The 72,089-nt window shown below is 33.0% G+C and overlaps 3 protein-coding genes and 3 pseudogenes across 4 annotated transcripts; 1 reads left to right on the top strand and 5 right to left on the bottom strand.

Annotated features, from left to right (window-relative positions):
* Positions 1–2,175: 2,175 nt before the first annotated feature.
* On the bottom strand, positions 2,176–8,946 carry LOC146922474 (flavonol synthase/flavanone 3-hydroxylase-like). Of its 2 annotated transcripts, none has more exons than XM_085715385.1 (3): positions 8,372–8,936; positions 3,875–4,202; positions 2,176–2,467 (listed from the first exon to the last, which is right to left on the bottom strand). In XM_085715385.1, the coding sequence occupies exons 1-3, from the start codon at positions 8,839–8,841 to the stop codon at positions 2,255–2,257; spliced, it is 1,011 nt and encodes a 336-aa protein (XP_085571511.1). In that variant the 5' UTR covers positions 8,842–8,936; the 3' UTR covers positions 2,176–2,254. The 2 variants fall into 2 exon arrangements, with proteins under 2 accessions (XP_085571511.1, XP_085571510.1); XM_085715384.1 differs by lacking the exons at positions 2,176–2,467; positions 3,875–4,202 and adding exons at positions 4,491–4,858; positions 6,363–6,690 and having other exon boundaries at positions 8,372–8,946.
* Positions 8,947–10,410: 1,464 nt separating this feature from the next.
* LOC146922473 (flavonol synthase/flavanone 3-hydroxylase-like) lies at positions 10,411–15,100 on the bottom strand. Its single transcript, XM_085715383.1, has 3 exons — positions 14,534–15,100; positions 11,907–12,234; positions 10,411–10,900 (listed from the first exon to the last, which is right to left on the bottom strand). The coding sequence occupies exons 1-3, from the start codon at positions 15,001–15,003 to the stop codon at positions 10,685–10,687; spliced, it is 1,014 nt and encodes a 337-aa protein (XP_085571509.1). The 5' UTR covers positions 15,004–15,100; the 3' UTR covers positions 10,411–10,684.
* A 14,449-nt stretch (positions 15,101–29,549) lies between these two features.
* LOC146922472 (glycine-rich protein) lies at positions 29,550–33,780 on the bottom strand. Its single transcript, XM_085715382.1, has 4 exons — positions 33,685–33,780; positions 30,180–30,283; positions 29,904–30,078; positions 29,550–29,792 (listed from the first exon to the last, which is right to left on the bottom strand). Exons 1-4 carry the CDS (start codon positions 33,701–33,703, stop codon positions 29,758–29,760), a joined length of 333 nt encoding a protein of 110 aa, XP_085571508.1. The 5' UTR covers positions 33,704–33,780; the 3' UTR covers positions 29,550–29,757.
* A 441-nt stretch (positions 33,781–34,221) lies between these two features.
* Positions 34,222–35,318, bottom strand: LOC146922471 (uncharacterized; annotated as a pseudogene).
* Positions 35,319–36,066: 748 nt separating this feature from the next.
* On the top strand, positions 36,067–37,712 carry LOC146922470 (uncharacterized; annotated as a pseudogene).
* A 4,959-nt stretch (positions 37,713–42,671) lies between these two features.
* LOC146922469 (putative ubiquitin-conjugating enzyme E2 38) lies at positions 42,672–66,328 on the bottom strand (annotated as a pseudogene).
* Positions 66,329–72,089: the final 5,761 nt, after the last annotated feature.

The following is a 72,089-nucleotide window of genomic DNA, read 5'->3' as shown; positions in this document are numbered from 1 at the left end:
AGAGTCGTGGGTGTATAAAGTAAAATTATAATAAGTGGGGGAGGGGAGAAGCAAAAGAGTAGTGTGTAGAAAAGGAAGACAATTATAGCGAATAATGAGCCCATATATAAATAGGAATATTAGGGATTAGAAATCAATTTTACGATCGAGAGAAAGGGAGAAGAAAAGCGAGATGGAGAGAAGCGAACCCTAGTGCGGCAACAACAAGCCAAACCGAAGGTTTCTACATAATTGAGGTAAGGGGGAGAATCTCTTCATCTCTAGGGTTTATTATTTTATTGTGGGGCTGTAAATATGTCGAGTATGAGTGTTATTGCGACGGTGATGAGATTGTTAAAGGGGTTATTGTGTTTGGGATTAGACTTGTTGTTGAGAGATTAAAATTCGAGAGAAGTAACATAGGGTAAAGTGAACCGTAGAATTTAATGGTGAAAAGAGAGTGGATAATCCGGTAGGTTAATGAAGAATTAGTGTTATAATGATAGGGTAATCATAGGGTGATGATTAGCGACGATTTTAGTGACTTTAGGGTCGAAAAACGGAGCCAAGGAGGCTCTCATGGTGGAGAATCACAAAAAAATCTGTGATTTCTACATGGTTTGATGCTGCCGAAATCACGAGGCAATTTTACAAATCATGCTGTGATTTTGATAGCAAGTGTTAAAATAACATTCGAGCATAAAATCATGCCACGATTTGCGAGAATCATGTGACGATGTTGTGAGATTAAGTGTTGTTTAGAAATGATACCTTTAGAGCAATGGTGAGTCTAAGATAATTCATGGTAACAATGACAAAGGAGGGTCTACGATAATTGTGAGTTAGAAGGATATAAGGTTAAAATAAACGAAGAATAGGGTGTAGTCGTTTAAGGTAATCAATGATGCAAAGGGAAGTAATGATGAGAGATAAACACCTTAAGTTAAAACGAAAGAAGTAATATCTAAATGGACGAGTGTGTTAGGCATAGATAGAAGTGATTACCTCGGGATAATAACAAGCTTAAATATGAACCGAAGATAGTAGCCTATGAGAATCTAATGATGTCAAAGAGAGCTTAGCAATAGGAAGTAAAAGATAATATGGAAGACGCTATGAGGAATATTAATAGATCGTAAACACTTAAATTAGAATGGAGAATGGGGTATACTATTAGGATCAAAGATGTAGTAATGGAGAGAACGAATGACGAGAGTAGATTCTAAAATGCGGTAATTCATAACGAAGGAATGTGATGTGTGCATATGCTCGCATAAGATGATGATTAATGATGAGAAGTTAGTGTGGTATGATGAAGATCCATGCTGAGATAATAATTGTTGAATGGTGATAATGAATGATGTAATAAATGATGTTTGTGAATGATGAGCAATAACAATGACATATTTTGTTTAGGGTGGCGAGTAAATGATTAAGTGGGTTATGTTGTGAGTAGGAGTTAAAGCCAAAGAATATTCTAATAACAAAGGAGAATCTCCAACTTTTTTTTAATTGAGAGGTAAACCAAAATTCTTTCAAATGACAGAAGATAAACATCATTTAACCCTTTATTTTATTTTACTAAGCATTGTAAAGATATCAATCAATTTTAAAGAAAACACAAGAAAGATATCTAGAACACATGGACCCGGAAAAGAAAGAGCCTTTGGCTGATACCAAAACAAAGGGGCAACTAGTACTACTCACATCAGCAACCTCTCATTGATTCAGAATGAAATAACACAAGATGTTTTCTCCTAAAAGAATTACTAGTGAACAATTATATAATAATAAAATCATAGCAGAAGCAGCATCCAACTTTAGCTGCATATTTTATTGGCTTAATTAATGATTTGGTCCCTTAAGTTATTTGTTGGTTACATTTTGGTCCCATAAGTTATTAACGTTACAATTTGGTCCCATAAGTTATTAACGTTACAATTTGGTCCCTTAAGTTATTTGTTGGTTTCGTTTTGGTCCCATAAGTTATTAGAGTTAAGGGAGTAGTTTGGGACCAAAACGAAACCAACAAATAACTTAAGGGACCAAATTGTAACGTTAATAACTTATGAGACCAAATTGTAACGTTAATAACTTATGGGACCAAAATGTAACCAACAAATAACTTAAGGGACCAAATCATTAATTAAGCCTATTTTATTTCTTTCATACATGCCACATAATCATTTGTGGAAATTAACCAACACAAGAAACAATGTATTCATAGTGTGACTAAATTATTCACTAAATTATTTCATTGTAGAGTTTTCTTCCCTTACTGAGGGATCTTATTAAGCTTACAGTAAGCATAATCCTTATATTTCTTTGTTTTGTACTTTGGAGGATTGTCTTGGTTAACAAACTTTGGGTGAGGACCAACTTCTTGTTCTGGCTTGGGCTCTATGAACACTGGCCACGACATTCTTGTCTCATCTTTGTTTACAGTTGTTCTGTGCAATACAGCCTTGAATTTCCCATTGCTTAGTATCTATATCACCATAAAATAAACAGTACTATTTTATCATCCAAACATTATAATTATTTTTGTTATAATTAATAGGTCAGTATCTGTTAAATAAGTTAAAATACGATAGAACTCAATATCTAAGTTAGAAAATTTTAGCCTCTTCAAAAAAAAAAGTTAGAAAATTTTATTTAGTTAAACTACACGTTTTTTTGGTGGTGGAGTTAAACTACACTAAACAAGATGAAATAAAAATGAATAAAGAATACTAATTTTTTTTGAAGGAAAAAAATACTAAATTTTATTCATGCATGAAAAAAATTAGCGGTGAGGTACAACAGAAATATATTGCTTGGAAATATCGGATATGTTGTTGAAAATAAAAAGAATTTAACAAATAATTTTTTTAGAAAATTGCTCTTTTTGCAAGTACCACTAGTTGAGCGGTACTTAAGTGTCAATCGTCTATCCATCAAGTTAAATGTCCTTTGACACTATTTAGATCGGTTCAATTATTTTTTAAATCGGTTTAAAAGATTTAAATAGTCTCTCGAATAGCGGTTAAGCTGTCATTGGAAGAATTTTCGTCATTTCAAGGTGTCTAAGAGCAATTTGTGGAGCATAAAGAACAATGTTCAATTTTTTAGGTATCTTATCTTAAAGTCTCAATATATGTTGTTGCTTGGTACAAGTCAGCCCAAAGTCGACCGGGTTACCTCTTTTGCTATATCTAATCTCTTTTTTTTTTTTTTTGTTTTTTAATAAAATGAAAACACTATCTTTTTTGGTCAAGTTTCGTAAGGGCTTAAAATTCACCTCTTAAGATGTATAAATAGGGTGGTTTGGGTTCGAACCTCATATCTCTACATATATTATATAATAATTGAACTAAACTCTGAGATTGAAAACACTATAAAAGTGGCCTTCATTCTAAGCAAGGCTAAACGGAACAAACTTGTTTTAACAATTAACATTCAACTCAATTATAAAGGAAAATATGAGATGAACAAAATTAAGCATACAGAGAAGGAAAGAATCAAATATGAAATCCGAGATAAAGAAAGAACTTAAAATTTCATGCAAATTTACCCAAAATTTTGAATTTATTGTGAGTCAAGCGAAGTAAATTCAGTTTCATTTCTTAGTTCACTAAAATTCGAGATTGCACCCAAGTCAACTAAAATTTGATCCAGACTCTTAATTCCACATGTTAACTCACAATTTTAACAATCTTAATTTGAATCTTGTTTCACCATAAATAGCACCTTTCGCTAGACTCAACCTTGATAAACCTACGGTTTTGTAGGACCAATTTGTGATCATTTTAATTATTAAGATAGAAACTATTCATTTTCGCAGAGCTACCAAATACTTAGCACATTAATTTTCATTAATTATTATACTAAGATAAGATAAGATATATATACATACCTGCATTTGGTCGCCAACGTGAATGATGAGGGCATTAGGGACATACTTAACATCGTACCATTGACCATCTCTAGAGGCTTGAAGGCCCTCCACTTCATTGGGTACGAGAAGAGTAATATAACACATGTCTGTGTGTGGTGGCACACCTAGGACCAGATCAGGGCATGGACATGGTGGGTAGTAGTTGATTTTCAATAGGTGAATCAAATCATCTTCACTTGCAACTGACTTGAGTTCATTTTCTTCAAACCCAAGTCCTACTAACATGATATTGAACAATTTGTTTGACACTCTACGGAGGTACTTGCCATATTCTTCATTGACCTCCCTGCAAGCAAAAAAGAAAAGAAAAAGAGAAAATGATAGTAAAATTTTATGAGAATAAATCTTAATTTTTTCTAAGCATTGTAAAGATATCAATCAATTTTAAAGAAAACACAAGAAAGATATCTAGAACACATGGACCCGGAAAAGAAAGAGCCTTTGGCTGATACCAAAACAAAGGGGCAACTAGTACTACTCACATCAGCAACCTCTCATTGATTCAGAATGAAATAACACAAGATGTTTTCTCCTAAAAGAATTACTAGTGAACAATTATATAATAATAAAATCATAGCAGAAGCAGCATCCAACTTTAGCTGCATATTTTATTTCTTTCATACATGCTACATAATCATTTGTGGAAATTAACCAACACAAGAAACAATGTATTCATAGTGTGACTAAATTATTCACTAAATTATTTCATTGTAGAGTTTTCTTCCCTTATTACTGAGGGATCTTATTAAGCTTACAGTAAGCATAATCCTTATATTTCTTTGTTTTGTACTTTGGAGGATTGTCTTGGTTAACAAACTTTGGGTGAGGACCAACTTCTTGTTCTGGCTTGGGCTCTATGAACACTGGCCACGACATTCTTGTCTCATCTTTGTTTACAGTTGTTCTGTGCAATACAGCCTTGTATTTCCCATTGCTTAGTATCTATATCACCATAAAATAAACAGTACTATTTTATCATCCAAACATTATAATTATTTTTGTTATAATTAATAGGTCAGTATCTGTTAAATAAGTTAAAATACGATAGAACTCAATATCTAAGTTAGAAAATTTTAGCCTCTTCAAAAAAAAAAAGTTAGAAAATTTTTTTTTTTTTTTTTTTTGAAGAAAAAGTTAGAAAATTTTATTTAGTTAAACTACACGTTTTTTTGGTGGTGGAGTTAAACTACACTAAACAAGATGAAATAAAAATGAATAAAGAATACTAAATTTTTTTTTGAAGGAAAAAAATACTAAATTTTATTCATGCATGAAAAAAATTAGCGGTGAGGTACAATAGAAATATATTGCTTGGAAATATCGGATATGTTGTTGAAAATAAAAAGAATTTAACAAATAATTTTTTTTAGAAAATTGCTCTTTTTTGCAAGTACCACTAGTTGAGCGGTACTTAAGTGTCAATCGTCTTTCCATCAACGGATTAAATGTCCTTTGACACTATTTAGATCGGTTCAATTATTTTTTAAATCGGTTTAAAAGATTTAAATAGTCCCTCGAATAACGAGTTAACCGTCATGGGAAGAATTTTCGTCATTTCAAGGTGTCTAAGAGCAATTTGTGGAGCATAAAGAACAATGTTCAATTTTTTAGGTATCTTATCTTAAAGTCTCAATATATGTTGTTGCTTGGTACAAGTCAGCCCAAAGTCGACCGGGTTACCTCTTTTGCTATATCTAATCTCTTTTTTTTTTTTTTAATAAAATGAAAACACTATCTTTTTTGGTCAAGTTTCGTAAGGGCTTAAAATTCACCTCTTAAGATGTATAAATAGGGTGGTTTGGGTTCGAACCTCATATCTCTACATATATTATATACTAATGTCTCTAATAATTGAACTAAACTCCGAGATTGAAAACACTATAAATGTGGCCTTCATTCTAAGCAAAACTAAACGGTTTCTAATCATTGATCTCATTTATTGTACAATATGAGAGTTTTAAACAAACTTGATTTAACACTTAACACATTTCAACTCAATTATAAAGGAAAAAAAATGAGATGAACAAAATCAAGCTTACAGAGAAGAAAAGAATCAAATATGAAATCCGGGATAAAGAACTTAAAAAATTCTGTTGAAAATTCCATGCAAATTTACCCAAATTTTTAAATTTATTGCGAGTCTAGTTAAGTAAATTCAGCTTCATCTGAGTTCTCTAAAATTCAAGATTGCACCCATGTCAACTCGAATTTGATACATAGACTCTTAAAACCATATAATTCCACGTGTTAACTAGCAATTTTAACAATCTTAATTTAAATCTTGTTTCGAAGACTCAACCCCGATAAATCTAACGGTTTTATAGGATCAATTTGTGATCATTTTAATGATTAAGATATAGAACTATTCATTCTTGCAGAGCTACCAAAATATTTAGCACATTAATTTTCATTAATCATTATACTAAGATAAGATATATATACATACCTGCATTTGGTCGCCAACGTGAATGATGAGGGCATTAGGGACATACTTAACATCGTACCATTGACCGTCTCTAGAGGCTTGAAGGCCCTCAACTTCATTGGGTACGAGAAGAGTAATATAACACATGTCTGTGTGTGGTGGCACACCTAGGACCAGATCAGGGCATGGACATGGTGGGTAGTAGTTGATTTTCAATAGGTGAATCAAATCATCTTCACTTGCAACTGACTTGAGTTCATTTTCTTCAAACCCAAGTCCTACTAACATGATATTGAACAATTTGTTTGACACTCTACGGAGGTACTTGCCATATTCCTCATTCACCTCCCTGCAAAAAAAAAATAAAAAAAAATAGAGATGATATTATTAAAACTTTATGAGAATCAATTTTAATTTTTTTTTACAAGATTAAATTTTAATTATTTATTGACTCATATTAACCGAATTAAAGATATTAACGGTCACAAAAGCTTATACATTGGCATGTGTGAAGTTGTTGACTACGACATATATTTTTGAAACAAAGGAGTATCATCAAGCATCTTTAATCTGATAATATGGACTCCAACCATATATAAGGTATAATCATTTTTTATGGAAAGAAATCCTTTCAATAGATTAAGGAGTCATGTGTCATGTTGCTCTTAATGACTAGTTTTTTTGACTATTTTAGGTGAACTATAAAAGGTTTTCCGTCTTTAGATTTATAAATGTAAAACAAATCTTATAAGTGCAATTCCTTTTTAAGAATTGCAAGGGTAACATCGTCAAAGTGAAAAGTGACATACACTTTCTTGTTTATAGTGTTGATGATAATCTGATCATGCAAATATGGTACACTCTTAATTAAGTAAAAGTTCAACATGCTCATTTTCTATTATTTTAAAATCTAAAGTTGCTATCTAGGCTATTAACGTATTTAGGGTTTTGCAATGATCTACTAATTATCCAAGATTCACTCGTTCAAAGAGTATAGAGAATATTTTTAAGAATATTTTGTTGTAAATGATTTGACCTCATACAAATTTATTAGAGCATATCAAATCTCCTTTAATGTCTTCTTTTCAAAAACACTTGACGGTCTCCCTAAAAAAATGGAATTTTTATAGATTTATAAAATATGATATGACTATTTGATTCCATAGTAAAAAAGATATTTGTGTATAATCCATGATATATTATTCATGCATGTTAGATAAACTCATATCATTGAAGACTACTTTGTACTATGTGTGTTTGGATGTGAGTTTCAACTTTCAAACCACGTCACTTTGTAATATCACGTCTCAAAACACTCCAGCCATGAAAATTGTGAAAGGCTCAAACGCAAACTTCCATGCCTGTCCTTAAACTTTTGGTCCAGTCCATGAGTGTCCTTTAAATTGGTCCCCTCGCCAACGTCGTTTACAAAAATTCTAAAGAAGAGTTCTCGTTTTCACATGGGGTATTGACGAGCTAAGTTTTTTTTTTTTTTTAGCAAAAAAAAAAAAAAAAAACTAAGATCTTTAATGACTATTCCGCCAAAAAAAAACTTTAATGACTAAGATCAATTTCCATATATTTATATTGCAGGAATAAAACAAAACACTTTTGACTATAAATTAAAATATAGTATATTTGTAAGGACAAAAACTAAAAAATGGAATTTTTATAGATTCTAAAACAAACAAAAAAAGAGAATAGAAGCATAACATATTTAAACCAAAAATATAATATATGAGTTGAATTTACTGAATTTCCAAAACAAAAACTCATTCTTCCTTTCCAGAGATTTGACTAACATTAAATGTAAGTACCTCTCAACTAAAATTTGAATCTTTGATTTACAAATTTTCATATACTCAGCCCTAAGTTGGTAAAATAATAACTCAACTCTATAACTATAAGGTGGGGAATATTTCACGTTTAAACATATTTTGATTTCATATCTCATGCATGGGAAATGTGGTAAGACGACTAATCATGAATGACTCAATGATATTAAGAGATATATTAAGTTAAAAACATACCTATAGGAAGGAGGGTTATTTGGCCAACAACTATAATTAACAGATGAAGGTGGCCATGTGATATGAAAAAATGATCCACCCATCCTCTTTTCCCCACTCAACTCTTTCTGATGCTTTGTACCATACCCTTCAGAAGACACATCAGATCCAACAATAGGTTTAGCATAAACCTCTTTTTCATCTTGTGGTAACTCAAAGAACTTTTTACCAACACTTTGCAACTTTTCTATAACTTCATTTGGAATTTCATGGTTCACAATTTGAAACATTCCCCACTTTTTACTTGCTTCTATTATCTCCTTTTGCACTTTTACTTCATTAGGGTTGCTGAAATCTATTATTGGCACCCCTAGTTTCACACCCTGAACCGTTGTTGTTGCTGGTGACTCAGTTTCTGACCTAACGAACATGGATGGGATTGTAGTGTTTTTGGATTTATGAGCTATTGTTTGTACCCTTTCTACCTCCATTGTTGTTAGTATTGTGATTTTGGTTTTCACAAAGTGAAAGGGTTTTCTCTTTTGTTGTTGATGTGAACTCTCTAGTTATAGCATGTTGGTCAAAGAAAAACTCTAGCTACATTAAATCAAATTTAGAAGTATATTTAATTATTATTCATTAATTTAAGCAACTTGCATGTATATCAACTCATTGAATATGTTACACGTCGTGGATTAAGAAATTTTATATGAAATCTGAATTGTACATTGTGGACCAATGCCTTGTATTAAATTAAACTAGGGTGAAAAACGGCATATATACGTTAGTATGCAATCTTTTCCTGGGATGAATTAATATTATATGATTTTTTTTTTCTAATTACAGGCAGCGTCTATGGTGGGCTATCCTGATAGTTGGTCCACAACGACCACTTGTTAATTTAATACTCCTAAGTGTCATTTTGTAAAAAAAATTTGTTTGAAAATGAGTGTCGCTTTCAGCCTAATGCAATAATAACTTTTTCTTTTCAATTTTACCCTCCAATTAATACTCGCACACTACTTCCAAAGTATTGCTTTTGAAACTAACCAATAGTTAATAAGGATAATTTGGTAAAATAACCATTCTCTTTCTTTTAATCATTGCATTTCTTAATATGTGTGTAAACACCTAAAACGACACTCATTTTGAAACGGAGGGAGTATTGTCTTTAGATTTTGCATGGTAGACTTAGCATATTGTATTAATTGTTGGGTCATGCTAACTGGTGTCCCCGGCACCGGTTAAGAATGACAAAAAAGATAAGTATGTTGAAACCTTCATTTTCCGTAATTACTTCACACATTAGTAGTTCTCTGCCGTAGAAAAGTGGTTCATTGGTTCGCATTTATTTGACTAGTTTTCACACAATTTGATCTTAACCATAGGTTTTTGTTGGGACGGTGCGTAGCAATTACTGCGTGGTGCGGTAATTGCATGGAATCTGTATCCTCCAATTCATCTATGTGTGTGTTTGGAATGACATTATATTTTTCAAAACTGCGGCAAGAAATCACGTTGCCGTGAAAGCTAAGAAAGCAAGCTTCTCCATTTCCGCTAAAGCTGCTCTTTGAAACGTGGGTTTGACTTTCCCACCGCCAAACCAAACAGGTACTATGAACGCTTCCTCGGCCTCACTGTCCTCCACTTCACCTCTAAATCATTCACGGTCTCTCTCTCTCTCTCTTTCTCATCACCCACTACGACCACCATCCTCTGCCGCATCCTTTAACTCATTCACCTTCTCCGACCGACATCAAAATATTAGTGCGACCATAAGCATCCCCCTCCACACCCCTTAACTCTTTCATTTAGCCTCGTCTCTATTCATCGTCATCCCACTCTCCTTCCTCCTCCCCTTTCTGAAAGCCTTTATCTACAATAAGAGATGCAACTCAGTACTTTTCCTTCCAAAATCAATTTATTTCCACCCCAAATTCAAGCATCATTGTGGCTTACTTTTAATTTGATTATTTAATATTTATCCTTAATGGATTTATAACATTTTTGGGCGCAACATGTAACCAGAGTATTTGTTGTAAGTTAACCAAAACACTTCGTCAAAGAAAGCTGAGCAAAACAATTTTATTAATGATCATATTTTACTTATATCACTGATTCAGATGGAATAACATAAGACAAAATGATTTCTCCTATAAAAAAAAACTAGTGAAAATTTATAATTAAAACATAGCATAATCAGCATCCAACTTTAGCTACATATTTTATTTAGTTCATACATGCCACATGACACGATCATTTGATAAATTTAACCAACACATAGTGTGACATGAAATATCCACTTAATTACTTCTCTGTGGAGCATTTCTTCCTTCACTGAGGGATCTTATTAAGCTTACAATAAAGATAATCCTTATATTTCTTTGTTTTGTACTTTGGAGGAATATTGTCTTGGTTAACAAACTTTGGGTGAGGACCAACTTCTTGTTCTGGCTTGGGCTCTATGAACACTGGCCACGACATTCTTGTCTCATCTTTGTTCACTGTTGTTCTGTGCAATACAGCCTTATATTTTCCATTGCTCAGTATCTATAAAATAAAATATCATGATTTCATCATTCAAAATTTATAATTAGTTTCTCATAATCAATTGGTTAGTATTTGTTAAATAAGTAATTTTGAATTATTAAGTTATTTTTATTATTACTAGCAAACAATTTAAAAGAGATATTTTGATTCATATCTATCCTACATCCCAACAATTATACTCATACCCCTACAAATAATTGAGGCCTCCATAAATTGGAGGCTCGACTCTGTGAAAGCTCCTTGCACATGCCAAGGAACGGCTCTGATAACCAAATATCCCTTCAATTTCTCTTTGACTCATTTTTATTGTTATTAGGATATTTACGTGCAACTTATGCTTATTTGCTAAAGTGCCCTTAGTTGCTGGTTGTTGAACACGTTTATTTTACACACGTGCCTTAAGGAACCAACAACCACTCACATACCCTTCCTTTGTTTTTCAACAAAGCACTCACTTACCAATATATATATAATAATTGCTAGTAACACAAGACAGTAAACACATATACATACTCTCTCATTTGCATTTTTCTTAGTACATAACAATCCTTTTTTCTCCAACAAATACACTGAGTTCCTAGGTTTATGTTTCATGTGGTCATTCAGATTCAAGCTATTTTGTCGCATGTGGTATGATTCATACCAAAAAGGACATGTTAAACATCGGAGGATTTGTGTTTATTAAGCGGATAAATCTTTAAGAACAATAACTTCGTCACGCATGAGATTACATATCGGTTTATTATTTTGCAGGTTTCATATGAATTGTTGCTTGCTAGATGATGTTGATAGAGCTGTATCCGTGGCCAAGTTAATTATACAACAATATCAAAGACATTTCTCTCATATTTATTCTCATTAACATTCAATTGATGCTTATTTTTTTTTTTTTGAAGGGTATGCTTATATTTATATGTTGATTATTATTTAAAGACTATGCCAACCACATTTTTAGGCACAATTTCATTAATTAGTATACAAAGATAAGATGTATATATATACATACCTCCATTTGGTCACCAATGTGAATGACAAGGGCATTAGGGACATACTTAACATCATACCATTGACCACCTCTAGAGGCTTGAAGACCCTGCACTTCATTGGGGACCAAAATAGTAAGAAAAGACATATCTGTGTGTGGAGGCACACCTAGAACAAGATCAGGAACTGGACATGGTGGGTAGTAGTTGATTTTCAACAAGTGAATCAACTCATCTCCACCTGCAGCTTCCTTAAGTTCATGTTCTTCAAGCCCAAGACCAGTTGACAAACTTTTGAATAGTTTGTCTGCCACTTCACGTAGGTACTTGCCATATTCCTCATTCACTTCCCTGCAAAAAAAGTAAACAAGTGAAGAACAAATTTAAATAATTTAATATTCATCATTTTCAAATTATTTTATATAATAATTATAGATCACTCATGTAAGGTTAATTATTTTCACTACATTTAATGATATTGTCTGTAAAATATCACTTAATTACTATACAATTACTTTTTATAAGATTAGTCCCTGTTGTTAGAGCCTATTGGTTTCTATTGATTTGGTTGTGATGACATTTTATATAAAATTTTGAGTTCGAACTCTGGTCACCACATTTTCTTCTCTCCATGTGTGTTTATTTGAATATGTGTAGGACTCTAAGCCAATAACAAAATTAAAAAACAAAAAAATTAAGAAAATTAATTAGTATTATTATAAGCTTAACATTGTGTTTTCCTTTGAGTTTTTGAAATAGTCCTCTAAGTTTATTTCTTTTTATTTTAATTCTTAATAATATGTTCTTTTGAGATGCTGAATGACTCTTATGAGTTGGGATGCCAACATAGTCTTTTATTGTGATGCACACCTAATTGATTTTATAAAATAAAAATGACTAAATGAACTTAAAATTTCTAAATGAAATACTTAAAATAATCTTATTAGTTTCAATTTGAAATAAGTAAGTTACATATATTTAGAAACGCATGTAATTAATAAATGTTAGTTAATACGACAAGTGTGATATAGGTAGATGGTGGTCCAAAATACTTAACAAGAACAAGCAAGACAAAAGAGATGTGGTATTGAGTGTGTACTTCACAAGTATAACTTATAACATTTTTCTTTTTCTAAACAAAAAGGAGAGGTAGGAGTAAAATATTTATCTTCAATACTAAATATGGTCCTTAAAGATTAAGTTTAGCTAAATATTCAAGTTTCAATAAACATTTAATACTTCGGTTAGAGGATTTACTCAATATAGTAGTAGGTTTAACCCTTCCTAGAGTTATTGACTTATTTCTATGGAGGAGCCAAGTACACGTTGTTTGTTTATGTAAATGGGTGGTCATATAATAAACACATGTAAGGAAAGTGGCTAGTAAGTATCATCTTCATTTTCTAAAAAGAAGATAATTTTATTTGAAAGATAAAAACAAAAAGTTTACAAAAATAAAAAACTTTTTGTATATTATCTCTTTACAAAATTGAATCTTTTATATATTTTTTAGAAATGAAGAAAATTCAAACTCATAAAGAGGAACACTAACATTTAGTTGGAGGTAAGATTTTCTTGGTTACAATTGGAGGTAAGATAGGGACTACCAACCAAACCTTCTTTGCACTTCAGAACAAAGTCTCCCTTTTGGAAGGGTTAATTAAATTGCATAAATGTTATTATTTTAATAATGTTACCACTAATATAAACCTTTCAGAAAGAAAAATAAATAAATCTTTCAATGCAACCTAATTCACATGTTGCATATACGACTCTAGAGATCTAGATTGCGACATTTCCTTTTTCTCTACATACAACTTTTTTTAATAAATTTTATTCTTATCGTATAAATAAGGGTGACACTAACACCAATCTCTCATTAAATTTAAATCGTTTGTACAAAATTGTTAGAACAAATAAATAAATAAATAACTTACACTTTTTATTAAATTCTACGATGTTACAAGTACTTTTAATATAGGCAAAAGATTCTCTTAAAGTTTAGACCTAACTTATGTTTACATGTTTAAATTATCATAGGACTTTACTACCTCTCACACTCGGGTATATGTCCCAGCCTCTGGGGATAAATATAGGTGGGTTGCATTATAACAGTTTCATAATACTTGTAATAGTATTTTACTCGATATCTTTTGTAAAAATTGTCAGATCTGTTCAAATTTCATATTAGTTTTTCGAAACTGAATCAATTAAACTCAATTACAAATATATATTTTAATATTTAACTACTAACTAACTATTTTATTAGCTAACTAGTTTACTAATAAGAGTAATTTAATCAAAATAAAACAAATTTTGTTATAACGATGAATATATTTTTTTATGGACAAATGTTAATTGTTAGTAGTTCTTTAGAGGGAGAAGAAATGTATGAGAGCCAGTTATTGACCTCCTAAAAGGTACTCTTTGTATGTCCAACTCAAAATAATAATAACCTACTCTAACAAAAAGAATGTACGAGAATAAATTATTGAACTCTAAAAAGTATTCATACAGCTCAAAATAATGGACTACTCTAACAATAAAATACAAGGAAATTATAAGTAGAGTAATTAAGGATAACAACATTATTCTTTGTAAAAGAAAAAAGTTAACATTATTATTGAAATTAATTAAATTATAAACATACCTGTAAGAAGCGGGGTTTGTAGGCCAAAAACGGTAATTAATGGAAGAAGGTGGCCATATAATATGAAACAAATGATCTACCCAACCTTTCTTCCCATTCACCTCTTTTTGAAGTTTTGTACCATACCCTTCCAATGAATCAGACCCAACAGGTTTAGCAATAACCTCTTTTTCATCTTGTGGTAACTCAAAAAACTCTTTACCAACACTTTGTAACTTTTTTATAACTTCATTTGGAATTTCATGGTTCACAATTTGAAACATTCCCCATTTTGTACTTGCTTCCATTATTTCATTTTGTATTTTTTCTTTATCAGGGTTGCTGAAATCTATTATAGGTACCTCAAGTTTCACACCTTGGACTGTTGTTGTTCCTGGTGATTCAGTTTCTGATCTAAGGAACATGGATGGGATTGTAGATGTAGCATCTTTTGATTGATGAGCTATTGTTTGTACCCTTAGAACCTCCATTGTTACTTTGGTTTTTTTTTCTTTCTTTTGTGGTTGAAGTGTTCAATTGATTTCTTCAGTGTCGGAATTTATAGGAAATTCATCTACTACCTACCAAAGGAGGAGTATTTATGTAACATGTAAGGTAATTTGTATTTATGTAATAAAATGTATTTGTCTTAAAATTAGGTCAGATGGTTGCGACATTGCATAATATATATATGGTCAATGTTCAAATCCTAGACATCATGTTTACTCATCTAAAAAATATGAATTTCTAGTTATTAGATTATTTATTTTTTTAAAGTAAAATGTACTAATTGTTTTTTTTTAGGTCTTTCAAAAAAAATTATTATAATTTTTTTTTAAACAAGCAAAAATGAGATATATACATTAATAACTAAATAAGAGTCCCTCCAACACAAGGTGTACCAGAGAGACTAAAAAAAGTTTATAAAATTACAAACCAAACAAAAGCGGCATTAACCAATGCCCAAACATGCTAACGGGTCTTGGCACCACAAATAATAGCCAAAAGAAAAGTTAGCATATTTTGCCTTCAGCTACCAAAAAGAAATCAATTGTACTTTATCTAACAATTGCATATTTGACCTTTCTTTTAAGGGAAATGTTAACTTGTGCCCTCAAGGCACAAGTTAATGATTCAAAATAGAAATATTTTATTGTAATTAATGCATTTGACTTTAACTTTTTTACTTTTCAATAATTGAATGCACAAAATTTAAGAAAATGTTTCCATTTTTGGGTTGCTTAACATGTGCCCTTAGGGCACAAGTTAACATGACCCTTCTTTTAATTTAAACAACCGATTATTTCTTTACTCGTCCACAAGACCCACATCGATGCAAACCAAAGTAATTGCGTAAGATTTCGGCTAGCACGAGAACCTCTTGTAGAGTGAGAGAACTGAATAAAATGATCCATAATATTATTAGGATCCATCGAATTAAAACCAATCCAAGACCGCACTTGCATCCACAGAAACTCGAATAAATTGCAATGAAGGAACAAATGCCGAGTTGATTCTATGTGATCGCAACCGCTAACACAAAAATGATCCTTTGTTGAAATAATTCTTCGTCGAACCAAGTTATCCTTAGTCGGCAATCAAGTACTAATTGAAAAAAAAAATCAAGTACTAATTGAAAAAAGTTAATTTTCAAAGTGAAAATAAATTAACACAATTTTTCAATATAAAATTTTTATTTTCGTGTACAAACGTGTGTGTGACCGGCACATGTTATCATTTCGCTAATTAAAATAGCAATATTATAAAAAAAAAAAAAAAACTCTCTTGATATGTGCACAAACAAAAAGGAAATATTTACATATAATTTTTCTTTTTTTGGTACAATATTTACATTTAATTTATTCACTATGTATATGAATATGATCTTTCGAAAATTATTCTTCCATTATTAAATGTAAACATAAGGGATGTTGGAGTATAAAATTCATGGAATATAAATTACTAAAATATTTGTCATAAAGAAATGACCAAAATGAATCTTTAAAACATTTCCAAGAAAAGAAAAGTTTTGCTAATAAAACATGTCCAAGGAAAATTTTTGCTAATATGATTATATGAAAGAATCTTTAAAAGGTAAATAATCAAATTAAATAAATACTATGTAAAAGATAAACGACAAAAAACATAAATGACAAAAAATGTGTTTTAACCAATATTTTTCCAAGAACTAACACATCGTTTTATGTAATTTATCACAAACATGGTTTACAACACGCATTCTCCAATTTCCGGCGAAAATTTGGTAAACCATCTTTGAATGATCATTAAGAAAATATAGAAAATAATTGCAATTTCTTATTCAAACAAAACTCAAGTGCAAAAAAAAAAACAATGAACGTGCATGATATTTCTCAAAATATATTTCAGTCTTTACCTCACAACAACGGAAAGTTAGTCTGCAATGAATGCAACACCATATGGGTTGCTTGTTTACAAGTGGAGTAGTATTACTATTCACGTGGAACGTTTCTCTCCACCAAACTAACATCTGTTCGATGGAAAACGTCTTTTATCTGAGTTATATTAATGATTCCTAGGTATAAAATTAAAAGTTGTATTATTTGAACAGTAATTTATGTGACAACTTTTGAACAACTATAAATTTACAAAAGAAATAAATAGATCAATAAAAAATGATGTATTTAGTCTGTTTTATAAATCAAATCATTATAATACCGACTATTTTTTTCAAAAATTGATATTTGTACCTCAGGGAACTAGAAAAATTTAAAACAAAAAAGATATATTATTAGTTTTTAAATAATTGATACTATTATTTTTTATTGAATAATAAAAATAATTCTTTAAGCCGATTTGATATTATTCTTAAAAAAAAAAAAGATTTTAAGCCGATGCAATGGTTTATATTTTGTTTATAATATTTATTGTTAATTTTCAGAAAAATAATTTTTAGAAAAAATTCATTAATCCATTTTCATAATCAAATAAGATCTTATAAAAAGTGACAATTAAATTTCTCATAATGATTTAATTTATATTCAACAAATTAGAGACTACAATGAACAAATTCATTTATTTTCTTTTATATTTTGATGATAAAAATAATACGAATAAATATACCTACCACTTCACTGGTGCATTTGCTTACAACAAGACAATATCCCAGTTGATGTAACATAAACCTTTAGATCTTGGTGGTAGTTGAGATAAACGGTTCTAGTCTTTCCACCAAGTAAAATCCAATGTTTTTTTGGACCGATATGTAAAATATTCTAACGTTGGAAAACATTCTGTAGTAACTATTAATTTTTCATGCTCTTATGACAGATTCTTCACTTAGTTGATACTTCCAAACAAAAATGTTTAATGGAACGACTTGATATGTAGTGCTATCCACATGACGTGTATTCAATCAAGAGACAACATTAGATTTTCATTCAATGCTACAAAATATTGTTCACTATAGCATTGCTCATTTCCAAAATATATCTATTGAATAATACAACTGCATATTCTTTTTGAATTTTACATTAAATATTTTTTAATATAAGTATGCTCTTATACGATAATAATATTAAATACTTTTTAATATAAGTATTCTTTTTGATATTCTTATAAATTAGTATAATATTGTTATTTGAATTCATATGATATTTTAGAGTTTAATCTTACATATGGTTCTACGGTCGTCCTATGTTTCATGTTCGTTTTTGTCACGTCCACAAGACCATCACTTATGACTATTAAATAGCTGTCTAACATTCTAGAAACTTTCCCTTTTCTGATTGATTTGTAGTTTTTTTTTTGTCATCAAACAAATTCATAATAGTACTATTATTAGGATAATGGAAACTTGTAATGAGGAATATCATTAGTTTGTTATCTAGCAAACACAACTTTAAAGTTGGTGTGCTTCTTAATTTTTGTATAAAGCAATAGAATGTATAAATATTAGGGATAATTAAGTAAATGGTCCCTATAAATATTTAGAATTTTGTTTTTAGTCCCTACAAAATAAAATCACACTTTTTAGTCCCTATAAAATTTTCCATCAACATTTTTAGTACTTGTAAAATTTTCCATCAGCATTTTTAGTCTCTATAAAATTTTTCCATCAACATTTTTAATCCCTAAAATGCTTAAGAAAAATGTCACAGGGACTAAAAAGTGTGATTTTATTTTGTAGGGACTAAAAACAAAAGCTGTGAATATTTATAGGGACTAAAAACTTAATTAACCCTAAATATTAAGTGAACACTTGAGATAAAAAATTGTACACTAGCTGAAAGTGGTAACTTCCAAATCCAATTCCATTTCTCGGTGAAACAATATCATCCCTTCGAGATAAGAGCCGGTGATACGCACTTTTTGCCGTGTATTCGCCATTTAAATTATCTTTCCAAACCCAAGTGTCGGCAAATGAGGTAATTATGGTTGCCTCGGTACATGAACCGAAACCAACCATAATTACCTCATTTGCCGACACTTGGGTTTGGAAAGATAATTTAAATGGCGAATACACAAAAAGTGCGTATCACCGGCTCTTATCTCGAAGGGATGATATTGTTTCACCGGAGAAATGGAATTGGATTTGGAAGTTACCACTTTCACTAGTGTACAATTTTTTATCCGGCAGTTTGTCATAACTCTATTCCAACTAAGTATGTCCTTCACCATCGAGGGGTGAATGTTTCTCGCTACATGTCCATGTTGTAACGGGGAGGATGAATCTATACTTCATTGCCTCATCCTTTGTCCACGAGCTATTGCGGTGTGGTACGGATGTGGATTTCACGACATTTCGTCGTTGTGCACTAGTAATCTCTCGAGTAATATGAGTGATATCATTCAAATGTTATTAAGTAAGATAGGGAGTGTCGCCCCTATTATAATGTGGAACCTATGGTGCACTCGCAACAAGTTGGTGTTTGATGGTATCCAACCAATAGTCTCGACTACGATTTCAAATGTTTATGCGCAATTGCAAGTTTCACAACGGGCATTCGACAATACTAGTTCAACCACACTAGTTAGGTCCACTCATGAAGTATGCTTGGCAGCATGGTGATAATGATACAATGGTTCTTAATGTAGATGGTAGCGCTTTAACTAACCCAGTACAACGGGATTTGGTGGATTGGTTAGGAATTTTGAGGGAAAAATGCAATTTGCCTTCTATGGTAGTGTGGGGTTGTCCAATATTTTGCATGCGAGAAATTCATGCCCTTATGATTAGGATTAAGCTTTGTTGGGAGGTGGTTATAAGAAGCTGGTTTGTTTTTCGACTCTCTTCATGTAGTGCATTTAGTGTCAAAGGAAGTGTCGAGGCTTCATCACTATGCGAACCTCTTGGAGCTCATTCGGACGTATTTGGATAAGCGGTGGGATATTTCCATTCATCATATTTTTCGAGAAGGAAACTCTTGCGCAGATATACTTGCAAAAATAGGTGCTAATCAATCGAGAGACTCTTGTGATGGTACATCAACCATTACCATGCCTATCCTCGGCCTTACTAGCCGATGCTATGGGAGTGTCCTTTATTAGGACGTAGTTTTTCTTTGCTTCTTTTTTCTTTTGTTTTTTTTTTCTTTCTTATCTCATGTAACCAAAAAAAAGGTTCACATCCTATAAATATATCTAGATCGTAATCGGAAATAATGTTATGCGTATATGTTAGTATTGGGAGCCGTAAAATTACAACATTTAGACATTTTCTATTTCTATTCTAAAGGTCAATTATATAATTTGTCCATTTACCGTAAAGGATATTTATTGGATCACTTGGTTTGCGGTTGATCTAAAACTACTCCCTCCGTTTCAAAATACATGTACAATTTTTGTAATGTGCACTATACATTTGACTTACTTTGACCATACTTTTTAACTAATGTATAAATACAAATATTAGCATGTAAGATGTTGTTTGATTTGTCTCGACAAATATTTTCAAAATATTAAGTTTTTATAATTTTTTACTTTAGATAATTAAAGATATTAACGGTCAAAATTGTGCATTGGCATGTGTGAAGTGGTTAACTTGGACATGTATTTTGAAACGGAGAGAGTACATTTTAAGCATTTAAAATCTCATTAATCCCATTTCATTTGTGAGGATAATTGTTTAATCTTGAAAATAGAGGAAACTAGATCTCACAAGTGAATCACTTCTATTTTTTTTATGAGATCGAAATTGGAAGATGTGTAGAATACTAGGAAAGAGTTCATGATCCATTATTCGAGTATTTTGATCATAAGTTTCTTAATGATCACACTAAGCTAGTGGATGTTAAATTATTATCAAATTAGATTTACTGTTGGTGGAAGATTGTTAGAGTAATCCTAGTAGTCAATCAATGTTGATTGGATATGCTTTGTATCATGATCTTGATTTACATATTTGTAAATACACACTAACAAGGCATTGTGTTTATTATGTTATTTGTTTTCTAACATAATAAAGTACTTATAATTCATTCTTTGTTCAATAAACCATTAAATAAGATGGGTCTTGTAAACAAGTGCCCTAAGGGCACTTGAGGGCACTTGTTAAGGATTCAAAAAATGGAAACAATTGTTAACTTCTATGTAGAAAAAGCTACTTTTTGATGTTTTAATGTGTTGAACACACAAATTCCAAGACAAAATTTCCATTTTAAACTCCTTATTAAGTACCCTAAGGACACTCGTTAATTTGATCGCAAGGCTCTATTGAATAATATAACATTAATTATTCTTAGATATGCGTTGAAACTATCCTTTATATCTAATCCTAGCAAACATGCTAACCCTAAGTTCCAAACCCTAATCCTAATATTTTGGCTCCAAATCATTTCAGCCGTTAGATGAATCTATTTTGCTTAATGTTTGAATTTCAAATTTCAAGCCATCTATTAACATCTTCCACACACGACTCGGCACCCAATTGCATCGTAAATGACAAAAATGAATGTCATATGTTTCCAATAACCATCACTCTCCCTAACCCCCTCTCTCCCTTTTCTCTCATACCTCATTCTCCCGAAGTGCCACCATCGATCACCACCATCACACTAGCAAGCTTTTCTCCTCTCTCATTCGCTGCTCTTTTCCTCTCTCAAAAGCTGATTTCGCTACTTTTCTTCGTTCTCATCGTCTCCAATTCTGCCCCTCTCATTGGAAACCACGTTCGTCAACCTCGGCTTGCCGTCTCTCCCTTATTTACCTCTATGAAATGTAAGGTTCAACTTATGCTAGATTTGAAATCACATTGTTATGCTTTTTCTTTGATGATTTTTTTCTCTCACGATTGTTTCTTTTTTATTCCAATAATATAGTTTTAATCTCATATTTTTTTTCCTCATGAATGTAATATAAGTCATGAAGCTGGAGAACCCAATTGAAATAGAATCGAAGAACGAAGTTCTTCCGTCGATATTCGTGCCGAAAGTCTGTTCTTCAATCCTAGGGATTTTACGCAAATCGTGCTGCGACCCCATGTATTTTCTATAGAGTTTAGATGAATTCATATACGTGTTGATTTTAACCACACCCTGATTCCCGTAGATCTATTAGTGTTTCGTTAGTTCTGCATGTTGGTTGATTGAAAACCAAATCACATTGTTTCGTCTATGTTTTGAAAAAGTTTCATGTATTCATACTTCATATGTGATAATGATAGATATCGGTTTAACTATCAATTTAGCTATTGTCATTCCCGATTGTTTCTTTTGATCGATTCGTTCGGTTTATTTGGAAATTGGAACTAATTAAATTTTTTCGGTGGCACTAAAATAATAGTGTAAAAAAAAATGTGTCCAATAAAATTAAAGATTATGTTTATTCATGGTTGAACATGGATTCATCCCTAAAGCAATCGAAGTGACTTCCCTATAACAATTGGATTTCAACTTAGCCATGCTTTAGTTTCATCTTGCATCTCCTGTAGCTATTGATTTTTTTTTTATTCATTTCCCCAAATTCTTTTATTGGTTATATATAGTATTATTAAAACGTCGCCGTCGACAACTTCAATTTGATTATACGAGTTCTGACTTTTTGTTTTCTTTCACTCTAGCAATCTTCATGCTTTTGTTTTGTGGTCCTGGTGGTTGTGTGCTTTATGATTCTTAACTTTACATGTGATTCCACGTTACTTCTATTTATGTTGAATAATGACCAAATGCAATTAAAATTTGATAATCTGTGAAATTATTGTAATTACTTGATAAGTATGCATAATGTTATGGCTGAAAGTTAGTGACATGTGTGTTCGACTTATGTCTTTTCTTTTAGAATTTATTGTAAATTATCATTCGAATGAAATAGAAAAAATGATTCGAGAATAGCGTAATGTTATAATTTGTTTTCATCATTATTAGAACTGAAATTCTTGGCCTGCTTGCTCATGTTCGGCAGAATTGTCTGTAACACATGTTGTATTCCAATTTATTATGATATGATATATTTTGTTGTTTACGGGAGAATAACTTCCCAAACTCTCTTCTAAGTTTGATTGAAAAGAAGCATAAAGAGAATGAATGCGGAACATTGGCATTAGTCATGAAATTAAATTGTAGGTTCTTAGTTGAAATTAGTTGCATCTTCCATCTCGTTGAACCTAGGGAACTTCTTTCTCTAAAATGGAAATGAAGGAAATGACTGGCTTGAACATTCTCTACTAAGCACGTTGCTAAGCACATCTTTCATATTTTATTTTATCAACAATTTATGCTTTCGGTTTAGAATGCGGACCGCGACAATACACTAACTATGTGATCAAGAAAATTAATTAAGCCAAGTCTAAGTATTCAAACTATCAACAATGAAAATAACTTATTTTTTCTCCTAACTATGTGGTGAAACTTGCGAGTACTTGGTTGAGGATGAGAACAATGTCAAGGTAAAAATGCCTCTGAAAACTTATTGGCAAAGAAAGAGATCTATCTATTAAGGACTATTTGGACCAAGTTCTCAACCGCACCTAATAGAAAGTGATATTGATACTAAATGTTTAGTTTTTCTTGACTCAAATTTTTCATTTGGTCATTTGAATGACCATGAGCGACCTCCATGTCCTATGTTATATAGGGACATGATTTATTGTAGCTCCTATGAAAGGATATTAGTAATAATAAATAAACTATTGTAGTATGCTTATAGTCGAATAAAATTGATCATTTGATGGTAAGACAATAGTCTTATAGCTATCTATGTCTAGAGGAAGGCCGGTATTCATTTCTACATTTATAAATAGTTTAAATTAGTCTCTTCATCCTTCTTAAATTATACTTGATGTGCTTTTAGTCCGATGTGTTTTTGGTTAAAGTATAATTGAAGTATGATTCAACGGTTCGGTTATGATTTAGAGTATACTTGAAGTATAGTCTCTCATTGCTTTGCCATATGTTGGTTTTAATTTTAAACTCCTTTTGTTCTTTTTTACATTTTGGTTTTAATTTTTAGGTCTACGAGTTAGTAGCATGGCACTTTCGCTTTGGTTTTTTGAGGTATGCTACAACAATTATTTTTGTTACGGCTTTGGGTTTGTTTTAAGCTACCGCTTGGATTTGGCCGTTCTTTATTTCGGTGTTTTTGTTCTTGGTTTTTGCTGCAGTGGCCACTGCTATTGGCAATTGTTTAGAAGGAAAGAACAAAAAACTATTTTAATGTCAATTTATGGCTTCAAGCATTCCTTTGCTTTACATAGTTTTATTCGCCTTATGTTATCCGAATGTCTTGTTGGATTGCGGAGGAATATTGTCTAACATAAGCATTATTTTACGGTAAATTTTGTCATCAATGAGGTATTTTTGTTCTATTTCAACTCGATTTCAAAAAATAAAAAGCATGATTTTACTATATCGTGTATATCGAAACTATATTGGTCTTTACTATTTAAGCATGTACAAGTGATTTCTTAGCCATACATGAAGAAAATAAAAGATTATTTGCCGCTTACTTTTGATATTGTGGATTGACATATGTGAATTGATTAATGTAACTGAAATCTTTTGATGATTTGCAGCTAGATTTTGAGTCAAATGAAGTTAAAAGCATGGCGAGGCACAAAACATCCCACAACATACTATTACCAAGCAAGTGGGTACTAGAGAATTCGTTGGAATGGTTTCTTATGCCCTCTTGGTTCTTATTTCCTTTTTTAGTGCTCTTGCATAACTACGCATTTCCTTTTGTCTCTTTATGATGTTCATATTAATGTTATGTAATCTCAAAACTACAAGCCGTCCTTACAAAAGTCAGTTTTGAACCTTAGTGGATTAGTTGTTGCGAGTAGTATATCATGGAAGCAAATCAATGCATAGTATTAGTAAATGTACATTGAAGGACTATTTGCCGATGTCAAGAGTATGCTTATTTTGTGAGTATAAGTTTGGAACTATTTGTTGATTGTAATTTTTATAATGGAAGTCTACTGAGTTTTGGACACTTAAATGTCAATTTAATTTTATACGAGTTTTTGGTGAAAGCTGGATATTGCCGATATATTTAGTTTTGATGGTTTGAAATTTTTTAGCCTCTTAAATGTAATTGCTTTACGGTTGTAGGATAGCTAACAAAGTTATTCGACATTTTATTTTATTTTTTTGCATCAAATGGGACAAAAATTAATGTCCTCCAAGTTGAAGCCACTCCTGTGCTCCACAAGTATATGTTAATATGAAGCATATGAATTTGTTTGAATTGCATAAATTAGCTGATCATAGCATTTTAGAAAGATATAGTGCTAGCATATTCCGGACATGCCCGAAGCATATTTGTGAATGCTATGTGTTATTCCTCTTATCTTTCGTTTACTAACATGTATCTCTTTAGTCTACACACTTTCATTTCCTTCAATTCGTCTCCTCGATTGTTCCGGCCTCCATGTTCTTCTTCATTTATCTTCCTCATTGGCCATAGTAGGTTCAGCTGGTTTTGTGTTGCTATCTATGTAATGTAAATTATATAGAGTGAATCTACAATTCTCATCTTTGTTGATTTAATCATTGTCTGTTTGTAAGGCTTGGGACTTGGTTTTGCTAACAAAGGCCATAGCGAGGTTTGGTAGTTATGTTGTTATCTTTGGATTAATGTACATCATATAATATATGTATTGGTGCCATAAGAACATTTTTGACGTTAATTTTGGTTATATAAGACTCATCTTGATGTTCCAATGTCTTGGAACTAATGGAAGGTGGACACTTGCGGTACGTTATGATGTCCATTAATGGTTGCGGTTCTATGTTATTTTTACATCCATAAGAACATATGTAATAATAACCACATTAATTAATTATTCACATTACATTTATAATGTATCGCGTGTGTCATAGACATTTCGTCGACAATTCAAAATGAATAGCAAGTAATGTTTTTAGCTATTTATGGCCCGTGCGGCGGCACGGTGAGACGATCTAGTTGTTAGAATATACCGATAGCCACATCTCGGTGTCATAGATATGCGCTATCAAGGATACATGATAACAGCGATATGAAATAAATCAAGGATATATTGCATAAGTAATTATCATAATGATGACCATATTGAATACTATTTTGACTTGAATTTACTATGATTCTCATTATGTCTATGTGTATTCCCATATGTGTGTTGGAGTAAATCAAGAATCTACAATGCTCTTTCATTTGGAAAGATAGTGACGAGGGTCAGAAAGCTTGACTTGAATTTACTATGATTCTCATTATGTCTATGTGTATTCCCATATGTGTGTTGGAGTAAATCAAGAATCTACAATGCTCTTTCATTTGGAAAGATAGTGACGAGGGTCAGAAAGCTCGCATAGTTGACTGGAAAACTCCAACTCTCCCCAAATATATAGGTGGATTTAAAACTTGTGGAAAATGAATGATGCTTGTATTATGAAGATCGGTTAGTCTCTTAATTAAGAGAGGAGAGGAGAGGAGAGTGAAGTATTTGGGGCCAATTTCTTGTTGGTAAATATGGGTGCAAGAATCTAGTTAATGGTGACATCGTAGCTTGTAACACCAATTCTTCTCTTTGGAAAGCTATAGTTAGTACCTAGCTAACCATAAATGATCACCATTATTGGGGCTATAGGTGATGGCGAGAATATTTGTTTTCGCGAAGATAAATGGATGGATGATCATACTCGTTTATGTGATGTCGTGGAAACCATTCTGGTTTAATCTTAACCAAATTCAATATGCTATTGTTAAGAAAATACGAACAGTTGTACCTCCAACTCTAGTCTGGCGATAGGATGGATAAATTTTATGTTGCTAGTGATTATAATATGATTCAAAGCTTTCATTAAAAGGAAGGATGAACTATTTGGAGAAAGGTTTTAAGAATAAAGGTTATAGAGAGAATTAGAGTATTTGTGTTCAGGCCATGCATAAGAGATTGATGACTAACTCCCTTTTCTCTAAGTGGGAGTGGGAGAATCGTGGTGTAATTACTGTGATCAACGGGAGGAGTCATTAACTCATGCATTACGAGATTTCTCCGAAGTTGTTAATACATTTTGTTAAGAGTTCCACATTAGATAGGTGATGGTCGTTTATAAAGTGGGGGCAATCATCACCTCACAAGAAAGCGGTTTTGTAAGGATGAGTTAGACCTCAAATTTCAACACCTTTTAGTTGTGGAGCATCACACAAAGTTTCTTTCTTTATAATTTATAGAAATGGCTTCACTTCAATATTAATAATCAGGCTAGCCTAGAATTCTCTAAACGGATGTCATTAATTAATTTTATTGAATAGAAAATATAGAAGTAATTGAGGAAAATGTATAACCAACTAATTGTATCCTTAAACTATTAAAACGACGAGTTAAAAGAATTGAAGACAAGATAGCATACGTCAATCTAAAAATTTATACTATTTAGGCTTAAATAAGTAAAAGGTCCCTGTAAGTTAGGGCGTTTTTGGTTTTAGTCTATGTATCTTTTTGTTGCGAAACAACTCTTGTATCTTAACTTCCGTTAAAAAAAAGTTGTGTTGGGTAACGGAGGCACACGTGTCACTTGATGAGATGACAATTGGTGTTAGTAGAGGGACTAAAACAAAAAACGCATATTTACATAGTGATGAAATTAAAAAACGTAATCATTAAATTTTGAAATTTAAAACACAATATTTCCACCTTCTTCCTCTCTTTGTTCTTTCTCTCTTCTTCATTCCTTCCCTGCCCAGCCTCTCATAGCTTGCGTCCTAAAAGCATAAACCCATTTCCTTCAACAATGTATATATTGGACAAGTTATTTGCCCCAAGTGTTGATCCTGTGATGCAGTGATGGTGATCAAACTATTCTTTAGCTTGACCTGCCTTTTAATAAGGTCTCTACTTTTTTTTTCCCCTCTCTATCCCTCACACCTTCTCCCCCCTCTGTCTCACACAAGACAGGTTAAAAGTACCACACAAATACAATATATGTAAGGATTACATAAGCCATGTATACCATTGTCAATGATATAATCACATTAATTTGATTATTTTTCCTAAAAAGAAAACGATAATGATTCATGGTAGCAAAGAAAATGAAGAATTGATTATATTAAATGATAGTAAGTAGAGAATGCTTCCAGTCTACAATGCCTGTTTAGATGCTGCTGCCATTGTTAAGGTAATTTATAAAGCAAGTCTGAGGCAGTTTATTATATTGGGACCATATTCCAGTCTAAAATACTTGAAGCTCATTCATTTTGTCCGTCACACCCAAACACCATTTTGTTAATATTTGATGAAAATGAGTTGGGTTAATTATGTTTCTAGTCCCTATAAAATAGCGACCTTGTAAGTTTAGTCCCTGCTTAATTTTAATAGCATTTTTAGTCCCTATAAAAAAAAAATTACTTATAATTTTAGTCCCTGCTAAAACAAAGTTTGATTAATTATCCTTAAACTCTTAAATTTTTGAACGATTTTTTTGAGACAAGATTAGAACACTATGAAAGGTTCGTTTACTAAAATTTAGAATTTTCGACATGAAATGAATTAAATATGAATTTTTTAAAACGACAAAAGTTAAAGATAAAAAGTAATAAAATCTGGATGTAGAAATCAAATTTTGCGATAATTTTTTGCGGACGAACTTTTAGTAATGTTCTAAACATGTCTGCAAAAAATTGTTCAAAAATTTAAGAGTTTAAGCATAAATTAAACAAATTTGAATTGAGTAGGGACTAATACTCGGTGCGAGAAAAACAAAATTAGGGACTAAAAATGCTATTAAAATTAAGTAGGAACTAAACTTACAAGGTCGTTATTTTATAAGGACTAGAAACATAATTAACCCAAATGAGTTTGCATTCAAGCATGGAAAGTCACAATTAAATGGCAAGGACTGTCAGGAAATAAATTGTTGTTTGCCGAGAAGTTTGAGGAACTTAGCAGACTGAAACATACAAAACATGAGATTTAGGAACTAACAAATGCATTGCTTAGTTAGATGCATTTGTTGCAGCAGAAGGAACAGGTGGGGTATTTTCTTTGCTTTGTTTTTGGTGGTGTTTTCTGATTCCAATTGTTTTTCTTTTTTAATTTTTGGTTTGATTATTCTTCTGAAAATCTCGTTATTATGTATGTGTCTTCCTCGAGATGAACATCCTCATAATTTTTTTGCAAACACATATTGGCAACTTATTTGATGATGATTGATAAATGGACTGAGAAGACATTGTTAAAGGAAATGTGTTTTTGGTGTTAGGGCGCAAGCTATGAAAAGGTGGGCATGGCATAAATGAAGAAGAGAGAAAGAACATAGTGAGGACGAAGGAGGAAAGAATAGGTTTTGAATTTCAAATTTTGATGATTATGTTTTTTAATTTCGTCCCTATCCAAATTTGCGTTTTTGATTGTAGTCCCTCTACTAACCAGTTGCCAACTCATCAAGTGCCACATATTGATCCGTTAGCCGGCGATGCGATTTTTTTACGGAAACGGAAGGCAAGGACGAATGTCAAAAGGTTAAGTAAATACGGGGTAGTTTCGCAACAAAAAAAGATACGGAACTAAAACCAAAAACGCACAAACTTACATAGACTTTTTTCTTATTTAAGCCTACTATTTAAATAGCCTATGAGATTAAGCATGACAATACTATAAATTTGTATGACTTTTAGACACGGATTATTATGCAAGTTCATTGCTATAATGCTATTACAACCCATGTGCGCATATAGCTTGGAAGTCAGTATTCATATTTTCATATTACTATCAGTTGCATATTACATCAGAAAAAAGAGAGAGAAAAAACACCAACAAATATTGACAAATCGGATCTGTAACACACTTAGCCACAGCATGAGCCGCATGCAGGCAATGAACCTGAAAGTTCAATAGGGATTAAACATATTACCAAATATGGAAACTAGAAAAGCAAAATAAACAACATCTAAATAACCAAAATATCAAGGCATATAGAAAATATAAACTCACTATGATCACGTCCACGGATACTATCTAGCCCACGAACATTGTCAAGGCCACCACGAGGAGGTCCCCGAGGACCGCCACCATATGGTCCCCCACCACCGCCACCACCACCACCAGGACCTCCACCGCCATATTTCTTACCAGCAGAACCTTTCCGGTAGGCATCTGATTTTTCCATCTAATGGGTGATGAAAACATTGTAAGAATACATCAATTTGGTAACAAAACATCCATCATAAAATTAAAATCTATAATAGGGAACAAGAAACAAATTAATACCGAGAACATTGTAGCAAAAAACACGCCTATGAAGTTGACAATGGCCCAGAAAAAATCAGTGATTGTCTTGAGCCGCCATATTGATCGCTTTGATTTAACAGTACCTGCACACACAAATACCCACATTAATCATTTTGCAATGTCAAGAAATAATGTATATACAAGCTTCTCTTTGGATTCAATACACATGCTGAAAAACTGTCAAACATTGTACAGTATACTATCAAGTTCTAAAAGCACAACAGTGTAGCTGGTAACCATGATCAGAAGTTACAATCATTAACGCGGTCAAATCATGCAATAGCAGAGAGAACACAAAAATATCAGGCTAAACACTGTTCAGGCTAAACATTGTGTGCGATGAGGTTTACAACATCACACTCTTCTTTGAAACACTAGACAGGCACACACAGCAAACAAAAAAACAAATCAGCAGAAACAATAAGCATAATAGATTTAACGTGCCAGATCAGCTGACTAAATGAGCACTCAAATGCCAGATCAGCAGCCTTCACCGGAAAACAGTGAGAAAATGATGATGTGGGAGGGAAAGGGGGAAATGGGAGTGAAAAAGGGGTAGTTCATACTCCAAATCTGAATTCAACATTACATAGAAAGGTTTACAACATCAAATTCTCCCTTAAAACACTAAACAGGCACACAAAGCAAACGAAAAAAACAGATCAGCATAAACAATAAGCATAACAGATTTGACGTGCCAGATCAGCCGACTAAATAAGCACTCAAAAACCAGATCAGCAGCCTTCACTAGAAAACAGTGAGAAAATGATGATGCGAGAGGGAAAGGGGGAAATAGGAGCAATAACGATGTTATTGAAGGGGACATGCGAGCAATAATGAGCGTCATTCGTGGGAGAATATTATCAAGCTTAAAACAATGATGAAACATGGATGAAGAAGCAGGTACAAGATTAAGACGTAGGCAGGTTGGAGGTGGCAAACTGGTGATCAAGAATGTGTCTAATAATTTGATATTAGGTTTTATATTGGGCCCTGACTCATCGTTACAAAATCGACTTGTAAGGTGAGAGGCGCCACACTTTATAAGCTCATTCCAGGACATATCTTTATCCTACATAGGACTTGGGTATTTCCCGGTACACCCCCTCACGCCCAAATCACTTTTCATAGAAAAGATAGTGGAAACTCAGCTTAGGATTTTGACATGTAGCGAGAAGACTTGTAGATTGTGTAATAAGACGAATAAATCAGATGAGGGTTGTCAAATCACTAGAGGCAGATGAAGAACTAGAACCACTATGAGAGAAACTATTAAGAAAGATGAATTGGTTATAGGTATGATATATGGTAGAACATTATGGAGTCATTTAATCCATGTAGCCGACCCAACTTAGTGGGATAAGGCTTGGTTGCTGTTGTTGTCGAAAGAGTGACTGCAAGATCAAACTCAAATGCAGGTATGATAGTCATGTTTTGAGTCACAAAGGGAAGCAAAAGCAGAGAATACAATCCCAATGTGTATACTGTTAGGGAAGCATAGACAGAGAGAGCAGATAGCATCCAGAAATGGTCGGTGAAGAAGCACTCACTCATCAACATATGTGTTAAACAACAATGCTCATACTGTAGCTGATGTTCACTACGAACAAAGTTCTTGAAATAGGATTTCTACAGACGTCGGCTGTAGACATAAAGTTTAAACAGGTCCAACCATGCCCCAGCCACCATTGGAGCCGCCAGACGTTAACCAACATTGGCAGCCAGCAGGTCATTGCCGGAAAAGCCACTTAAGACTGGAAGAAACCATTTATATAACACATCCATAGATGATTTGGGTCTGGAGAATGAGACAGATGAAGTTACAGAACTGGATTCTGCAAAATGGGTCTCAAATGTCTACTTGACCTAATAGATCTGGCCCACACAATTATCTTAATATTTAGATTCACGATAGAAAAAATGGGGCGTTGCATACCTGCCAACTGAAATTATTGATCACATGGACCAAGCTTATGGAAATAGGAAAACATCTTGTAATTCAGAAATAGATGACCACTATCTTCATTCTCAAGCAAACTGGTGCTTTAGTTGAGTTGTCTTGTTAAGTTTTACAGTATTTGCTACTTTCATCCCCGAGAACAAGGTTATTTTGTTACTTTGAAAGGGGTGGCATTGTTGGATGAAGAACAAAAGCAAAATAGAGTTATTAGCATTAGTTAGGGTGGTTAGACAGCAGTTAGAGGGAATGTCATGTATAAATTGGATAAACTGATAAGGTGAGAATTATGAACATTTGATACGTACGTGTACTTTAACGAAGTGAGATTAATTTTGGAGGATCTCCTATTCACAATCATTCATTCAATGAAATTATGCTTTTCTTTTTGACTATTTCTATCAATTTTCTATTTCTATCTAGGTACCTCACAGTATTATTTTTTGCAGAAAGACGTAACATCAAGACAATCACCGGTATTCGGTAATATTAATACAAGAAAGCTTTTCATTCCCTAGTACATCTATTAAGAGTGTTCCCTTTAAGAAAATGACTTGAACACCCAAAGAGAGGCCACAAAGCCTACCCTGTTTGATAAATTGATATCAAATTTAAAAGTTTGGAGGTAAGCAGGTTAAGAAAAATACACAACCACACAGTCAACTATAGCCTTCCCCTACTCGGTATGCCCTGGAGATTAACAAAAAGAAATTGGCCAAAAAATTGAAACGACAGACCCTTGCTTCACCAATAACACCAAATAACTTACTCCAAGTTCCTTCATTATTAAAAACCACCTTCCCCCACAAATACTACCATTACATCGGACCTAAAGTAATCGAAAACAACGAAACTATTAACCTCAGAGAGAGATTTAAAACATGTCAACTTTCCACTACAGTACGTTGTCGTCTATTGCATCTTAAAAATTCCCAGTACACGCCGTTAAAAATGGAAACACCAACCAACCATAACCATTTTAAGTCAAAATTGAGCATCGCGATTTCAACAGAGATAAGACGTTTAACTAATTTGTTTCGGCAATTTAAATGCCTATGATTATTAACAACTGACTATGCCTTCTGCAGGCTCCAGCTTTAATGTAATTAACAATTCTATACAGAAATAAGATGTTCATGTACATATAAGATGCATGCAAAAAAGACCTCAACATAGAAAACTGGAAAATCTATGAAGCACGAACACTCCTCGGATTAGCCGTGTAGACACTACACCGACACATATAATTACACTAAATTATGTAATTTTCTCAAATTATTAACAGTGTCGGCGTGTCATTGCGGGTGTCCATATCCGTGCTTCAAATTCACAATATTAATATGATTCTTTAAATATAAGATTGTCGGCAACAATTGAAAATTGGGAATTTCAAACACAATCAAAAAATGATTGAATCAAAAAACATGAGATCAGAGATTCCATAATCAAATAAGCAAAACCTAACCCTAATCAGTGATAATCATAAATTAAAAGAAAGAATTGAAAGAATTGAGAAGAGGATGATACCTCGTTCAACGTAAGCCATGGAAGAAGAAAATTGCAGCAATTGAATTGAAAAAAAAAAGGAGAAATTCGTGATATCGCTCTCTATATTACAGTTATGGTCCTCGATTTTAATTTATTTATACGTGTGGACTAGATTCTAGAAGAGAACAAGATTCAAGGTAAATTCCAATGCCATACGGATTACGTGTTCGTGTACACGTGGCGTGCTCTAAATGGATGATAAAATCCAATGTGGCGTATCCTTTTTGAAATGACGTGCGAGCCTAGTATTGGCCAAGAGGTTCTTGAACCAAATTATATGTTGTCTTTGTAAGAAGAAAAAGAAAGAAAAAAAAAACACGCACTTAGGGACTATCAAAGTAAATGTTTTTAAAATCGTATCAAAGATCGAACCGTTGCGACCTTTGATTCTTGGTTCAACTAGTTTAAAATTCATTTTTATAAATAAATAACACATATAATACTATTTTTTATAAATAATTCATTTTAAATTGTAACTAATAAAACATAAATGCAGAAATTCATACAAAATTACACAAAAGCATCCATGACAAATACATTAAATAAATCCATGACAAAGACAAGTCTTCTTAATACAAGTCCATTCAAAAAAAAAAAAAAAAACAAGTTTTCTTAATACAAAATAAACTCAAGTCTCAAAGTTCAAACTTCTAATTCAAACATATTCTCATGCAATCAAATGATCAACCATGGATGTCTGTTGATTCATTAGCACCACTATAACTATTCACATCTTCTTGTGGAAATGAATCCAAATTAAGTCCTTCCTCTTCGACTCCATTGGTAAGTAGTTGTGCACCTAAACAATATTAAACAAATCATTAAGTTTAGCATATCAATAAACTAACCTACCATAATAAAAAAATGCACATAAGTAATATCTCATTCTCATTAAAACTTCATTGTCTAAACCAACTATGGGTGTTGATTCCTCATTGTAAAGAAAAGCTTCGATCTCATTGGAATCAAGAATAGGGGTAGAATTTGTTTCACCAGGGATCCAAAATTCAATGTCTTGTATCCTCTCATAGTCAATAGGATCATATGCTCCTTTTTTTTTTTTTTGAATGCTCTAACAAATGAGAAATATATCAATTGAGAAGTGGTATTCAAATGATAATATATAATGAAATGTAGAGGCTTGAAGGTCAAATATTTAAAATAATTACATACCTATTTTTTAAATGCAAGTTGTAATGCACAAACACAAGATCATTCAACCTTTGATGCTCCAATCTATTCCTCTTTTTTATATGAATTCTCTCAAAGACACTCTAATTTCTTCTACAACCAGATGATGAAGCAGTTTGACTTAGAATTTTAATTGCTCAAGCTTTCACCTTTGGCACACTATACCCAAAAATATTCCACCACATATCTAACAAAATCATAATCAATATGATAAAGTAAAGATGCACAATTTAAAACACATTATATAAGTTATACTTACTAGGACGCGTAATCTTAATAGACTTTAGTGCCAATGGTGTACCAAATTCACCATCCTTTTCACGATAACGTTTTGTAGCATTCAAGAATTCAGTTTGGTTATCCTCAACTTGTGAAGTGAACACATGAAGAAATCCTTCCATAACCTCCGGCTTTTGAGACATGTTATCCTTATCATATAAGAATCTTGTGGTACCTTCTTTGACTGAACCGCTTCTGGAAACCCTTGGTTGACGTTAGGTATGGATGATTTAGGTGATGACATGTATGTGTATTGAGAAGTAGCCACCTGCCATTTTTGTTTGTTTATTTTTCTTGAAGTACTTTATATTGCAGATTTTCACAAATACACGTTTATGCACTATATTGTCGTTGTCTTTAGATGAATAAGATTTGATTCAAGTTACAAAGCCAATGGGATTTTTATAGTTTTTACTCATTCAAGAACTTTCCTATTAAAACTTAGAGTTTCTGATTGATAAAAAACTAATCATGCACAAGTTTGATTTATGTGCTTCAAAAGTGCAATTCACAAGTGAAATTTAAGGATAGACTTTCATATTTTGTTATATTTTCTATATTTGATCAGGGAAGTCACAATTACCAACACAATTTAGAACAAGTTTGATTTATGTGTGTGAAAACTCCAATTCATATTTTGTTATATTTTCTGATTGATAAAAAACTAAAATTAACAAGTTTGAATTGTATATGGTTTTAGTGTTGTGCTTTGATTATTTTAGTTAATTAATTCAATAAACTATGACAACATGTAGAATATATTCATGTGTTGTTATATATGGCAGAAGATGTTGATATTGTAGGCGTAATAGTTTTGTAACCCTTTTGTAGATAGAAAAATCAATTGTTTCTTAAATTAACTTTAAGAAACAATGGATAAAAAAATGGATGTTTACCGAGCGATTTTCAAAGGAATATGAAAATGGAGTAGAAGAGTTTGTTAACTTTGCTTGAAACATGCCACGGTACCGCAATTGAATCATCTGTCCTTGCTTATGTTATTGTTATGGAAAGAGGGTTAATGGGGATGTGTTGCAAAATCATTTGCGAGGAACGAAATTGATTGAAGCTACACATGTTGGACAATGCATGGTGAGATGAGTAACAACAACGTTGATTTGGGGAATAATGAGACATACGAATCAAATGAATTTGACACAAATACATTTGACTATGATCGAGTTGACAAAATTGTAGATGTAGTTGAAGAAGATCTTCGGGATTGTCCCGAAATGTTTGAAAGATTGGTTAGTGATTCGGAGAAACCGTTATATGATGGTTGCATCAAATTCACAAGAATGTACGTAGTTTTGAAATTGTACATTATAAAAGCGAGAAATGGATGGTACGATAAAAACTTCACATAATGGTTAACCCTTTTGAAAGATATGTTGCCGAAGATAATATTCTTCCCAATAGAAACTACGAAGCCAAAAAAATGTTGTGCTCGATTGGCATGAGTTATGAAAGGATACACGCTTGTCCTAACGATTGCATTTTGTTTCGAAATGAATATGCATCGTTAAATGAGTGTCTTAAATGTAATGTCTCTCGATATAAGAAATAATTTATTCCTACGAAAGTCGTATGGTATCTTCCTATAATACGAGATTCGGTGCACATGTTTGGTAGTGAAGTTGATGCAAAATATTTGACATGGCACAAATATGATAGAATTAGAGATGGGAAGTTTTGACACGGCTGGCTGCATTCGCCATAGTGGGCTACAATTGATCATGATTATCACGATTTTGGGAAAGACTACGCTTGGCCTTTGTCCTGCGATGGAATGAACCCACATGGTTTTGAAAGTATCTCAAACACCATATGGCCTGTGATTTTGGTGATTTATAACTTGCCTCCATGGCTATGTATGAAGCGTAAGTTCATGATGTTGTCTATGTTAATTTACGGGCCTTATCAACCGGGGAATGATATAGATGTGTACTTGGCACCTTTAATTTACTGGAGGTTTATAATGGATATAAGAAAGAAAACTTCAATTTGAGGGTGATGTTGTTTGGCACCATTATTGATTTCCCGGCATATGGCAATCTATCGGGATATAGTGTTAAAGGTCGAAGTGTGTCCTACATGTGAAGAGAAAACTGATATGTTGCGGTTGGATAATTGTATGAAGAATGTCTTTTTCGATCATCGTAGATTCCTGCATTCTAATTATCGCTACCATGGGTGGAGAAAAGCATTCAATGGAAAACCGAGAAAAAGGTGTAGCTCCGGTTGCATTGACGAGTGATCAACTATTTGAAAAGGTGAAGGATATGAGCAATAAATTTGGCAAACCTTTTGCAAAAGATCTTGTTAAAAGTGGATGGAAGAAGAAGTCAATTTTCTTTGAACTCCCATATTGGAAGTCATTGTATGTAAGACATTTCCTTGATGTGATGCATATTGAAAAAAAGGTATTTGATAACATTATTGGTACGCTACTAAATGTACTTGGAAAGTCGAATGATGGCATTAATGCGAGGTTGGACTTGATCGATATGGGAATTAGAACTGAATTGACCCGGTGAACGATTGAAAGTGCACATTTTTACCACCTGCGGCTCATACTTTATCAAGAAAGGAGAAAAAAGTATTGTGTTAGTTTCTTCATGAAGTTAAAGTTCCAGGAAGGGTGCTCATCAAACAATAGTAATTTGGTATCTATCAAAGGCTTCAAGTTAAGGGGTTTGAAGTCTAATTATTGCAATGTTTTGATAGAACATTTGTTACCAATAGGTATATGTTCCATTTTGCCTAAAAACGTAGAAATTGTTGTAAATTTTGAGTATATTTCAAAAGTTTCAAATATTTTGTGTCCCGTATTTTTCAATTGAAAAATATAGAAAATTATTATCATATTATTAATTATAATATTTCACTTGATCTAATTCTTTTGACCTCATGGTTTTAACTTAATTAAGTCTAAGCATTTTATTCTCATTTGAAACGATCAATTCCTCTCAAAAGAAACAGTCAATTATAGGCACGTGGAATTTATTTTGCAACCGAAACATATTAAGAAGGCGAGTTACACTTTGATCATGAGTTACTTTTTATTTGAGAAGTTACTAGTGCCTAATATACTTTTTATACAGAGGTTACATTCCTTTTTATTTTTCAATATATATGACACCATTCTTTTCACATACATAGAAACCATGATGCACGTACGAAGAAAAGGCTGCACTTTTTCCATTTGTTTTAATCAATATTGAAACAAAAAAAAAAAAACAATTATCTCCATCCCTCACAAATTAATTCTGGGTTTCATCTTCCTGAATATATATATTCTTGTTAGTTCTATTTCCTCGATTCTACGTCGAGAATGGTATGTTAAATTCTCGGGGGATTAGCGTATAACTACGTGGAAAATCCTTAAGGATAGTGCGATCGGCACGTCTCGGTACTATCTCCTTTGCTTGTTCGTTCTACGGATCACGATAGTTGATTCGTAGCAGGTTTGATCTGGTGTTCAAAGATGTTGATAGAGTTGTGGTCGGTGATCTAATTCGACAACAATAACAAGAAAGATAAGTTTCATTGAAATCTCTTTTGTTTATATTTTATTGATTCTTTTATTTATATATTGATTATTATTTATAGACATAATTTATACCTAATTTTACAACAATCTTAAGGATTTTCATTTTCTAATGAAATTTGTTTGTGCCCTAATTCTTAGATCCACCGCCACGTTAGGTTTTGATCAAAGATTATGAAATTAATTGGTGTGAGATTGGATTATGGTGTACGGGAAGTGATTGGTGGCGGTGTCGTTTCTTGAAGTGACGTGGTCCATTCTAGACAAAATTTGATTAATGGTTTTTTGAGATGGTGAAAGATCAACCTATTCATGATGACATTGGCAATGGAACTTCTTATTCTTCAAAATTTTGTGCAATTTGTGATGCCATAATCCGAAGAAAAACAAATGTAATAGAGGAATTCATTTTATAATCACATCTGCCATGTTTATCAATTGAGTATCATATACTACATAGGCTTTGATACATGTTTGTCTTTCATCCTTATTTCCCTTTTAAGCAATGACTTTGGTTTTATACATGACACGGATGTGGGTTTCGGGCGTGGAAAAATATTGTGCTGCTAATGTTTTTGATTGATTTATGCTTATCATTTATTATTGGCTTTAATATGTTAAGTGATTATTGGTCTGAAGATACTTGAATCTTCTTCAATATGCATGAGATCTCGAATTATTTTTTGTTTTGTTTTATTCTAGCAGCACATGTTAATATTCTTGGGTATGAAGCATGAAATGTATCTTTAAATAAATAAAAAGGAATTTTGATATTGAAATGAACTAGTGTAGTCTTTATCCTCACTTGGTAAATAAATTTATCAATTTTTTTGGTGTTTGATATATGTGTAAATTGTTTGTGAATAAAGTTATTGTAATGTTTATGCCATATATGAGAATTTAAATGATAGAAAGCCATAAGTATGTATTCTTTCAAATGTACTTACTTGGTGATAATTGTGAATGTGATCTTTTGTGATTGGGTCAATGTTAACGTATATATATCTTCAATAAGCTTTTCAAAACCGGAAATTTTGTGAATATAAATTCTTGAGATATTTCTCCTTCAATTTGTGTAAACATGTGCTATATGGATCTCTGGCTTGATAATTTATTCATGAACTTATTTTAAACCGTGTCATTAAGATAGAGTATGAGAAGATATATTGAATTGAAATTATATGGCAAATTATGATAATGACATTGAGAATAAATTTGAGTTTGGTCATGTATGTCTCTGAGTGTTGCATATTCTTTGTACATATGTATGATTTTAATGTCTTAATTTGAGGATTTTACCTTACGGTTTAGAGGTGAACTCGACATGAGATATTTTAATGATAAATTTGTGAAAAATATATTATGGATAATCCATTGTATTCAAATAATACAATGAAGTTAATGAAATTTGTACATATGAGAAAATATATATTTATGAGATTTATTTTTATTATGGAATCACTTGAAAATTATTCAAGTACACCTTTATAATAAATCCACACATAAACTTATATTTTTCAATATGGGGGTATTGTCACTTGATTATTATTCAAGTAGACTTGTATAATAAATTCACACATTGAGTTATATTTTCTCAATGTGGGGGTTTGTCGCTTAGACTTTATCTAAGTAGATCGATGAAGTATATTAAGGAAGTCGTTTGACACTTATGAAACATTGTTTAGAGTTGATGAACCATTGTATCAAAATAATACAATGATAATTGAAATTGAATTCCAATGAGAATAAATCAAAATTAAAAAATTATTTTATGAGATGTTGTCGCTTATTCAAGCAGACTTTTGTATAAATATAATTATAGAGATCATGTTTATTGTTATAGATTTTGATAAATATATGAGGTTGATTGACTTAGAGACGTCTTAGTCAATCTTATATGATGAAAGAAAATTGTCTTCATCATTTGTGTATAAAGTAGCTGCTAAACAAAGCCCCTTGGGATAAAATAAATTGTGTACATCGAGGGGATTGGTACTTAAGCCACTCGAAATTAATAAGTGATGGGAACCCAACCTTTGTGATTGGAGATCCCATGAATAAGGTTCATATGGGTAAGAACAAGTCACTTATTAGTTCTGCTAGCACCAAAAATTAGTTAATTAATTTTTGTTCTTGTCCCTTTCTTATGGTGTGTGTGTGAGAAGTGCTAGACAACCTTTGCATTATTGAGAGGATAAGCCTATAAAGCTTTTAATGAATTTCATATCCTATAAAGCTTTTAATGGGGCCGCTTGTATGAGATCTTGATGAAATCTCTAGAGCACTCCTGAAATAATCCAGGCACGTGCACGGTCTATTAGCGCACCAACAACGCCAACGGCAACAATTGTGGGGGTGTGATGCGAATGGTATACCGCTAACATACGCCAAGTGATTTTGGTTCATATAGCTTGCTGCACCAACTTCAATGTGTGTTAAGTATTATCATTCTAGGGCTGGTTCATATACCTTGCTACACCGGTTTGATGCATCACATCTAAGATGTTAACCCAGAAGTCCTTTTTCTAATTTCTTTCAAACTTTTGAAATATGTGGGGGATTGTTGTAAATTTTGAGTATATTTCAAAAGTTTCAAATATTTTGTGTCCCGTATTTTTCAATTGAAAAATATAGAAAATAATTATCATATTATTAATTATAATATTTGACTTGGTCTAATTCTTATGGCCTCATGATTTTACCTTAATTAAGTTTAAGCATTTTATTCTCATTTGAAACAGTCAATTATAGGCACGTGGAATTTATTTTGCAACCGAAACATATTAAGAAGGAAGTTACACTTTGATCATGAGTTACTTTTTTATTTGAGAAGTTACTAGTGCCTAATATACTTTTTATACAGAGGTAACATTCCTTTTTATTTTTCAATATATATGACACCATTCTTTTCACATACATAGAAACCATGATGCACGTACAGAAGAAAAGGCTGCACTTTTTCCATTTGTTTAATCAATATTGAAACAAAAAAAAACAATTATCTCCATCCCTCACAAATTAATTTTGGGTTTCATCTTCCTGAATATATATATATATATATATATATATATTCTTGTTAGTTCTGTTTTCTCGATTCTACGTCGAGAAGGGTCTCGTTAAATCTGGGGGATTAGCGTATAACTACGCGGAAAATCCTTAAGGACAGTGCGATCAACACGTCTCGGACTATCTCACTGCTTGTTCGTTCTAAGATGTTGATAGAGTTGTGGTCGGTGATCTAATTCAACAACAATAACAAGAAATATAAGTTTCATTGAAATCTCTTTTTTAAGCAATTTATTAGACTATGGGCTCTCACTAGTTCTCACGAGACATTTAAGAAAAAGAAAAAATAATTAAAGGAAAAAAGAAAAAAAATGTATTCAAAAGATAAGTTTTTATACTTTTATAATGTTGATTACACACACTCTAATATATTTTTATTATATTTAATTTTTTTAAATGTTTAGAGAAGTCGGTAGTTAGCATTTCTCTTATATTTTCTATCACTCGGGTCTTTATTATAAAAACATTTAATTATTTAGATTCATTGAATGATTGACGTATTTAATCTTTTTTTTGTGGCTGGGGTTCGAACCCCGGACCTTGCATATTTTTATGCATCATACACATTTAATGATTAATTTTTTTTATTATAAAATTCATTTTTATAAACAAATAATTTTATAAATAAATAACACATATAGTGCTAATTTTTATAAATAATTCATTTTAAGTCGTAACTAATAAAACATAAATGCAGAAATTCATACAAAATTACACAAAAGCATCCATGACAAATACATTAAATAAATCCATAACAAAGACAAGTCTTCTTAATACAAGTCCATTCAAAAAAAAAACAAATTTTCTTAATACAAAATAAACTCATCAAGTCTCAAAGTTCAAACTTCTAATTCAAACATATTCTCATGCAATCAAATGATCAACCATGGATGTCTGTTGATTCATTAGCACCACTATAAATATTCACATCTTGTGGAAATGAATCCAAATTAAGTCCTTCCTCTTCGACTCCATTGGTAAGTAGTTGTGCACCTAAACAACAGTAAACAAATCATTAAGTTTAGCATATCAATAAACTAACCTACCATAATAAAAAAAATGCACGTTAGTAATATCTCATTCTCATTAAAACTTCATTGTCTAAACCAACTATGGGAATTGATTCCTCATTGTAAAGAAAAGTTTCGATCTCATTGGAATCAAGAATATTATTCTCATTAAAACTTCATTGTCTAAACCCACTATGGGTATTGATTCCTCATTGCAAAGAAAAGTTTCGATCTCATTGGAATCAAGAATAAGGGGTAGAATTTGTTTCACTAGGGATTCAAAATTCAATGTCTTGTATCCTCTCATAGTCAATAATTCGCCCCGACGAGTTATGACAGTCCGTAACTTGTAAAAATGGCATTTCTAGCCCAAAAACCTCAAAACCAAGTGACCCAAAGTTTATTTTAACTCTATAGATCATAGATACCTGAAAAACATTCATATGACAAGTATTTACATGATTAGCATGCATGACATGAAAAGGGGCAACTAATCACAATACACAAAACCCTAGAATTCATGTTTTCCTTTCACAATTAAACACATAATCCCAAAGGTGGGTTCTATCCAAGAACTCACCTTAACATAATCTTGCAATTGCTTCAAGCTTCAAGCTTCTTAGCTTCAAACCCTAACTCTTGATGCTCTTGTTCAATATATTCCAATTCCAAAACCATTCCATTTCTTGTTGCTTCTTGCTTGCTAAGCCACCATGATCCATGTTTGTTAATCAATTTCATCTAGTTTCAATTGAATGGTGGATTAGAGGGAGAGAGAGAGAGAGGGCGATGGTGTAGAGAGAAGGAGAAGAGAATTCCAAACTCCAAAACTAGAGAGAGGAAGAGCATGAGATAATGAAGATTTTGTGCCCAAAATCACTTATATACCCCTTTGCGTGAAAGTACCATTATGCCTTTCGCCTTAAACGTGTATATGCTAACACCGATGATTAATTCGTGTTTATTCGACACCGTTACTTAACTCGTGCTTGTACTGATGTCGTTAATAAACATTCTCGGTCATACTTAATTTCAATGAACTTTTATCCTCTCGACACATTTGACTGGTAAAATTTCCAATATCGACGAGTGGGATATTACAATTATGGTCATACCGATTGAAATTTTCATTCGTTTGCCGGGAACTGGCCCCGACCTTCCCTTGCTCGTGCCCAAGCCACGGGAAGGTGGCATACGTGATGTTTTGCAATTCGGAAGGTAAAAGGGGGTTAATTTTTTCGTTTCTTCGGCTATTGACGCTTAAAATATTCGTAATTAACTCATCCCGCGTGCAAAAACACCCAAATTTCTCGGAGGAGGTCCTTATGATGACCTTAACATGGTTGAATTTTTGGGGAACAAAATTTGGCCCGTGGATGGATGCGCGTTTTAAAAAAAATTGCGATTTTGCACGTATCGGTTGAAAAATCAAAATCAATTGAAACGTTGTTGGAATTCTACCAAACTTTGCAAATCCTCTATATGTATTGTTATTGAGGTGTACTGAAAAAATAGCTCAAAATTTGATTTCTAGGTCGATGTTTTGGTTTCTTAAGTTTTTGGTGCGTCAAAAATTCATATTTAATTCGTCCATTGTCGGAAAATTCTAATTTTTTTGTGGGAGATGATGTTTTTATGTCCCTAACATGCCTGCAAAAAATTGTGAAAAAGTTCAACCTCTAGGTCATTTTTTCGAGTCTTTATGCTTGCGGGGAAAATTGATCATTGTTTCTACAAACAGATTTGCCACATTAAGTATATATAAGAGGAGCACCTTGATGGGTCGTAGCCGGGGGCAAGCACGGGTGGGGGGCTTACCGCACATGCTCATACCAAATAACGTCGGGGGATTCGTAGGCAAAAATCTCTCTCGCACGCCCGGTCCCGGCCACGACAAGGTGGCATACGTGATGTTTTCAATTCGGGAGGTAAAACGGGGGGTAAATTTTTCCGATTCTTCAAATTGTTGACGCTTAAAATATTCGTAATTCACTCATCCCGCGTGCAAAAACACAAAAATTTCTTGGAGGAGGTCCTTATGATCTCCTAAACATGCTTGAATTTTTGGGGAACAAAATTTGGCCCGTGGATGGATGCGCGTTTTGAAACAAATGGCGATTCGCGCGTTTCGGTCAAAAAATCAAAATAAATCAAAACATTGTTGGAATTCTACCAAAATTTTCAGATCCTCTATATGTATTGTTATTGAGGTTTCGGCAAAAAATCAGCTCAAAATTTGATTTCTAGGTCGATGTTTTGATGTTTTGGTTTCTTGAGTTTTTGGCGCGTCAAAAATTCATATTTAATTCTTCACTTGTCGGAAAATTCTAATTTTTTGTGGGAGATGATGTTTTTATGTTCCTAACATGCCTGCAAAAAATTGTGAAAAAGTTCAACCTCTAGGTCATTTTTTCGAGTCTTTATGCCTGCATGGAAAATTGACCATTTTTTCTACAAAACGGGATTTGGCACATCAAGCATATACGGGGGAGCACCTTGATGGGTCATGGATGGGGCAAGCACGGCTGGGGGGCTTACTGCACGTACGGGAGGGATTCGTAGGCAAAAATCTCTCTCGCGCTGCGGTCCCGGCCACGGCAAGGTGGCATACGTGATGTTTTCAATTCGGGAGGTAAAAGGGGGTTAATATTTCCGTTTCTTCTTGTTGACGCTTAAAATATTCGTAATTCACTCATCCCGCGTGCAAAAAGCCAAAATTTCTTGGAGGAGGTCCATATGATTTCCTAAACGTGCTTGAATTTTTGGAGAACAAAATTTGGCCCGTGGATGGATGCGCATTTGGAAAGAAATGGCGATTTTACGCGCTTCGGTCGAAAAATCAAAATAAATCGAAACGTTGTTGGAATTCTACCAAACTTTTCAGATCCTCTATATGTATTGTTATTGAAGTTTCTGCAAAAAAAAATCAGTTAAAATTCGATTTCTAGGTCGATGTTTTGATGTTTTGGTTTCTTGAGTTTTTGGCGCGTAAAAAATTCATATTTAATTCGTCCTTTTTAGAAAATTCTAATTTTTTATGGGAGATGATGTTTTTATGTCCCTAATATGCCTCGCAAAAAATTGTGAAAAAGTTCAACCTCTAGGTCATTTTTCGAGACTTTATGCTGCGGGGAAAATTGACCATTTTTTCTACAAAACGGGATTTGGCACATCAAACATATATAGGGGGAGCACTTTGATGGGTCATGGCTGGGGGGCAAGCACTGCAGGGGCTTACCGCACGTGCTCATGCCAAATAACGTCAGTCCTAGCCACGGCAAGGTGGCATACGTGATGTTTTCAATTCGGGAGGTAAGGGGGGGGGGGGTTAATTTTTCCGTTTCTTCGCCGTTGACGCTTAAAATATTCGTAATTCACTCATCCCGCGTGCAAAAACGTCAAAATTTCTTGGAGGAGGTCCTTATGATCTCCTAAACATGCTTGAATTTTTGGGGGAACAAAATTTGGCCCGTGGATGGATGCGCGTTTGGAAAAAAATGGCGATTTTGCGCGTTTCGGTCGAAAAATCAAAATAAATCGAAACTTTATTGGAGTTCTACCAAACTTTGTAGATCCGCTATATGGATTGTTATTGAGGTGTCTTCAAAAAATCAGCTCAAAATTCGATTTCTAGGGATGTTTTGATGTTTTGGTTTCTTGAGTTTTTGGAGCGTCAAAAATTCATATTTAATTCGTCCCTTGTTGGAAAATTCTAATTTTTTGTGGGAGATGATGTTTTAATGTCCCTAACATGCCTGCAAAAAGTTGTGAAAAAGTTCAACCTCTAAGTCAATTTTTCGAGACTTTATGCACTGCAGGGAAAATTGACCATTTTTTCTACAAAACTCGATTTGGCACATCAAGCATATATAGGGGGAGCACCTTGATGGGTCATTGTTGGGCATGGTGGGGATTGTACGGGGCGCACCTAGGCAGCATCGGCCTTTCCCTAACAAGCTGCTCCCCACAAATCTCCCATATTTTCATTAATTTGAGCACTTTTCTTCAAATATTTTTGACAAATTCGTATATTTTTAATGAATTTGGGGGAAATTTGGTGGCAAAGAGGGGGAAGTCTTGCTTTTCTTGACTTGGAAAGGCAAATGCCAAACATGCATTTCAACATAGGCCAAACATGTTCTGTCTTGGCTAAACATTGATTTGGTTATGGTAAAGGAAATTTTTTCCCTCTTTCTCATGCCTAGGTACCGGTGCTAGTAGCTAGTCAAAAATATCCAAGCCGATCCCTACTCGAAAGATCTTGTGCGCTTGTAACGGTGTGGATTTGCTTACAAAATTCTTTGGTGGCATTGAATTTTGGTTGGCTCACGTTCTTGAAATCTTTATTGTGTTTGAGATCGAGTTGATGTGCATGTCAAAAAACATAGCTATGTTGGTTCTTCTTGGAAAAACTTGTGCCCTTATAACGCTGCGTGGTGACTAGCATTTGGGACTATCACTTGCATACAAATTCGTGGAAAAATTCAACCTAGTTCCCATTTTTGAGACACTATGCCTGCAGGGAAATTTTACACTTTTTTCTACAAAATTGGATTTGGCACATCAAGCATATATAGGGGGATCACCTTGATGGGTCATAGGCGGCTAGGCACCCTCAACCTTTCCCTATCAAGCTGCTCCCCTCAAATCTCCCACATTTTCATGAATTTGAGCATTTTTCTTCAAATATTTTTGATGAATTCGTATCTTTTTAATGAATTTGGGGGAGATTTGGTGGCAAAGAGGGGGAACTCTTCTTTGTTTTTGACTTGGACAAGGCCCATCCCAAACCTGCATTTCAACATAGGCCAAACATGCTTTGTCTTGGAAAAACTTGGGCCCTGTAATGTTGCGCGGTCACTAGAATTTGCTTACTTGCATTTGGGACTAGCATTTGCTTAAAAAATCATGGAAAACTTCAACCTAGTTCCCATTTTTTAGGCTGTATGCTTGTAGGGAAATTTTAAACTTTTTCTACAAAACTAGATTTGGCACTTCAAGCGTATATAGGGGGAACACCTGGATGGGGCCGGGCATGGTAGGGGCCCATCTGGCGCCTGCCTAGGCACTCCCGGCCATTCCCAACTAGCTACTTCCCTCAAATCTTCCCCATTTTTCATCAATTTTGAGCCCTTTTCATCAAATATTTTTGATAAATTCGGATCTTTTTGATGAATTTTGGGGAGATTTGGTGGCAAAGAGGGGGAATTCTTGTTGTGCTTGACTTTGGACAAACTTTACCTTTGTCATGGGAGAGTAAGATTGATGTATCTTATCCGTGTCCCGTCGGTCGCCTAGTCCCCCGGCTTGGGAATGAGGGGTCGTCCGTTCATGAATTGGGCAGCCAAACATGCGGTTTAACATGTTGTTTATGCATTGTCTTGGCTAAACACTGTCTTGGTTATGTAAAGAAAAATGTCTCCCTTTTTTTCATGCCCGTGTATGGTGTTGGTCCCTTCTTGGAAAAACTTGTGCTTAATGCTGTGGGGTGACTATTTGATTACTTCTAGTGTAGGTTAATAAACATAGATGGCTGGTCCCTTATTGGACAATTTGTGCCTTTGTAATGTTGTGGTGTGACTAGCACTTGCTTACTTGCGGTGCGGGTCGATAAACATAGCCGTGTTGGTTCATTTCTTGGAATAACTTGTGCGTCTCTTTAATTTTCATGCTTAGTGAGGCGGAGTTGGCGTTGTTTGATGCTTCCATATGCTTGCGTGCCTTGGCTTTGTGGGGGTGTGGGACATTCGCGATGTTGGTTCTTGGCGACGCGCGGGCATATGATTGGTAGCATGGATGTACGTGTATGATGGCATGTTAGACTTTTAACCATCCCACACCATTCCTTTTTGTTGTGAGTGGCTTTTGAGTTTAAATGTATGATTTGCTTAGATCTCCTATGTGGTGCCTTTGTGGTGCACATGTATTCATTGATTTCTCGGATGCGGTGCTTCGAGATGACCTTTGGTTTATCCATTTATGTCTCTAATTAATTAATTGTTGCCTTAAATTATGCTCGCTATATTTAGGGTTCGATTCCAGAGATCCTGCTTGAGAAATGGCTACTACATGTGTACAAGGAAGGTTGCGGGCGTTCAAATTACCCAATACTAACACGGAGGGGTGACTTCGGTATGCATTGGTAGGCATAGGCCAAACATCAAGTTCAAAATTTCTTTATGGGTCTTGACTTAGGTAGCATAAGCCAAACTTGCAATTCATTTCAAAGTTTATTCATACTATATGTTGGGCAAGCAAACACGGGCTTAGTAAACCATATCTAATATATGTTATATATGTCTAAGTATCATGTCTAAGTATCGGCAAAAAGCAAAATGAAATGAAATAATCCATGAGCATATGGATCTAGGTAAATCTAATAACGAAATTAGTACTACTTTGTTTTCTTCTTCTTTTGTTTTCTATTGTCTCCCTTTCTGAAATATATGCCTTCCTTTGTGTACACGTTCCTCCACTTTTGGACAAACAGGAATTTGTTGCTTGGAGTTTTGGTATTTCCTCCGAGTTTGTAATTAGATGGTGCAACGTTGACTCTGTAAGATCAACGGCGTCGGTAACACCTTTTTTGAATACGACACTAACTATGGCTAAAGCATGTTCCTTGTCATCTAATTTGATCTCCTCTTTTAGTCTTTCTCCTTCCAATTTCGAGACTTTCTCGGTGAGCATCGATTAGGTCCGAATAGCTTGATATCTTGCGGTAATTCGGTTACAACTTTGTGAATTGAAAGTAGAAATGTATTTAATCGGTAAAGCGTAACTATAACAACCTTCATAAAAAACTATCACAAAGCAGGACTAACCTTTTCCCAAGCCGCTCGCTTATTCGTATGCATACTCTTAGATTCGTTTGCTATTTTGATGTGGTCTTCTTTAAGAATCTTTGCCGCTTTGCATGAGGTGAATTTCGAACACCTTGGAGTTATTCTTCTTGTTGCTTTTCTTCTTTTGTATTCCAAATCTTGTGATATCTCTTGTGTTATTTTTTGAGGCACTTTGCTTGTTGTATGAATGCATGTTGCACACAGGTAGTAGAATGTCTCACTTGTATTCTATGGGAAAATGTTCGGTGTAGGATTGTGGTATGCTTTGAAACTTTTCTAAAATACGGTTGTTGGAGCAAATATTATAGATTCCCTTGTTGTTCACATCTTCGTTCAAGGTTTTCTTGCCCTTCTTCTTTATCAAGTCCTTTTGGTCCCGGTTGGTTTTTGCACGGATGAAGTTCTTTTGGGAATTTTCATGTATATCGGCCGGCTTATCCTGCAATTCTGTCACCATGTTTATGCTAAAACAATCAAGTCTGCGAAATTTTGGCGAAGGCAAGCATTCAAATCATTAGCCAGGTCATTCGGACTACTCGGATCAATAATAATTCTACTCTTGGACTCCGAGTTTAGTTTAATGAATTTTTCCAAACTTGTAATGTGGCTCTTAAGAATAGGGGAAGGCTTCTTCAATGTGTTGTAGACTTCATTCAGCTGTAGTCCTTCTACTACCATTCCTTGAGCCATTTTCCACACATGGTTACTATCAATGGTGTACTCTAAACCTTCATCGTGAGACCTTGCACGAAGAGAAATATATCGTGATAAATATATCTTATTTAGTAAACTTTACGAAAGTAACCGCATAGTAACTACATAGTATCACTTACTAAAATCTCCCTCCAGGTACATAATATTGTCAACACACTCAACATTTTCTCGAAATAAGTATATTCGTTGTTAGTTAGACATGTAACTAGCGGGATTCAAAACATGCATCTATACTTATATAAGTGAATACGGCTAGCGGGATTGTAGTCATAACAAGGTTTATTTTATTTAGTTGTTATGATACATGGATTATACTATACAACGAGGTTTACTAAACATGTATCATAGCTAGCGGGATTTATCTAAGTGAATATTGCTTTGCTAGAAGGATTACATGGATTATCTTGTACGAGTTTACTAAACATGAATCATAACAACTAAATATCTACTAGCGGGATTATAGGCAAAACATATATCATAACCACTAGCAGAATTTATATAAGTAGTGAATACTAACCTCATGAAAAGCGGGATTTATGGTGGCCGGTTCTTTTGTGTTTGCTACGATTATCTTTTGTGCCGAGGTCATGTTTCTTTCTTTTTGATACAAACTTTTGCATAGAACATTCGACTTGTCCCATATTTGTTTTAACACACCCTCTTCGCTTTTGCTTAAGTGTGACACTAATACGAAGTTCCAATGTTACCTTTTCATAGATTCCTTTTGTTAGCTTCTGCTAAGTTTCTCAAATATATGCTTCATTTTTTTAGAGTATGTTATCCTCATTTTTTAACAATTACAAAAAAAAAATTGAAACGGTATTCAAGCGAATTTTAGACCAAGAGGTTAATAACTCCACTAAGGATCCTTTTGAATACGATGATGCTTGCTCAAGGAATCCCCAACAAAGTTGATATTACTAAGGTTGTAGTTGTAAGAACAGAGAAACAACCGAACATATTGATTGACATGCTAAGGACACGTAAAATTTTCGGATTGGATTTGAAACATAGCGAGGTCCATATAATTTCTAGGCATTGTATCTCTCATGCAAATTTCGTTTTCTAATAATGATTTTGTTATAGATACTTTACTGCTGCATGATTCTATTCATAAAATGAAACATATATTGGAGGATGTCAATGTTTGTAAAGTGATACATGGAGGAGCTAATGATATCCATTGGCTCCGGAAGAGATTACAATGTCTACATAACAAATGTTTTCGATACACACCTTGCATGCCTTGAACTCAACAAAATGGAGTCCTCTTACAATTATCATTGACAAATGTTTGTATTTTTTCTTTAAATTCATAAATAATAAATATGTAACAAGTGCTTGATTTTTTACATTAAACTGTAATTACTATATTATTATTATTATTATTATTTAGATGATACATAAAAAATTCAATTTAATCGATTTTTTTGGGAATCAATTTAAGTGATTATTAACATTTGAATAGTTGTTCCTTCAAAAAAAACATTTGAATAGTTGTTACTAAATATTATGAAGTAACGAGACTAAAAATATGTCAAAATACTATAAATATGACATTCATTTGTCCCGTGTTTTATACGTACCATTGACACACATTTATATTTTTATATCAATTTATACAAAATAAATAGGTATCACATGCATTATTTTTATAGTAATAAATTAAAATTACTACATTATAATTATTCTTATTTTTTTCTCTCAAAAAAAAATTATTCTTATATTTTTAAATTACATAAAAAACACTCAATTTAACTAATTTATTAACATTGGGATAATTTTTTTAGGGATAACATTGGGATAGTTGTAACCAAATATTAAATAGTGGTGAACTAAAAATATGTCAAAATCATACAAATTGATAAAGATGGTGTTAATGTGTTCGTTTTTTTTATGTACATGATTAATTAGTGGTCGAATGTTGACCCATGTATGAATTGTGCAACAATATAATTTAGTTACTCATTCATTAATGACTAATATTTATCCAATGTTTTTTATAGTCATTATTCCAAATGGTTCTTTTTTAAGTGTCTTTTTACAATTTTAACACAAAAATAGCAAAATGTATTTTTGCAAATTTTTTTCCTATTATACCTTCATTTTAATCCACTAATAATTTCCTATTTTTTTCACCCATTTTTATTTCCAATAAATTTCATATGTAACAAACAATTGTTATTTACTACTCTCTTTCTTCAACAAGCTCTTGGTAGGCACATCGGTTTATAAAAAAAAATCCAACAAATCTCTATTTTTTTGTGTGCTTTATCTTATCTCGTAACAAACAATTTTCAATTTTCTAACTATTGCACTTAAATTTTTTAACAAGTACTACTCATCTGATTTAAAGAATTTTAACTCTTCATGGAACCATTATCATAGGTAACAAAATTTCATAGGTAACAAAATTTTGTTTAAATTTGAAGATAACAAGAAACAAATTTTGTTTTAAAGCAAAACAAACGAACTTTGTTTTAAAAAAAAACTTTAGTTTTCAAAATATATAGCATTAATTAGTTTTATTGAAAAAATATAAGAGTAATTGACAAATGGTAGAATTGACAAATTGTATTCTTAAAATACCAAAACGACAGTTAAATAGGAACAAAAAATTCACCTTAAAAAGATACTTAAAAAGGAACGAGAGGGAGTAATAATTAATAATCAATAGCAATGAAAAAAATGATTCTATAATATGATATTAATATTAACAAAAAAACAGAGGCAAATTATTTAAAAGAAAATCTTTAAAATATGTAATTTTCTGAAAAGAAAAACCTATAATGCTCATTCTATAAGAAAAAACATTCACAATAGGGAAATATATGTAATAGGGGTTATAATTGTACTAAAAAAAGATCGGATGTAACGGGTTAGAATTTACACTCACTTTGATTTACATATAATATTTATTATCATATGACATGCATGACTCATTAAGTTATATTTAATACATGAAGAAATGAAAAGATATTTTGGTTGTATGATGCATGTAGTTGGTAGTGTTTTTTGTTATTAACATGCATGACTCTAAGGGTCATCTTTTATACATTTGTTTAAGAGAATATTTTTTTTGGTAGTGAGTTTAAGAGAATATTTATAGATGAGGACGAAAGATAAGTGTATGATTTATTTAATATTAAAATTTGCTTTTTAATTTAAACTTAATGATATATTTATTATTTTTATCTTTTTAAATTTATATTCATAACAAATAAATTTCTAAATTAAAAGCAAAATTCTTATCTTACTTGTATAAATGGAATGCATGGTTTGGGGTGACTTTTTCACTTTCAATTATACCCCTAAAAAATTTGTTTATACGAATTCTATATTGTTGTTGATGTCATTGAGAAAAATAAAAATTTATATTATATTTGCTACATTGTTGGTGTCGTTGAAAAAAGATAAATATAATTTATTACACTATAAAAGTGCAACATATCTATATGTGTGATTGTAATCAAAAGTTCATAAAAACTACTATTCATTAAAAAGTTGACGCCGCTAGTATGCATAATTAGCAAAAGCCAAAATGCCGATTAAGTGTAATCTATTTTTATATATTTATCATGATCTATGTTGTTTGAATCAAATCAAAGTATAATTACATTTTATAATGTTACATATCATCAATTACATTCCTTTGCATTGCCAAATTGGATGGAAACTTAAAGTGTGCCTATGCATTTCATCTTATGAAGATTGTTGAAGATATGTATATAACTGAACTTGTGCAAAAGTTCAATGATTATGACATAGTTTGTGCTACTTGGTATTCGACGTCCTCGACATAACCATGATTTAATTAGACCGCATTTGATTGTGACTGTCTATAATATCAAAGATCAAAATGTTTATAAATAAACAATTGTTAAAAAAATAATACAAATGATAACCAACAAAAAATTATTGGCTATTACCTTACACTTATATCGCATATTTCATGAGATATGGAGTGATTGCATTGCCTATAGTGTCTAATTAGTGACTATTTAGGAATTTAATTTGTTTTATTTGTTATTTATTTTAAACTAGTAATGCCGGTAGGATTTTAATTTGTTTTAATTGTTATTTATTTTGAACTAGCAACGCTTGTTATGGTTGTTTTGTGGAACATCTGGTGTAAAGATACAAGAGGATACAATGTTAATTAAGAAGGATGATGGCGATGTATAAAGATGCAGGCTACGAAGGAATCTAGAGTTCTATCGTGCTAGGGCGTCCGGTACGGGTGTACGAACTCTTAGGTCCCTTGTCTACCGTTGATTAGCGATGAAGTTCAATGAGCCGCCTAATGATTGTTGTATGAGGAATAAAAGAATATACCAAGTACCAAAAGGATAAGCAAGGACGTGTGATAGGAGAAATTATCAAAGGGCATAATTTTTAATGGTTGGACTTGTACTATAAAAGGACAATCATATGTTGATGTTAGGGGTCCAAAATTTGTTAGTTTGAATTGAGCAGCCATGTTCCAGCTACGATTAGCAGCCACTAGTGTTCTCGCTCCATCTCAACTCCTCCATAGATGAGCATGACTGCTAGTTCTTAGTGGAGTAGAGTTATGATTACTTTGGTGGTGCAAAATGCTCACCTTTTTTTTTTGGAGTGTAATCATTTTCTAACTCTTGTTTCTCTATTAATATAACTATTATATCTTCATCCATTTCTTCTTTACTTTATGTATTTGTGGTTAAGCTCATCATGAGCTAAACCCCTTTAGTGGTTTAGATATGATGAGGTTATGATTATATTGCATAAGGTTAGAAAGTTACAACTTCAAACTTCTTTTAAAAAAATTGTTTTCACGCTAATCTTTGAAAGTAAAACATGATCACTTTTACATTTATTGCCCAATTCCTTGAAACTAGAAGGGGATATAAATAGAGTTGTTTGTTTACTATGAATTATGTCCTTGAAACCTGTAGGAGATGTGAACTTAAAAGACTGCTTGATATGGCCAAGATCTTTAAGTGAAAAGAGCAAAGATCTATCTAGATTTCTTGTCATGAGCAAAAGGGTCAATCTCTCCATAAATGAAGAGCCACCGAGACCTAACCTAGTAATGTTGTATGTTAGATACCGTGATAGAACCCTGGAAGGTGTGTCAAATCGTGTCTAACAAGATCGTTGAGTTGGAAAACCTCTAAAACCACCAAGTTGCCAGGAAGCTATACAAAGCTTTATCTCTCTACCGTTGCAAAACCATTTCATGACTAAATCATTGATCTAAACCACACTTTTATTGAAAACTTAATGTTAATGTACTTCAATCTTGTTTGTGTTGTGCAAGTAAATGATTGGCTTTTATTTAGAAGGCCATTATCTATAAGAAATTCAACCCTTAAAGGTTAATAAGTGGGGTATCCGAGATTCGAACCCCGCCCCCGCAACTGCAACGTCCTCACCAACCGAGGTATATGCTCACCGAGGACTAGGTTAGAATGAGACGGGTGACACCTAGTCCGCGAAAATTATATATGTGTACTTTTGTTTGAATTTGGTTTCGATTTCAATTTTTCATGAGAAAAGGTTACAAAGGACTATGGTTGGTGGTACTAATCTTGTATGTTTTGATATTGTAATTATATATGTGTCCTGTTTCCAAAAACTATACACCGAGTTTCAAAAAAAAAAAGACTTTATTTAGGTACGATGGGATGATGGAATTTAAGGATTTTGGGTTATCCCGTATGGATAAACATTTTTATTTGTAGCTTATAGCATAAACGCACAAAAGCACTTATTATTTATAAACTATTTTAAAAAGCGAAATCTATTTTATGTTGGTTTACCGTAGTGAAAATCACTTCTTTGAAAAAAAAAATCATTTGTAAGAGTAGCCGCCCTAAACAACTTCTCATTTGAATATGTTTTTGATATAGATGTCATTTCAATTATTTTTTCTGTAATTGAAGTCCTAGAATTGAACGTGTACGAGGGAAGTAATTTATACCATTCATCAAGTTGTTGTTTGTATACGATGTTATTTTTCGTTTCTTGCAATAGATTGATGTTATCTTTTTGAACTTGTTGGAAAAAGGTTTCGACCAAGAAGTGGAATTGAGTCTTCTAATTGTAACTCTTAGGTATCATGTGATTTAATCAATGTTGACTGTCATGGCTCTTATCAATCATATGAAGATGATAACTGAATTGGTATCTTTTTGTATGAATATACGAATGTAGATTAATATGCTTTTTCACAAGAACAATTATATAAGAACACTTGGGTCGGTCTCGGTCGTGATGACTTGGGTTCTTGGAGTGTGCTCTTCTTCGAGATATAGGGTTCGATCATCCTCGGTGTCAATTATGGTGGACTAGTTTAACCTTCTTGGGTTCTTGATGTGGAACTATTGTTTTCTAATACTTTAATATAATTCTATGCTCTTTTATTTTCTTTATTAATTAAGCCTTATGAATGTGTCCCATAATATATCCTTTTTGTTTCGATAAAATGTGATTGTAATTTGATATTGTAGGGGATTTGGCATGATGTGATTAACATCGATGATTGTGATGACTACGATGATTTTGTGATAATTAGTGAAGACGTTAGTAAAACTAACAAGGGGAAGACAATTGAAACCATTCATAAACTCGTGGTATGTATACAATATTATCATTTTTTTCCAGATCCTTTTTTGGGATATGTTTAATTACGTGTTTTACTTCATGTTCTTGAAGCCTCGGTTACCGTTTGATATCACGAAATTTCAAATAAGTATGCTTTATGACAGGCACACTCGGATAATGTCGACATATCTAGTGGAATTGCGGCACCAGAATCTGACATAATCTTGAAGGAAAGTAAATTAGAAATGCAACCAAAATCTACATATAGTCATGTGAAAGATATCCTAGTAACAAAAGAGGACAGTTCAAATTTGTAAGTCAAAATGGACTCTAGAATAGGGTTGGCTACTCCTCAATTATTTTCACGAGCGAGAGGCCCTAGTAAAAGAAATCAACTACATCAAAGCGCAGCGGGGATGATTCGAATACTCCATTAGGAGAACTAATTGCTAAAGCATTGAATTCCAAGACTTATTCAAAAGCTTTACAATTCCAAAAAAAAAACTGCAAGAAAGGCATTGAGTGATGATGCTCACCGTCTAAACCCAAGACGTGCTAAGGTAATTCTTTTATATCTATACTATATATAAAGAAAATAACCTCTTTCAACTCATTTGGGCTGACTTTTTCTCTTTCCAAAAATACCTTCAATTTTCAAGTACAAATAACACTTATAACAAATAGATAAGAATAAATTCAAATATTAAAAAAAATGTAACAAACACGATATGAATATATATATATATATATATATATATATATATATATATATATATAGTTTGTTTTACTTTGTCATTTAAAATGTGTAATGAGTGTTACTTTTCCATTATCCCAATTATTCCCTTAAACAATTTTTTCTATATAAAGATATTTGTTGGTGTCAAAAAAAAAAATTATACTATTTTGTTATATTGTTGGTGTCGTTTGAAATAGATAATCATGGTTAGTTTGATTTGCTATAAACAAACATTTATATTTTTAGTTTTAATCAAAATCAAAATTTCATAAATAAAGACCATTCATAATTTTCAAAAGTTAAAAGAGCGGAAAATTGGGCACTTGAGTGAATTTTCTGCGATTTACACTTCTCTCAATATAAGTTCGTACATCGATAAAAATATCAACCGCCAAATACATATATACGATAAGTATTTGAAAACATAGAATATCTTCATCTAGTACAAGACGAGCTCTTGACGAAAATCCATTCGACCGTATATCCGTATCCTCTTGATACGAGCAACCCGATTCGTAAAATAAATAAAAGGATTGGGATGAGACAGAATGTCTCGGTGAGTTCCACCTATCCTAGGCTATAGGCAATCTCGGGGGGAAACCTACAATCCATCTGACTATACTCAACCCATTTCGGGTTTATACGTGCGTGTGTGCTCTACATACCCGAACGACCATGTGGTACTAAGATCGTTATATGAACTATCTAACATATTTACGAAAAGCCGGACGATCGGGGAGACTAGGATCGTCATTTGTATGCTATTATAAGCCTGATCGATGCAAATGCATATATATGTTCTAATTCATAAATTGTTCATATAATGTTAGAAAGTTAGCGTTGAACAAACATAATTATACGAGTTGATTTTACGGAATGGATCCCGAGTGGAGAAACCCCGGTCACCATCCCACTTTGCTATCCGAGTGAAAATTCCTATCTAAGGCTAATCACCGAACTCCTCTTGTCGTCACGTAGATTTCTCTAGGAAATCCCATTCGGCGTATCCTGGAGCCTCGAAAGACGTGACTTACTTATGCATAATTGAAACATTCGGGATTTGCCTTTTAACCGGGGTTCTAATGTTTCCCGAGTTTGCCCCACTCCGTTTCAATGAAACATTCGGGATTTGCCTTTTACCCGGGGTTCTGATGTTACCCAGTTTGCCCCGCTCCTTTTCATATGCTTTAACCGATGTCTTTACCGTATGCATGTCTGGTGAAATGTCTGCACTATATGCATATCTAATGCATTTCCGTTAATTGTATTCACATACTTGCTTAACCTATTTCTTTAGGTTCTAGGCATATCGTTCTCATATGCCATTCCTAAAAGGATTTCATGATCCTTCTTACCCATGCCTATATTTATACACATATACACTCTGCGGGTGTTAATCGATGACAAGAACGTATATTAATACTTGGTTTACTTTTAACAAGCTTTCGGAAATGCTAAAAGATCCCCGGTCGAGAAAAATGTTCATTGTTAAGAAAATATTAAATTTGTTGTCACGGTGGCTTAGCCACCATCCGGCTCACTTAGCCACCATGACAGAATAGCAATACTCGGAAAAATCATGTTTGAGCATCTATGAGATGCCCAATTGCCTAGGATCACTCTAACAGTTCCAATCGGCATATTTGATTCAAATAATAAAGTTGTAAACCAAGAATAACAAGTTTTGTCAAGCATTAACAGTTGGGCAACTAATATGCATTTTAATAAAATCCTATCAAGTTTACTCACAACATAATCACTTAAACTAACCCAAGGGTGGGTTCTATCTAAAGGAACTCACCTCAACATTTTTTTGAACTCTCCATGATGCCTAAGTCGCAATTAAGCTCATGCGGTGCTCCATAAGCACTTTTCTCCAAAACGACTTAACCGCTATGCTTATGGCTTCTGCAAGCATCAATTCCAAATCCAACCATCAATTTAAATTCTTACCAAGTCTACCAAGTACACCGCACAGTTAATTAGAACCATATATGCTTATAAATATGCTTGAATGGGAAAAGACTTAACTACCCTTCTTTAATTTGAACCATATAATGCTCATCCGATCTCAACTAACTAACACCGCACGGTTAAATATTCCCTGTTACAATTTGCCCTTCATAAATATCTTTTCCTTGATGAGAAATTAGCGGGATGTTACAGAGTTTGTCACTTATTTGCATTGTAAAATTCGAACATAATATGTAGTCTCAATTTTATAATACGAACACCCCAAATAGTAGGGCGTGGTTTTTTTTTCTTTTTCGGATTATTATCCATATACATCCCTCTTGTGCCAATAATTCGGGTAGAACTAGTTCAGATTATATCATCTATCATATGTATTGTATCGGCACAAAGATTATACCTATTTATAACATGGATCGTCAATTTAAGGACCATACTAACTATCCTAACCCTAGTCCTTTTGTTTTAGGTCATTATTATCCGTTTCCGTCGAATCCTAGTCCGAAATCTTGTTTCAAAAGTATTTGATTGGATTATTTTGAAACTTGATTAAAAAATCATAAGAAGAAAAATAAAAACTCCCGTAAAAGGGACTTCTTATAGGACTCCCCTCAAAAATCATTGCAGTAATTAAAAAGTTTAAAACTTGTTACCGCCCCATGATTTTTTTTATCTTGCTAGCATGTCCCAAGGAATAATATATAAAAACACAAGGGACAATACAAATTTCTTCTATTGGAAGAAGTCTTTTAAAAAGTTTGAGTAAATTACACTCCCCTTCCCTCAAAGATGCTTGAATTACACTTGCATCCCCTCTTATGTTAAAATATACACTTCACTCCCTTGAAAAGTAAAATCTACACTCTCATCCCCTATAAGATGTTTGAATTACTACTCTCTCCTTTAATAATTAAATATTCACTACACTTTAATCTATTTTAACATAAATAAATATTTATATGATATATACTAATTTTGAACCACCATTTAAGAAAAATAAATTCATTTCTTTATAATTTAAATGTCAATGATAATTAAATTTAAATATTTTGCTATTAATTTTATAATTTACAGTATAAAATTAACTTTTAAATAATCATATTTTATTGTCCTCGTGAGCTTAACTCAGTTGGTATCGACAATGCATAATATATGCAAGGTCCGGGTTCAAACTCAGACCATCACCAAAAAAAAAATCATACTTTATTATCTTTAGTAATTTTTATACTTTAATTTTATCTATGGTTGTTTCATATTTTATAATAGGGTTTAAAACTATATGTTAATGAAATTGTAAATAAAAAATAGCGAAAAATATGTATTCAAATTTTGATTATATTAAAAATAGACCCGCAATACTATTTTTTTTGAAGTGTGTTAGATTATTTTTTTTGCTAGATTATTAGAAATAAATAAAAAAATATTGAGGGAGTAAAGTGTAGATTTTAACATAAGAGGGGAGGAGAATGTAATTCGAGCTTCTCTTAGGGAAGAGAGTGAAATATTTTCTAATATGTTTTGAATAAGAGGGGAGGGGAGTGTATATTTTAACATAAGTGGGGAGGGAAGTGTAATTCAAGCATCTTTGAAGGGAGGGAGTGTAATTTACTCAAAAAGTTTTCATTATTCAAAATTTTTTTAGAAGGTTTTATTTTGTTAGAAGGTTGAGTATCGGTGTGTTTATAAAACCTTCTAAAAAAATCATACTTTATTATCTTTAGTAATTTTTATACTTTAATTTTATCTATGGTTGTTTCATATTTTATAATAGGGTTTAAAATTATATGTTAATGAAATTGTGAATAAAAAATAGCGAAAAATATGTATTCAAATTTTGATTATATTAAAATAGACCCGCAATACTATTTTTTTGAAGTGTGTTAGATTATTATTTTTTTGCTAGATTATTAGAAATAAATAAAAAAATATTGAGGGTGTAAAGTGTAGATTTTAACATAAGAGTGGAGGAGAATGTAATTCGAGCTCCTCTTAGGGGAAGAGAGTGAAATATTTTCTAATATGTTTTGAATAAGAGGGGAGGGGAGTGTATATTTTAACATAAGTGGGGAGGGAAGTGTAATTCAAGCATCTTTGAAGGGAGGGGAGTGTAATTTACTCAAAAAGTTTTCATTATTCAGAAATTTTTTAGTTAACTTGAGCCAGATATGAAAATGGGTATCGGTGGGATCATCGGTAACTAAGGAGATTTTATTTTGTTAGAAGGTTGAGTATCGGTCCGTTTATGAAAATGGGTATCATTATTCATAATTTTTTTAGAAGGTTTTATTTTCATAGAAGATCTGTTAACTAAGGAATTGCTCACATTCCTTAACTCCAATTCCCGCAAACTCTCTAACAAGCTCTCCCATAAGTCCTCTTAAATTACCCTTAAACTTGAAGCTCTTCGATTTTTCACCCTTAAACTTGCATGCCCTCAGAATATCATGAGCTCGGTCGACAAAATGATCCACAACAAAGTCCTTAAATTCCTGAAACCAAAATCAGCAGTTTAAATTTTACCGTATCCAAGGGACAAGGTAGTATGATTGTTGTGATTTGATAAATTGGATTGCTAAGGAATTCAACATATGATTTCCTTTTTATTATCCTAAACTTGGTCATGAAAAGTTATATACGTATATGATAGATATATCCTCCTAATATAATACACGTAAGATTCTTTGGGTTTGATGGTCGGATGTTTGAAGTATAAAAATGAAGGACGGTTGAGTATTAGAGATCTAAGATTGGTTAATCTTGCCTTTTTGAGAAAGTGGCATCGGAGGTTGATTGTCGGAGGTGAGGCTTTGTGGAAAGATATAACTGGAGCCGAGATATGAAAATGGGTATCGAGTGGGATCATCGTGGAGGACGGGTGGTGGATTTAAGAGGTGTCTAAAACTGGTGGAAGGATATCTCCTTATTGGGAATCTCCGGGAAGGTAGTCTACAAATTTTTAGAATAATTCATGGTTGAGTGCTATTCCTTTGAGGATTCATTTTTTCATGTCGTCTCGTGTTTCTATTCAAAAAGAAGTTAAATTGATTGATATGATTGTGAGATAGGGATATGGGGGTTATCTTTTTGAGTGTGGGATTGTGATTTTGGGAGAGTTGTTCCAAATTTAGAGAGTCCGATCATTTCAGAAAGTGTAGACTTATCATTATATTCTCTAAGGTCAGATTATAGGATCCTTCATAGAAGAGCTGGTGAGGTGGGCAGGAGGTCAAAAGAAATTGTGTCACTCGGTCGAGGGTGTGAGTGTCTTGGTCTCCTGTCAAGGATAAGATTCGACTCGTCGAGAATCTCTCTTCAAGGAGAATTATAGTCGACCCTAGGGATATGTCTTGTTTTTTTTTTTTTAAATATGAGCATGTAGAGTCAACTTGTCACCTTTTTGTCGGATATTGTTTTTTATATGAACGTATGATCTATCTTTTTAATATCTATCTCAAAGATACACAACAATGACGACATTGACGACGACAACAACAACAACAACAAAATTTGTTATATATATATATATATATATATAGAAAAAATTGAACCAAAAATAGAATCAAACCTTTGGCGGACATCTTAACATATATGTCATTTCCCGCAATGTACTAATGAACACCTCCTCGTTGTAACATCGAGCTTCATTTATTAAATTATTAGGAGATACTCCTCTTCCGGTGTCCCAATTATTTAAGGAAGGATTTGCAGTCAATACTAGACCTTGTATGGAAACCAAGACTGTAGAGTTGTGGAAACATGTGGAATCCATGTTTCCGTCTCATAGCTTGGATGAGTGTGAAGTAGACTAAGGCATATACTATGGGGACCAACCCATGGATTTCTTGCACATGATTTGAAATTGACTAGCTGCCATAAAAAAAGTCCATTTAATCATACTATAAAAAGTGTGACGACAACATAATGTAAGTCGATATAGTTTCCTCAACCACTTACCGGCGGTACGATAGGATAATTACTCGAAAAGTAAAGATCTAAAACGAAAAGACCATCATGGTAAGGAGTCCCTTCTGCTCCAATAATAACAGCCCTCAACAGATCCATCCTTGATTCATAAACTCGAACAAATATTGAATCCGATGAGGATAAAAGAAAAAGTCAAAGAAATGGTGATATCTGATCCCACGCGGTAAAGCTTCAAAACGAAATTCTAAACAAACAAACCCGGCAAACCCTCCTCCAAAATCTTCCACTCTTTCTGGATGATTTTAGCCCACTTCTTTGTACGCTGATCAAGAAATAGGTTAATCTTAAACTGATATAAATAAAAGAAGACAATAAACAAAGTGTGTCTTTTAAAGTAACAAGAATATAAAGTTACCGGCTTCATTGAGGATTTCTCATGAACATAGTAATGGTCAAATGTATTACTAATAGTGTCAAATTGTTTAAAACTTTGGAATTTCCTCGTCTTTTCATCTATGAATTTCCTCGTCGAGGATCATTATTATCACTTTTTGATTTGGTGGCAGCCGGTTTCTTGCTCGCATGTAGAAGCTTCCCGACATTTGGATCGCCAACCAAGCTAGTAGACTTTATTGACAAACTCTCAGACTTGGATGCTTCTACACCAAATGAAAGATTCAAATCATGATCATTGTGTTGTGATGCAACTGATTCAACTTGAGAAAATAATCGAGAAGAAGATAACTTTGGTCTAGATGAGTGATCAACATTATTGATTTTGGATTTTGTGAGCTCTAACGACCAAGAAGGTTGAGAGGAGTCAGCCTCATCATTATTTTTAGCATATGAAGATTTGTCATTTGACACATTACTGAAAAGGATTCCAAGCAAAATGTTAAAAAATATTTACAAGTAAGAAAAGATAATATTATCATCAATCTAGTGCAAGAAATGGCAAATAACATCCTATACAAACCACAAATTGATGTTTGGCTTCAATTGTCTTCGCCTTGATATTTTTACCGACTTTTTCACCGATTATAACAAGGTCATCGTAGTCATTATCTTCGTCGTCATTGATAATCACGTCGTGCAAAATGGCCTATAAAATTAAAATACAGTTATGCTTTGTAAAATAACGCTCATTGATGAAACAAGAAGTAAAGTTATTCCAAAAAGCAACTATTATTTTCAAATTGAAACAATCAACCATAGGCCGAGTTTCAACTTATTTTCATAAACTCTCCTAGATAACTCTTTTTGAGTTCGTGTTAGACCTTTTTGGCAAACAAAAAATCAATTTTTAAAATATATAAAACTCTAAGATTAAACTCTAGATTATTAAGTATCAATTCCTTATAATCCATGGAAATAGTTTATACATAAAAAGCACTTATGCTATAAGTTACGTATTAATTCCATCATCCCAACAAGACCTATGTTGCCCAGAATCCTTAAAGACACTAATTTGAAAAACCAATCCTACCATTCCATAGCAAGGGCGATTTTCGGCACTCGAGGTATTCAACGTGAGCCCTAGAGAGAAGCCCACATCTAGGTCCGAAGCTTTCACCATCAAACTTTTATTCTATTTTGAACCCTAAATTATAAGGAAACAAAACAAGATTTAGTGACAAGAAATAAAAGCCATGTATTGCGCTTATCTCATAATAATGAAATTTAAAGAACGGTGAAAGTAAAACGCAAAAGCAACGAAAATAGAAGCATGCATGCATACACCGTTCTTCTCAAAGTCTCTTGATTAGGGTTTCCATTGAAAAAAACCTATAAAAACATGTATGAGGAAGGACGAAAAATTATTGAAACTTATTTTTAATTCAATTTTTTTGAGAGATTAGGAAATTCAAACGAGTGGAATGGACATACACTTGCAATGTAAACTCAACTTTACACTATCATTCAATCAAAGTTTCTTTTGAATACATCAGCATCCAATATGGAAAATTATTTTACCGAAATAATATAATTACCCAGATCAAAGTTCCATATTGTTTCGCAAATATGGAACTATTCCTTACTATATTCTCATTGTCGCAATGCCTGTTGCTAATGGTACAACACGAAAATAAGTACGATTACCTTGAGTGAGTAAAGCTACGATTTTGAGGAAAAGAAGGAAGAAAAAAAACATACCTTGAGAAAAAAGAGCCATGGAAATCGGTGAGCAGCCCTTAGCGAGAGAGAGAGAGACAAGTATATTCAAATGTGGGCTAAATGAAATTTTAGAGCCAAGCCCAAGCCTCCCTCGATATAAATTAAGGCTTACTTTTTCTACCCTATTGGTTTTTCGCGCGCCTTTGTTTCTTCCTAGAATACATTTTGTTTGGAAAATAACATCCGAACCGCATTTCGGATTGTATTTGCCGAACTATCCGAAGGTTAGCAAACTTCATGGTATGATTTCTTGTATTTGTGGATTCAACAATTTTTCAATATATAAAATAATATAAAAGACAATGAGCTTATAAATATATCAAAAAATAATCATATATATCATTATATCAAAAAAAGTTGACTTTATAATATAACACATTTCAACTAATGATATATATTTCAACTAATCTATCCCAAGATCTATGCTACATTCATCAAGATTTAGGATTTCATCCTTTTCAATCTCGACTTCATCTCCAACCTTCTTATCACCAACAACCTTCTCTTGAGGATCAAGGTTTTCAACATACAAATCATCATCTCCTAATACCTCATAACCCGCCGCCCAATTCATCCCATGTTCCGCGTCTTGTCGAAGGTGTTGTCTCCATAGTGGATAAGTGTAAGAGTAGCGGCCCTAAGCAACTTCTCATTACTTGTCACTTTTGTTTAGGTTTGTGGAAATTTGTTAATGGAGATTCCTTTGGGACTCCTTTTTTTACAAAGCTCTGATTTCTGTAGAAACTACAAGCTGAATTTTAACCATGTGTCCAATTTATTAATTTATTTATTTAATTGAAATACCAATAGAAAACTTACTTGTAGTATGTATATTTAAAGCAAGTGGGGTGCATAGACAAAAATACAATATAAGAAAGATGATCTTACCACAGAAGTATTCTGCTTTTTTGTTTATTCTGAAAGATGCACAATCACTGCAAATTTCTTTATCTAAACCAGCCTTTTTAGTTTGTCTTACAAGTGTTTCTGAATTTTCAATTATTCTGAAAGAAGTTTCAAGTGGTCTTATATTATATGAAGAATGTATTTTACATTTGCAGGCCATTTTGCATATTGACAGGTGTGATGACTATAAGGATTTAGTGATAATTGGTGAAAAAGTTGGTAAAAGTAACAAGAGGGAGGTAATTTAAACCATTCATCAAGTTGTGGTGTGTATACAATAATATCATTCATAAAGTTTAAATATATGTTTTGCTTCATGTTCTTGAAACCTGGTTACCCTTTGATAACTTATCATAAGTATGCTTTATGACAGGCACACTCGGATAATGTCGACATATCTCATGGAATTGCGGCACCAGAATCTGACCTAATCGTAAAGGAAAGTAAATTTGAAGTGCAACCAGAAGCTACATATAGTCATCTGAAAGATATCCAAGTACCTAAAGAGGACAATGTTGCTCAATCCTCTCCTCAATTATTTTCACGAGCAGGCTCTAGTAAAAAGAAATCAACTACATCAAAGCGCAGCGGGGATGATTCGAATACTCCATTAGGAGAACTAATTGCTAAAGCATTGAATTCCAAGACTTATTCAAAATCTTTACAAATCAAACACAAAGCTGTTCAAAAGATGAAGAGAAATGTCTTTGGTATTAACTAACCCCAATGGCGAAGATGAATGAATTTATCATGTCTTCTTGTGATTTACGCTTCTCGGAATTTTCTCTTCAATTAATTGGCAGAGAAAATACTGAGGCGTATGATTTACATTTTACTTGACGATCACTTTTAACTGTTTTTCAATATTTTTGCAATGTTGTTGGTTACGACATTTATGCATGTTGTCATCAATTCCTCCAATCTGTTTCAATCACATTATTGGAAGCTTGGTTCATTTGTTTAGTTTAATATTGTTTGTCACAAAGTTTATTGCCAACCTTTATTAACACAAAGAAGAACTGAGTTTTTATTTTCAAGCTTTATTGTCGTGGGACACCAAGTTTATCAATTCAATTATTCATTTATTTGATTTGGTTAATAAGAATAAAATTCCTCTCAATTTGGTTTGCCATTGACATAAAAAATGTCCCCTCAATTTTGCTGCTCATGTTGTACTAGCAAACTCTCGTTTCTAAGTTAAGGGTTTTACTTTTCTCACCACATTCATTTCTCATGCACTACAAGAAATCATTGGAATTTCGAGTCCCATAACTCCTAGGAAAATGTCTGTTTCTCCTCGGAATGTCGCTTTATTCCGAGGAAAATGGGTCCTCGGAAAATCATTGGTTGCAATCCGAGGTTTCGAGGAAATTTCCGAGGAAATAAAGTTTCCGAGGAACAAATGTCCTCGGAATATTGATTTGACAAACACAAAGTAACTAGCGTTTCCGAGGATCTTGTACTCGGAATGTATGTTATTTTTTAATTTTTTTAATTCATAATTAAGCGGCAATATTTGAATATCAAATTAAAAAAGGGCCAAATATTTAAAATTTAAAACACTAAAACACTCCGAGTAAAAAGTTCCTCGGTGTTTATTTTAATTAAAAATAATAAAAAACAGAATTTGATTAAAAAAAGTAAATAAATGGATTTTTTTTTCTTGAAACGGCAAATATTATACTCGTCGAGATTGTACATGTACGGAACACAAAAGCTCGCGGACAAATCTAACAAGATCCTGCTAGTACAATGGAATACTAAAATCCTCTCAAAACAAGAAAATCAGGTGTAATCAAAGAACTTAAACAAAGGTCTAAACCCAAAATCGCCGCTAACGGGCGACAAATCAAGCGTTTTGTTCGAAGAAAATGCCTTTGGGGTTTTCGGATTATTGAATCCGAAATGAGTTTTTTCCCTATTTTTTTATTTTTTTAATTTAAGTAATTTCAGGCTTGATTTTAAAAATAAAAAATGAAAACCGGGATATACACACTTGGCACTCGCCAAATAGCGTTTCTTGAGGTGACAAATCAGCGTTGACTTGGTCAAAATTGGCCAAAAGGACCAAAGTTGCAAAAGAGCTAAATTTTAAGGGGCCAAAATTGTAGTTTTTGTTCATAGGAGGCCAAAATCGCAACTTTTTGAAAGTTAGGGGTGGAAAAATGTAGTTTAGCCTACATAAAAAATGCATCCAATAATGTATTTCTATATCAACTAATAAATATGAAAATACAGAGTTGTCACATTCGTTAAATGATGTGTATGTGTGTAAAATAACTATACACCGAAGCGTAAAACTAATTAAACTCCTAATAATATGAAAATTTTATTATTCAAATAAGAGTTTTTCTTTTTTTGCACATCTTGCAACTTGCGAGAGACTAATCCCTCGAACTTTGCGGGACCTAAGTGAGTGGCAAAGAGATTTAACGTTTCGGCATGTCCAAGACTGAATTTGAACTTGAGATCTATGTTAAGCTAGAATAGACACGTGTTGTGTCATCTCATCTAAACACTCTTGAGTATTCAAAGAAGTGTTTAATTAAACAACGTAATTTATTTTTTTACATTTAAACAAAGTGTGATTAAACTCGAGTGGTTAATAAGCTCCCACTAAAACGAATTGTTTGAGAACTCGTTTCTTACTTAACTTCGGATGATTATAGTTTCTTTTCCTAAGAATCAAATGGTTAAAAGTAAAACAGAAGTTCAATTAAGGTGCACCGACCGTGTAAACCACTTTACAAAGTCGTCCAATAGTATTCTGTCACATCATTTATTTTTTAATGAATGTTTTTTGATTAATAAAAACTAAACTTATGGTCTCCTCTCTCTTTGTGGTCGCCTTTTTTCAACTTATATTCTTTCTTTTTTTAGGAATTCAATTCAATTTATATTCATTCATCGTTCTTCGTATGGTAAACTTATTTTTATAAATATCAAGGAAAATTACATTGACCTCCCTTAAGTTTTCATTGAATGTCACCGTAACGCCCTATTTCTATTAAAGCGAAAAAACACGTGAATATAACAAATATTCAAGAAATAGACGCTACGTCTCAACAAAAACTAAATCATCATGCATATATAAAAATATCTCAACAAATCGCAGCGAATATAAATCAAATAACTCCAACATATACATGCCATGGTCAACAATACATCATCAAGTAAAAATCCTCCAAGTCCCGACAAGTGGGAAAATCTCAACAAATAAACAAAATCCAACAAACAAAAGGACACCGACGCCTAATCAAAGCCTAAACCTACGACTCCAAACGATGGCGGAGCTAGCTTCCGCTATCCGAGCACTCACCACAAACGAACTACTCCGCACGGCCGTCTACCCATCCATACGTACAGTAGGCGGCAAAAACCACCGGAGGTTAGCTTTACATTAATCATAATCAATAGATAATAAATTGTCATAAGGAGTTCAATTCAATTCCCAAATAGTTGCATGAACGGTAAACTATATATATATATGTACACATTCATCCAACAATTCTAATCATCACAAGTATGCATTCAACAAACACACTTATCACCATATTCATAAATCAATGCAACATTCAAGACTCATGTAAATATGATATGCGCCTATACTCGACACATATATGCATGTGGTACCAAGTCACCTCCAGTCGTCACCCATGATGCAACAAAAACATCATAATCACCTCATTTGGATATAAAATCCGCCACCAGCGATCATGAATGCGTGAACATATGACTCGACTACAAATGCATATGTTCACACAAACAATTCACCACACCATCACCAACATTTAGTATATATGCATTCGACAACAATTCACCAACATATGACATATATACCATCACCAACAACACTCACAATTCAATCAACATATAGTTGTCACGGATATACACCAATCAACTTCACATAATCATATCAACTATCCATAAAGGATTCATGAAGCAATTGGCCCTTAGCATCATTTTCCACCAAGTTCGTCTATCATTCCACAATTTCAAAATAATTGAAGTTATTGAACCAAACCAAGTAAACAAGATCCAATGCCTCAACTAAGTATGCCTCTAGGCTACATATGTTGGAACAAAATGTGTTTAACAATTAACCTTTAGAGTTTTGATGATAACAAGGTATTAAAAATTGACAATTGGAATTGCTAATGTTTGTTCAAGTGTACATGACCTTAGACGAAATTTATAACATACAAAGGTTCCGAATGAGCAAATAAAGAGCAAAGGGATCAACAAAATCGAAGCTTAGAAGCTCCCGAAGGCAAAGTGCTCCCGAAGACTAGAAGCTCCCGAAGACTAGTGCTCCCGAAGACTAGAGGTCCCGAAGTGCCACGTCATCGAAGCCGCCTCATCGAAGCCGCCTTATCGAAACTATTTTCACCGAAAGTGAAGATCAACCGAATTTGTAGAATTCAAGGATTTAAGAGTTGTTTTATGGTTTGAAATTCGTCCAAAGATGGCAAAAGACTAGTGGAACTTTGCAACGGTCATTTCAAAAGTATTTGAAGGCATTTGCTTGCAAAACGAACAAGAGCGTTGACATTGTACTATGTACGAACCGTACAACCACCTTCTCCACTACTCTATTTTGTGTCTTTGCTACAAGACAAGATAACAACTACGAATATACAACCAAGCCTGCAGAAATGTTCCCTCTCAATTGGAACGGATTTGAAATTAATCCTTCGTAGGACAACGGCTAAATCAGCAAAGAATCATTGGTGAAAGATCAAGCTTCAACAACGACTCTTTTTGATGTGCCGGCAATTTCACAACGTCTCTTTCACACCTCTATATAAAGGAGTGAGGACTTAGAGAAAGGCATCGTACTCGTATACAATTTACAAGTGCCAAAACTCTGTTGAAATTGTTCCCGCTTTCAAAGTTCACTTAGAATTTCTGTTTTCAAGTTCATATCTTAGAAATTGTAAAGTCTTAGAGTCCGTATCTCGATTTGTATTGTGGGCACCTCTAACCGTATATCAAGTGTTCAAACTCAAACATCTTTCTCTGTGTAATTTTGTTTGTTTAGAAGTCTCTTGCTTGTGTGTTTGAGCATAAAAGTCTCTTGATTGTGTTCTTGAGCATAGGAAGACTCTTGCAAAGTGTGCTTGAGCAAAGGAAGTCTCTTGCCGTGTGCTTGAGCAATTGTAATCGAGATATTACATTCTAGTGAAATCTCCTTGGAAGTGCAAGGGGGACCGGACTACTCTCGGATTGTGGAAGGAACTAGTATAATTGCTTTGTGTCTTTCTTTCTTTCTCTCTCTTTCTCTCTCTCTCTCTCTCTCTCTCTCTCTCTCTCTCTCTCTCTCTCTATCTCTGTTTTTATCCGCCGCATCTTAGTTCTCGAACTTCACTTCGAAGCGAGTTCTCACCTTGCTTCGATCGGTGTTTTACGCTTAGGAGAAAACGAAGAAA

Source organism: Medicago sativa, chromosome 5 (assembly GCF_051527215.1).
Source record: "Medicago sativa cultivar Bolivia chromosome 5, Bolivia_mono, whole genome shotgun sequence".
Lineage (NCBI taxonomy): Eukaryota > Viridiplantae > Streptophyta > Magnoliopsida > Fabales > Fabaceae > Medicago > Medicago sativa.
This window is presented reverse-complemented; position numbering and strand designations above follow the sequence as displayed.

Bases quoted from the DNA above. Each gene is read 5' to 3' on its own strand.
- LOC146922474 (XM_085715384.1), bottom strand. From the start codon at position 8,841: ATGGAGGTAGAAAGGGTACAAACAATAGCTCATAAATCCAAAAACACT. The intron at 6,691-8,371 runs GTATGTTTTTAA...TTTTTTTTGCAG, and splicing joins AATAACCCTCCTTCCTATAG to GGAGGTGAATGAGGAATATG. The intron at 4,859-6,362 runs GTATGTATATAT...ATGGTGATATAG, and splicing joins ACGTTGGCGACCAAATGCAG to ATACTAAGCAATGGGAAATA.
- LOC146922473 (XM_085715383.1), bottom strand. From the start codon at position 15,003: ATGGAGGTTCTAAGGGTACAAACAATAGCTCATCAATCAAAAGATGCT. The intron at 12,235-14,533 runs GTATGTTTATAA...CTTTTTTTGCAG, and splicing joins ACAAACCCCGCTTCTTACAG to GGAAGTGAATGAGGAATATG. The intron at 10,901-11,906 runs GTATGTATATAT...TTTATTTTATAG, and splicing joins ACATTGGTGACCAAATGGAG to ATACTGAGCAATGGAAAATA.
- LOC146922472 (XM_085715382.1), bottom strand. The intron at 30,079-30,179 runs GTATTAATTTGT...ATCACCCATTAG, and splicing joins TTTTTGCTACAATGTTCTCG to ATGGAAAAATCAGATGCCTA. The intron at 29,793-29,903 runs GTGAGTTTATAT...TTGAACTTTCAG, and splicing joins TATCCGTGGACGTGATCATA to GTTCATTGCCTGCATGCGGC.